The 71,614-nt window shown below is 48.4% G+C and overlaps 3 protein-coding genes and 2 non-coding genes across 9 annotated transcripts; all 5 read right to left on the minus strand.

The window, feature by feature from the left end:
* Positions 1–35,620: 35,620 nt before the first annotated feature.
* LOC125530320 (iron-phytosiderophore transporter yellow stripe 1-like) lies at positions 35,621–47,323 on the minus strand. Of its 5 annotated transcripts, none has more exons than XM_048694720.1 (9): positions 46,933–47,323; positions 39,302–39,385; positions 38,451–38,851; positions 38,189–38,358; positions 37,760–37,857; positions 37,491–37,625; positions 37,184–37,373; positions 36,956–37,073; positions 35,621–36,854 (listed from the first exon to the last, which is right to left on the minus strand). In XM_048694720.1, the coding sequence occupies exons 1-9, from the start codon at positions 47,235–47,237 to the stop codon at positions 35,923–35,925; spliced, it is 2,433 nt and encodes an 810-aa protein (XP_048550677.1). In that variant the 5' UTR covers positions 47,238–47,323; the 3' UTR covers positions 35,621–35,922. The 5 variants fall into 5 exon arrangements, with proteins under 5 accessions (XP_048550677.1, XP_048550691.1, XP_048550698.1 ...); XM_048694734.1 differs by having other exon boundaries at positions 39,302–39,365; positions 46,933–47,301; XM_048694741.1 differs by lacking the exon at positions 46,933–47,323 and adding an exon at positions 42,933–44,749.
* LOC125530352 lies at positions 40,630–41,796 on the minus strand. The gene is made up of 3 exons (XM_048694758.1): positions 41,603–41,796; positions 41,060–41,522; positions 40,630–40,980 (listed from the first exon to the last, which is right to left on the minus strand). The coding sequence occupies exons 1-3, from the start codon at positions 41,611–41,613 to the stop codon at positions 40,906–40,908; spliced, it is 549 nt and encodes a 182-aa protein (XP_048550715.1). The 5' UTR covers positions 41,614–41,796; the 3' UTR covers positions 40,630–40,905.
* Positions 47,324–49,951: 2,628 nt separating the features above from the next.
* TRNAG-GCC lies at positions 49,952–50,022 on the minus strand. Its single transcript has one exon. It is a non-coding gene; the product is annotated as a tRNA-Gly (tRNA).
* A 1,966-nt stretch (positions 50,023–51,988) lies between these two features.
* On the minus strand, positions 51,989–52,108 carry LOC125533432. The gene has a single exon (XR_007294306.1). It is a non-coding gene; the product is annotated as a U5 spliceosomal RNA (small nuclear RNA).
* A 10,458-nt stretch (positions 52,109–62,566) lies between these two features.
* Positions 62,567–64,365, minus strand: LOC125530360 (protein MIZU-KUSSEI 1-like). Its single transcript, XM_048694768.1, has one exon. The coding sequence runs from the start codon at positions 63,783–63,785 to the stop codon at positions 62,883–62,885; it is 903 nt and encodes a 300-aa protein (XP_048550725.1). The 5' UTR covers positions 63,786–64,365; the 3' UTR covers positions 62,567–62,882.
* Between the last annotated feature and the right edge of the window lie 7,249 nt (positions 64,366–71,614).

Below are 71,614 nucleotides of genomic sequence, written 5' to 3' on the forward strand. Positions count from 1 at the left end.
TCCTATACTAAGCAGTAGGATAGCAGGTAATGGTAACAACAGTAGTAGTAAGGACAGGCTATGCATCAGGATAGGAATAACGGAAAGCAGTAACATGCTACACTACTCTAATGCAAGCAGTATAAAGGAGAGTAGGCAATATCTGGTGATCAAGGGGGGGGGGCTTGCCTGGTTGCTCTGGCAAGAGAGAGGGGTCGTCAACTCCGTAGTCGAACTGGGCAGCAGCAGCGTCGGTCTCGGTGTCTAGCGAGAGAAGAGGGGGAAGAAACAATAAATATTTAAGCAAGCAGGTGCATAGCGATGCATGACATGGCAAGTATCGGCGCGAGGGGTGCCCTAACGCGGTATTAGGTGATACCGGCGAAGGGGGAAAACATCCGAGAAAGTATTCCCGGTGTTTCGCGTTTTCGGGCAAAGGAGCCGGAGGGGGAAAGTTGCGAGTTTGATATGTTAGGGGTGCGTGGCGGACGAACGGGCTGCGTATCCGGGTTCGTCTCGTTATTCTGAGTAACTTTCACGTTGAAAATAATTTAATCCGAGTTACGGATTAAAAGATATGATTTTCTAAAGATTTTATTAATTTCTGGAATTTAATTAATTAATTTAATTTAACATTATCCAGAACAGTGCATGCTGACATCATCATGACGTCAGCATGACGTCAGCAGTCAACAGAGGTGTTGACTGGGTCGCTGACGTGTGGGTCCCACTGGTCATAGACTGTTTAGTCTAATTAGGGTTTAAGTAACCTAACTAATTGATTAGATTAATTAACAGGATTAATTAATTAATTATTATTTATTTATTTTATTCATTTTTTTAATCGTTCTGGGGCATAGGCCCCACATGTCATTGGCACATGTGTCAATAAATCATCTAGCTAATTTAATCAGGGGGGTTCCCACTTGCCATGGACTACAAGCTAACTTATCACTAAGTACCCCTAACAATCTTTTTAATTAGGCCCTTGTTTAGCGGGTTGGCCGCATGTACAGAGAGCCAACCGGCCTCACACACGGCCGTGCACATAGCACAGGCAAGTCATGGCCATGGCACGGGAGCATACATGAGCACTCGGAGATGCGCGTGGGCTGGGCGGCTACGACGCGAGCAACGACAGCGGGGTAGGAGCAGGCAGAAGGAGCAGCAAAGCAGCAGCTAGGTAGCATGCAGGCAACAGCAACAGCAGGTAGCAAGCAGCGGCTCGCACGCGAGGAGGCTGTAGGCGACGAGGCAGCTGGGATGGGCGGTGCGGCAGCTCGCAGAGGTGGGCGCCGACATGGCACGAGGCCTAGGCCAAGGCGAGCGAGACGCAGGCACGGTTGCGGCGATGAGTAGCGACAGGGGTGCGGGTCACGCGCCGGCAAACGGGCGCGGGGGCGGCCATGCAAGCACTGGAGGCGGCAGGGGCGTGGTCTAGGGGCCTCGGGCGTGGACGCGGGTCGGCGCCGACGGACGCGGGACGCCGCCGGCGGGCGCGTGCAGGGAAGAGAGGAGGAGGGGGGCCTCACAGGGGGATGTAGGGAACTGGCAGCGGCTCGAGGAGGAGTCAGGGAAGCGAGATCCGGCGACGGGGCGATGACACGACGGCGCGGTAGCTTCAGGGCGGCGTCGGCGACGTGGCTCCGAGCGACGGCGATCCGGGGCGGTGGCCGATCCTGGCGAAGACGGTGAGGGGGCTCCGGCGGCGCGGTCCTCGTGCGGCGCCAGAGGTGGTCGGGGCACGATGCGGCGGGGCGCACCCGGCCGGCGGTGCCTGCGGCGGGGCGGTGTAGTTGGGGGCCGGCGAGTGCCTGGCAACGGCGAAGCTCCGGGGGGGGCAGAGGGCACGGGGCGCTGAGGTGGTTGCCCCAATCTAGAAGGGGATCGGGGAGTGGGGAGTGAGCGAGGGGAGTGGGGAATCGAGGAGGGTGGCGGCTAGGGTTGCGGGGGGGTGAGGGGAGTGGATAAGGAGTGGGGTTTGGGCCGGCCGGTTGCTGGGCTGGCCGGCTGTGTGGCTAGTTGGGCCTCCTGGCCCAGGGGAGAGGGGGGGTTCTCTTTCTATTTTTTTTTTGTTCTTTTGTTTTCTGGTTGTAATCTTTTCTTTTATTTATTTCACTTTTCTGTTTTAATTCAATTTAAAATATTTATGCATTTTATAAAACGGTATCTTCTACACCATAATTATCTATGTAATATTTAGTACAAACCGAACATTTTAGTTTAATATTTTGAAATCTTTTATCGTTTATCTAGAATTTGAATTTTGAATTCGAACGGGGTAGAATCATCGCGAGATTAACAATAGTAATCGTGGTGATGTGGCATTGTTAGCAGAGATAACTGTAGCTTAAATATCCGGGCGTCACACCGGCAAGCTCAACGCCGTACACAAGGGGGATGATACGCCAAGTGAAGACGAGGACGAGCCTCCCAAGCAAGACACGGGGGAACAAACGAAATTTCCACCAGAAGTCAAAACAGTAAACGTATTACACGTGATCAAGGGAAAAAATAACGCGGCACCCCCAGAAAAATATACCCAAGTGCCTGTAACCACGAGGTCCTGCCACTGGTCGTCTCAACCGATCATTTTCGACCATCGTGATTACTCATCAAGTATCCGGCACACAGGATGGGCTGCCCTGGTATTAGACCCAGTAATTGGCGGATATCACTTCACACGAGTCTTGATGGATGGTGGCAGTAGCCTAAACCTAATATATCAGGATACAATCCACGGGATGGGGTTAGACCCAACACAAATTTGCCATAGCAATACTACCTTTAAAGGAGTAACGCCAGGCCCAGGGGCTCGTTGCACGGGCTCCCTCCTACTACAAGTTATATTCGGCTCCCCCGATAACTTCCGTCGCGAGCATCTAACTTTCCACATCGCTCCGTTTCAAAGTGGCTATCAAGCACTGCTCGGACGCGAAGTGTTCGCTCGCTTTAATGCAATACCACACTACGCCTCCCTCACACTCAAGATGCCCGGTCCACGTGGCATCATTGCAGTGCACGGAAATATCAAGCGATCTCTGCGCGCCGAAGAGAGTGAGGCTGCCTTGGCAGCCGCACACTAAAGGCGCCCGGACCAGCGAAAGCATCCAATAGGTCGTCAAGACCTCAGACACAACTAATCGAGTCCGGCGCCACTATAAACAGTCACACCCCTATTTGTCAATACAAGGGGCTCAACGCACGCATACAAGTGGCAATTTCTTCTCATCTTGAATTATGCATGGTTTCTTTAAAAAACTATCCTTCTGCACGACAACTTTTTCACCTAAATTCCTCTCTTTTATAGACGATCATCGTGCTACACCCGTCCAGGATACGGCACAACGGAGACACAGACGCAGACGTGCAGCAGGGACCCGTTCCAAGGATTCTTTTTAGATTAAGACCCTGCGTAAACATTTTTTACTTTCTCTTGTTGATACATCTCCACCAAAGGATGCTGACGTCTTGGCATGTGGCCACGCCAGAACAATGCCCGTACCTGGACAGAAGGTGCTTCTTACAAAGGCCATTATTTAGGCCTGGTTTATACCTGTAAGTGCATCTAGTGCCACCCCTAGTTGGTTTTGGAGTATTGACGACAAACCTAGTTGAGGGACTAATGTGTTTGTGAGAATTGCAGGATATCACAGGTAGAAGTCCCTCATTTATTCGGTTTTCCTACCAGAGATGACCCCTAAAAATGTATGAAGACATTGAAGTCAAAGGTGGTATATGAAGATATTCACATTGAAGACTATGACAAGAGAAGACACCACATGAAGCCTATGGAGCTCGAAGACTTAGATCTTTCGTAGTTCTCTTTCTTCTGTGTTGAGTCATAGGAACCACCGTGCTGTTAAGTGGGGTCCAAGAGAACCAGTCAGAATGACTGAAGTGATGCCTAACCAAAACATATGTTTTCGAGCGAAGACTATGAGAGCGAATCTTGTCCAGAGTCGGACAAGTCAGCTTTGCTTGCAGCCCAAGTAAAGTTGTCGTGTGAGTTTGAAATCTGACCGTTGGAACACGTGTTAGTTCCTTAGTGACCCAGGGTCATTTCGGACAAATCAGGTCGGGTTGCCAAGTGGCTATAAATAGCCCACCCCCTACAACCATAAACGGTTGGCTGCTCAGATTCAGAATACAGCTTTTGTCGTTTGAGCGCAACCCACCTCGAAGACTTTGAGAGAGAATTCCTTGCGAGGATAAAGCCCTAACCACCCAGAGCCAAAGAGAATTAGGCATCACTTAAGTCTTCTTGTCTGTGTGATCTGAAGACTTATTACACTTGAGGACTGTGCATCCTCCAGCCGGTTAGGCGTCGCGTTCTGAGCATCCAAGAGACATTGTGGATTGCCGGTGAACGAAGTCTGTGAAGGTTTGGGAGTCTACCTTGAAGACTTACCAGAGTGATTGGGTGAGGTCTGTGTGACCTTAGCTCAAGGGGAATACGGTGAGGACTGGGTGTCCTGAGCTGCGTGTTCAGGACTGGGTGTCCGGGACTGAGTGTCCTAAGGTTTAAATACCTAGCCGCCCTAACCAGACGTACAGTTGTCACAGCAACTGGAACTGGTCCAACAAATCATTGTCTTCAGCGAGTCACTGGTTTCATCTTCCCTTCCCTTTACTTACTGTTACTCCTTGTGAAGTCATTGTATGTTCGCACTATCTTTTGTCTTCACTGAGTGACTGCGTGTTCTGTGTGGCTTCACAATATCTTCCTACCTGATCCTTACTACATTGCTGCTATTAGTCATTGTGCTTTCACTCTATTGAATACTTGACTAAGGCTTGCCTAGTGTAGTCTACCTTCCGCTACAGGGTAATAGGTTTATTTCTATCGTTTGTCTTCATAACTTCCACGTTTTGAAGACTTTCATAAAAATCGCCTATTCACCCCCCCTCTAGTCGATATAACGCACTTTCAATACCACTAAGACCGAATACCTTAGGGAGTGTTCGGCGTCACGAGTTTGGCCTTATATGCATCAGCTCCGAATCATTGTCTTTGGTCAAATGTTGGGTTTGCCCGACTCCTGTGTTTTGGTGCCTTATGTTCCGCTTTACTGGCTAAGGTAGCACCAGGAGAACTAATGCGATTATGCCCTGGTTCATCCGGATGAGCACCTCAGTAGAGAAAGCCAAAAACTGACTGTCATGATATAGCGTGAGACTGGTCAACCAATCGACGACCTGTCGGAATGTTAGAATTCCTCCGCCTTAACGAAGGGCCATTTTCCGGCCAGGCATGTACGCACCCCGGGATCGAGATAGTGCGGAGCCACCAAGGGCTATCCAGTAGCCCCCCTGTCAAACTCCTATGGCTAAGTGAAAGTGCTAAAGCATTATAGTCCAGTTGCCTCGCTCGCGCTGCTATCACCTCATTAATAGGACCAAGACGTTGGGTTAAGTGTGAACGCGTGTTTGTGCGAGCACCTCCGCATTATATGCGTGAGGGTTGAAGCCGACGACTGCAATCTTTCAGGTTATACACATGTATACATAAACGGCCGCACAGGAGGCATCATATTACTTTCAGGCAAAAGTATAAAAATAGCCTTACAAAAATTTATAAAAGCATTTCGCTTACAATGAGATTACATATCACTCAAACATAATATTTTTTGAGCACTGGGTCTCTATCAAACGAGCACCCTCAAGAACTTCTTCAAAGTAGTGCTCAGCAGCCCTTCGACCTATGGCCGAATCCCGCGCTGCAACGGTGGTAGCATCCATCTCCGCCCAGTATGCTTTAACATGGGCAAAGGCCATCCGTGCGCCCTCTATGCACGCCGACCTCTTCATCGCATCAATGTGTGGCACCACGTCAAGGAACTGTTGCACCAAGCCGAAATAAGAGTCCGGTTTTGACCTTTCCGGCCATAGATGATCCGCAACAGACCTCATGGAGAGTCCGGACAACCTATTTAGTTCGGCCCATTCGGCCAATTGGTCACTCAATGAAAGTGGACGCTCGTAAGAATGGAATTGTCTCCAAAACAGCCGGTCTACTTCATGGTCTGTCTAACCCTGGAAATACTTGGCCGCATCGGCAGCGCTCACCGCCAAATCCATGTATACATCCTCCAAACTCCACAGCCGATCCAGAGGAGCATATCGTGGATCTCCGAACTTCCTCCGCAACATAAAGGATTTCCCGGCTACAATATCTCTGGCTTCCCGCAGAACCTCCTGCTTTGCCCTCATAGCAGAGCGGAGGTCCTTTCTCGTCGCAGCAGCCTTCTCAAGGTCCGATGCCTTCGCTTGGTTTTCCTTTTCGAGAACCCGGCAACGGTCGGCGGCGGCTTTTAATTCTATGGCCATCTTGGCCATCTTGTCTCGGCTCTCACCATGCGCGACCTTCTCGGCTCGCAACTCTTCGACCGCCTTCAAAGCAGCCGCATTACCCAACCTCGCTTGTTCCTTGGGTCGGGCTAGTTCCGCCCGCAAGGCTTCAATGGTGGCAGCTCCATCTGCAGTCATAACATATTAAAGATACTGGCTTCATACTGCTCTTACTATGCGGCGTTTACCAGATAATGACGCTTACCCTGTGCCTCGTCAAGCCTTTTGTTAACAAGCTCGATGTCGGCGTCTGCCTCATCCAACTGCCATTCTAAATGGGAAAACTCGCTCGTCCGGCTAGCCACCGGAGCCTCCATTACCTGCAAATAAAGGCAGTATGGTTATTACCTGGGAATATGATCCTCTGTTTGTCGTCATATCCGACGACAACCAGAGTCTCAGGGGCTACTATCTACACAGGGCACACCTAGCATGTGCAGGACTATCATACATTCTTTTACGTACCTCAAAGCCTGTCAGTAGACTCATAAAAGCTTCATGCAATCCTCTTTCGGCGGACGATATCCTCTCCATCACCGTATTCATCAGCACACGGTGTTCGTCTGAGATGGCCGCTCGCCCCACCAACTCCCTCAGAACATCCGATCGCACACTAGACGGTGTCGGACTCTTTTGTCTGCTCTCTTCGGGAACCGGACACTGGGAGCTTCGGGGGTCAACGGGATTATTTTCTGGCCTCGCTGGACTCGGAGAAGCCCTCCGCGACGACACTTCAGGGTCACCCGCTTCCGGAGCGGAGGAGTCCGGAGGAGGCGTTTCACTCTCCATCATCTCTGGAAGGAGATCCCCCAAAGACGAGCTCATTTGAGAGGGGCTAAGGCCCGAACTACAAAGATATATGCGGTGGTTACTTTCTCAGAAGAAAAAGATGGCGTATGTGTACTATTAAAGTATTTCGGGTCACTTACGACTCGTGGGAGAATTGATCCCCCCGCAGACTTTGTGCGGCAACAGCGCCCCCCAGGGTAAGACCCTCTGTGGGAGACTTCTTCTCCCGTTTGGAAGCTTCGGCTTCCGAACCCCCGGGCGCGGTCCTTTTCCTCCCCCGGTCGTCTTCCTTCATGAAGACGCTTGCTCCCTCGGTTAGAATGGGCAGCGTTGGGGGCCCGCGTCCGCCCGTATTATCCTTCCCGGTATCTTCCTTCAAGGGCTCCGGGCAGGGTGCGACCTGGAGCATCTTTTCCAGTACCGGATTTTCCAAATCCTCGGGAAGGGGGGCCGAACACCGGATCAGCTTTGCCTTTGTTAGCCAGTCCTGGTCAAAAAGCAAACTCTCAGAGATAACTTCGTAACAAGTGAGAGATAGTATATTTGGCCGGAAGATTCCCTACCTGTTCGGCGGCACAGATACTGCTCAGGCCCACTTGAGGTCCGAAGAACGACTTGTACATCTCCTCGTGCATCAGGCCGAGGAAATTTTGAATGACACGCGGTCCCTCGGGATTGAACTCCCACAAGCGAAGGGGCCAGCGTTTGCAAGGCTGGACTTGACGGACCAGCATGACTTGTATCACCGCAATCAAACTGAGATCTCCATTAAAGAGATCTCGAATGCGGCTTTGCAGCATAGGCACGTCCTTGGCTGGACCCCAGCTCAGTCCTCTGCTAATCCATGACATCAGTTGTGGTGGAGGGCCCGAGCGGAAAACGGGGGCGGCCGCCCACTTGGCGCTTCTAGGAGCCGTGATGTAGAACCACTCCTGTTGCCACAATTCAGATACCTCTGGGATGGAACCTTTGGGCCATGGAGCTCCCTTCATCTTGCATATTGAGGCACCTCCACACGCCGCATGTTGCCCCTCGATCATCTTCGGCTTTACTTCAAAGGTCTTGAGCCATAGGCCAAAGTGGGGGGTAACCCGGAGGAAGGCCTCGCACACGACGATAAATGTCGTGATATGAAGAAAGGAGTCTGGAGCTAGATCATGGAAATCTAGCCCGTAGTAAAACATCAAGCCCCTGACGAAAGGATCCAAAGCAAGGCCTAGACCTCTGAGGAAGTGGGAGACGAACACGACGCTCTCGTTGGGTTCGGGGGAAGGGACGGCCTGCCCCCGGGGAGGCAGCCGATGTAAAATCTCGGCGGTCAGATATCTGGCCTCCCTCAACTTTTTGATGTCTTCTTCCGTGACGGAGGAAGGCACCCATCGTCCTTGAAGGCTAGATCCGGACATGACTGAAGGTTCGGAGCACCTGACCTGGACCTTGGGCGTTTGAGCTTGAGGCGGGGGAAGGATTCGATTGAACACGGGAGGGAAAAGTAGAAAGCCTTGTCCCTTTATAAAGAGGGTGAATATCAAGCGTCCTCTCCGTGTCCGCTTGGACTTGCCTATAATCTAGGAGCCCCAGAAGCGGTTGGGTTACCCACGCCCGTATTGATGAGAATCTCGGAATAAGGAGACACGATCTCTGCTTCGACAAGACGTGTCAAGGAAACCGCCTCGCATGACGCGCTAAGGTGGGATAATGAAACGACTCGGATGAAGGCTTGGTTGTGGTGTGTCACACTACGGAATACGTCAGCAGATTAGATTTGTGTAAATATTATTCTCTCTATGGCAATATGTGGAAACTTATTTTGCAGAGCCGGACACTATCTTTGTGTTCAAAATCTTCTATGAAATACTTGGAGGAGGAACCCGCCTTGCAATGCCGAAGACAAACTGCGCGCCGGACTCGTCGTCATTGAAGCCTGGTTCAGGGGCTACTGAGGGAGTCCTGCATTAGGGGGTGTTCGGATAGCCGGAGTATACCTTCGGCCGGACTCCTGGACTATGAAGATACAAGATTGAAGACTTCGTCCCATGTCCGGATAGGACTTTCCTTGGCGTGGAAGGCAAGCTTGGCGATACGGATATATATACAGATCTCCTACCATTGTAACCGACTTTGTGTAACCCTAACCCTCTCCGGTGTCTATATAAACCGGAGGGTTTTAGTCCGTAGGACAACATAGACAACAACAATCGTACCATAGGCTAGCTTCTAGGGTTTAGCCTCTCCGATCTCGTGGTAGATCTACTCTTGTACTACCCATATCATCAATATTAATCAAGCAGGACGTAGGGTTTTACCTCCATCGAGAGGGCCCAAACCTGGGTAAAACTTCGTGTCCCTTGCCTCCTGTTACCATCCGGCCTAGACCCACAGTTCGGGACCCCCTACCCGAGATCCGCCAGTTTTGACACCGACACTGGGCTCCTTGGCAAGGGCAATAGCTCCAGTGTTGTCACAGAAGAGATTCATCGGGCCCGACGCATTGGGAATGACTCCTAGGTCGGTAATGAACTCCTTCACCCAGATTGCTTCTTGTGCTGCCTCCGAGGCTGCCATGTACTCCGCTTCAAATGTAGATCCCGCCACAACGCTTTTCTTGCAACTGCACCAGCTTACTGCCCCACCATTCAAAATATACACGTATCCGGTTTGTGACTTAGAGTCATCCAGATCTGTGTTGAAGCTAGCATCGACGTAACCCTTTACGACGAGCTCTTCATCACCTCCATAAATGAGAAACATATCCTTAGTCCTCTTCAGGTACTTTAGGATATTCTTGACCGCTGTCCAGTGTTCCATGCCGGGATTACTTTGGTACCTTCCTACCAAACTCACGGCAAGGTTTTCATCAGGTCTGGTACACAGCATGGCATACATAATAGACCCTATGGCCGAGGCATAGGGGACGACACTCATCTTTTCTCTATCTTCTGCCGTGGTCGGGCATTGAGCTGTGCTCAATTGCATACCTTGCAATACAGGCAAGAACCCCTTCTTGGACTGATCCATATTGAACTTCTTCAATATCTTGTCAAGGTACATACTTTGTGAAAGACCAATGAGGCGTCTCGATCTATCTCTATAGATTTTGATGCCTAATATATAAGCAGCTTCTCCAAGGTCCTTCATTGAAAAACACTTGTTCAAGTAGGCCTTTATGCTTTCCAAGAATTCTATATCATTTCCCATCAACAGTATGTCATCCACATATAATATGAGAAATGCTACGGAGCTCCCACTCACTTTCTTGTAAACACAGGCTTCTCCATAAGTCTGTGTAAACCCAAATGCTTTGATCATCTCACCAAATCGAATGTTCCAACTCCGAGATGCTTGCACCAGCCCATAGATTGAGCGTTGGAGCTTGCACACCTTGTTAGCATTCTTAGGATCGACAAAACCTTCCGGCTGCATCATATACAATTCTTCCTTAAGAAAGCCGTTAAGGAATGCCGTTTTGACGTCCATTTGCCATATCTCATAATCGTAGAATGCGACAATTGCTAACATGATTCGGACGGACTTCATCTTCGCTACGGGTGAGAAAGTCTCATCGTAGTCAACCCCTTGAACTTGTCGATAACCCTTAGCGATGAGTCGAGCCTTGTAGATGGTCACATTACCATCTGCGTCTGTCTTCTTTTTAAAGATCCATTTATTTTCTGTGGCTCGCCGATCATCGGGCAAGTCAGTCAAAGTCCATACTTCGTTTTCATACATGGATCCTATCTCAGATTTCATGGCTTCTAGCCATTTGTCAGAATCTGGGCCCGCCATCACTTCCTCATAGTTCGAAGGTTCACTGTTGTCTAACAACATGATTTCCAAGACAGGGTTTCCGTACCACTCTGGTGCGGAACGTGTCCTTGTGGACCTACGAAGTTCAGTAGCAACTTGATCTGAAGTTTCATGATCATCATCATTAACTTCCTCTCTAGTCGGTGCAGGCACCTCAGGAACATTTTCTTGAGCTGCGCCACTCTCCAGTTCAAGAGGCAATACTTCATCAAGTTCTACTTTCCTCCCACTTACTTCTTTCGAGAGAAACTCTTTCTCTAGAAAGGATCCATTCTTGGCAACAAAGATCTTGCCTTCGGATCTGAGGTAGAAGGTAAACCCAATAGTTTCTTTAGGGTATCCTATGAAGACGCATTTTTCCGATTTGGGTTCAAGATTTTCAGGTTGAAGTTTCTTCACATAAGCATCGCATCCCCAAACTTTTAGAAATGACACCTTAGGTTTCTTCCCAAACCATAATTCATACGGTGTCGTCTCAACGGATTTTGACGGAGCCCTATTTAAATTGAATGCGGCAGTCTCTAAAGCATCGCCCCAAAATGACAGCGGTAGATCGGTAAGAGACATCATAGATCGCACCATATCCAATAGAGTGCGATTACGACGTTCGGACACACCATTACGCTGAGGTGTTCCAGGAGGCGTGAGTTGTGAAACTATTCCACATTTCCTTAAGTGCGTGCCAAATTCGTGACTCAAGTATTCTCCCCCACGATCTGATCGCAAGAACTTGATTTTCCTGTCATGTTGATTCTCAACCTCACTCTGAAATTCCTTGAACTTTTCAAAGGTCTCAGACTTGTGTTTCATTTAGTAGACATACCCATATCTAGTCAAGTCATCAGTGAGGGTGAGAACATAACGATAGCCACCGCGAGCCTCAACACTCATTGGACCGCACACATCAGTATGTATGATTTCCAATAAGTTGGTTGCTCGCTCCATTGTTCCTGAGAACGGAGTCTTTGTCATTTTACCCATGAGGCATGGTTCGCACGTGTCAAATGATTCGTAATCAAGAGACTCCAAAAGTCCATCTGCGAGCTTCTTCATGCGTTTGACACCTATGTGACCAAGGCGGCAGTGCCACAAGTATGTGGGACTATCATTATCAACCTTACATCTTTTGGTATTCACACTATGAATATGTGTAACATTACGCTCGAGATTCATTAAGAATAAACCATTCACCAGCGGGGCATGACCATAAAACATATCTCTCATATAAATAGAACAACCATTATTCTCGGATTTAAATGAGTAGCCATCTCGAATTAAACGAGATCCTGATATAATGTTCATGCTCAATGCTGGCACTAAATAACAATTATTGAGGTTTAAAACTAATCCAGTAGGTAAATGTAGAGGTAGCATGCCGACGGTGATCACATCGACCTTGGAACCATTCCCGACGCGCATCGTCACCTCGTCCTTCGCCAGTCTCCGCTTATTCTGCAGCTCCTGCTTTGAGTTACAAATGTGAGCAACCGCACCGGTATCAAATACCCAGGAGCTACTACGAGTACTGGTAAGGTACACATCAATCACATGTATATCACATATACCTTTAGTGTTGCTGGCCTTCTTGTCCGCTAAGTATTTGGGGCATTTCCGCTTCCAGTGACCACTTCACTTGCAATAAAAACACTCAGTCTCGGGCTTGGGTCCATTCTTTGGCTTCTTCCCGGCAGCTTGCTTACCAGGCGCGGCAACCCCCTTGCCGTATTTCTTGAAGTTCTTCTTACCCTTGCCTTTCTTAAACTTAGTGGTTTTATTCACCATCAACACTTGATGTTCCTTTTTAATCTCCACCTCCGCTAATTTCAGCATCGAATATACCTCAGGAATGGTATTTTCCATCCCCTGCATATTGAAGTTCATCACAAAGCTCTTGTAGCTCGGTGGAAGCGACTGAAGGATTCTGTCAATGACCGCGTCATCCGGGAGATTAACTCTCAGCTGAGTCAAGCAGTTGTGCAACCCAGACATTTTGATTATGTGCTCACTGACAGAACTATTTTCCTCCATCTTACAACTGAAGAACTTGTCGGAGACTTCATATCTCTCGACCCGGGCATGATCTTAGAAAACCATTTTCAGCTCTTCGAACATCTCATATGCTCCGTGTTGCTCAAAACGCTTTTGGAGCCCCGGTTCTAAGCTGTAAAGCATGCCGCACTGAACGAGGGAGTAATCATCAGCACGTGACTGCCAAGCGTTCATAACGTCTTGGTTCTCTGGGATGGGTGTGTCACCTAGCGCTGCTTCTAGGACATAATCTTTCTTGGCAGCTATGAGGATGATCCTCAGGTTCCGGACCCAGTCCGTATAGTTGCTGCCATCATCTTTCAGCTTGGTTTTCTCTAGGAACGTGTTGAAGTTGAGGGCAACATTAGTGTGGGCCATTTGATCTACAAGACATATGCAAAGATTTTAGACTAAGTTCATGATAATTAAGTTCACCTAATCAAATTATTCAATGAACTCCCACTCAGATAGACATCCCTCTAGTCATCTAAGTGAAACATGATCCGAGTCGACTAGGCCGTGTCCGATCATCACGTGAGACAGACTAGTCAACATCGGTGAACATCTTCATGTTGATCGTATCTTCTATACGACTCATGCTCGACCTTTCGGTCTTCCGTGTTCCGAGGCCATGTCTGTACATGCTAGGCTCGTCAAGTCAACCTAAGTGTATTGCGTGTGTAAATCTGGCTTACACCCGTTGTATTCGAACGTTAGAATCTATCACACGCGATCATCACGTGGTGCTTCGAAACAACGAACCTTCGCAACGGTGCACAGTTAGGGGGGACACTTTCTTGAAATTATTGCGAGGGATCATCTTATTTAAGCTACCGTCGTTCTAAGCAAATAAGATGTAAAACATGATAAACATCACATGCAATCAAATGGTGACATGATATGGCCAATATCATTTAGCTCCTTATGATCTCCATCTTCAGGGCGCCATGATCATCGTCGTCACCGGCATGACACCATGATCTCCATCATCGTGTCTTCATGAATTTGTCTCGTCATCTATTACTTCTACTACTATGGCTAACGGTTTAGCAATAAAGTAAAGTAATTACATGACATTATATGTTGACACGCAGGTCACAAATAAATTAAGACAACTCCTATGGCTCCTGCCGGTTGTCATACTCATCGACGTGCAAGTCGTGATTCCTATTACAAGAACATGATCAATCTCATACATCACATATATCATTCATCACATCCTTTTTGGCCATATCACATCACACGGCACATGCTGCAAAAAACAAGTTAGACATCCTCTAATTGTTGTTGCAAATTTTTACGTGGCTGCTATAGGTTTTTTAGCAAGAACGCTTCTTACCTACGCCAAAACCACAACGTGATATGACAATTTCTATTTACCCTTCATAAGGACCCTTTTCATCGAATCTGATCCGACTAAAGTGGGAGAGACAGACACCCGCTAGCCACCTTATGCAACTAGTGCATGTCAGTCGGTGGAACCAGTCTCACGTAAGCATACGTGTAAGGTCGGTCCGGGCCACTTCATCCCATGATGCTGCCGAATCAAGATAAGACTAGTAACAGCAAGTAAATTGACAATATTGACGCCCACAACTGCTTTGTGTTCTACTCGTGCATAGAAACTATGCATAGACCTAGCTCATGATGCCACTATTGGGGAACGTAGCAGAATTTAAAATTTTCTACGCATCACCAAGATCAATCTATGGAGTTATCTAGCAACGAGGGAAAGGGGAGTGCATCTACATACCCTTGTAGATCGCGAGCGGAAGCGTTCAAGATAACAGGGTTGATGGAGTCGTACTCGTCGTGATCCAAATCACCGATGACCCAGCGCCGAACGGACGACACCTCCGCGTTCAACACACGTACGGTTGGGAAGACGTCTCCTCCTTCTTGATCCAGCAAGGGGGAAGGAGAGGTTGATGGAGATCCAGTAGCATGACGGCGTGGTGGTGGAAGCAACGGTGATCTCGGCAGGGCTTCGCCAAGCTCAGCGAAAGGGAGAGGTGTCACGGGAGGGAGAGGGAGGCGCCAGGGGCTAGAGGTCGCATCCCTCCCTCCCCCCTATTTATATAGGGGTCCAGGGGGCGCCAGCCCCTCTAGATCCCATCTAGATGGGGGGGCGCCGGCCAAGGGGGGTGGCTTGCCCCCAAGCCAAGTGGGGCGCCCCCACCCCTAGGGTTTCCAACCCTATGCGCAGGGGGAGGCCCAAGGGGGGTGCACCAGCCCATCAGGGACTGGTACCCCTCCCACTTCAGCCCATGGGGCCCTCCAGGATAGGTGGCCCCACCCGGTGGACCCCCGGGACCCTTCCGGTGGTCCCGGTACTGTTGGAAATATGCCCTAGAGGCAATAATAAAAGGATTATTATTATATTTCCTTGTTCATGATAATTGTCTTTTGTTCATGCTATAATTGTGTTATCCGGAAATCGTAATACATGTGTGAATATAGACACCAAACATGTCCCTAGTAAGCCTCTAGTTGACTAGCTCGTTGATCAACAGATAGTCATGGTTTCCTGACTATGGACATTGGATGTCATTGATAACGAGATCACATCATTAGGAGAATGATGTGATGGACAAGACCCAATCCTAAACATAGCACAAGATCGTATAGTTCGTTTGCTAGAGTTTTTCCAATGTCAAGTATCTTTTCCTTAGACCATGAGATCGTGTAACTCCCGGAGCCGTAGGAGTGCTTTGGGTGTACCAAATGTCACAACGTAACTGGGTGACTATAAAGGTATACTACGGGTATCTCCAAAAGTGTCTGTTGGGTTGACACGGATCAAGACTGGGATTTGTCACTCCGTATAACGGAGAGGTATCTCTGGGCCCACTCGGTAATGCATCATCATAATGAGCTCAAATTGACCAAGTGTCTGGTCATGGGATCATACATTACGGTACGAGTAAAGTTACTTGCCGGTAACGAGATTGAACGAGGTATTGGGATACCGACGATCGAATCTCGGGCAAGTAACATACCGATTGACAAAGGGAATTGTATACGGGGTTGCTTGAATCCTCGACATCGTGGTTCATCCGATGAGATCATCGAGGAGCATGTGGGAGCCAACATGGGTATCCAGATCCCGCTATTGGTTATTGACCGGAGAGCCATCTCGGTCATGTCTACATGTCTCCCGAACCCGTAGGTCTACACACTTAAGGTTCGGTGACGCTAGGGTTGTAGAGATATAATATGCAGTAACCCGAAAGTTGTTTGGAGTCCCGGATGAGATCCCAGACGTTACGAGGAGTTCCGGAATGGTCCGTAGGTGAAGAATTATATATAGGAAGTGTAGTTTCGGCCATCGGGAGAGTTTCGGGGGTCACCGGTATTGTACCGGGACCACCGGAAGGGTCCCGGGGGTCCACCGGGTGGGGCCACCCATCCCGGAGGGCCCCGTGGGCCAAAGTGGGGAGGGGAACCAGCCCATAGTGGGCTGGTGCGCCCCCCTTGGCCCACCCCATGCGCCTAGGGTTGGGAACCCTAGGGTGGGGGGGCGCCCCACCTGGCTTGGGGGGCACTCCACCCCTTGGCCGCCGCCCCCCCTAGGAGATCCCATCTCCTAGGGCCGGCGCACCCCCTAGGGGGCCTATATAAAGGGGGGGAGGAGGCAGCCGCACTCTTGAGTCTTGGCGCCTCCCTCTCCCCTGCTACACCTCTCCCTCTCGTAGTAGAACGGCGAAGCCCTGCTGCGGTGACCCCTGCATCCACCACCACGCCGTCGTGCTGCTGGATCTTCATCAATCTCTCCTTCCCCTTGCTAGATCAAGAAGGAGGAGACGTCACGCTGACCGTACGTGTGTTGAACGCGGTATTGTGGGATGAAGCGGCCCGGACCAACCTTACACGTACGCTTACGTGAGACCGGTTCCACCGACTGACATGCACTAGTTGCATAAGGTGGCTGGCGGGTGTCTGTCTCTCCCACTTTAGTTGGAGAGGATTCGATGAAAAGGGTCCTTATGAAGGATCAATAGAAGTTGACAAATCACGTTGTGGCTTTCACGTAGGTAAGAAAATGTTCTTGCTAGAACCCTATTGCAGCCACGTAAAACATGCAACAACAATTAGAGGACGTCTAACTTGTTTTTGCAGCAAGTGTTTTGTGATGTGATATGGCCAAAGTTGTGATGAATGATGAATGATATATATGTGATGTATGAGATGTTCATGCTATTGTAATAGGAATCACGACTTGCATGTCGATGAGTATGACAACCGGCAGGAGCCATAGGAGTTATCTTTATTTTTGTATGACCTGCGTGTCATTGAGAAACGCCATGTAAATTACTTTACTTTATTGCTAAACGTGTTAGCCATAGTAGTAGAAGTAATAGTTGGTGAGCAACTTCATGGAGACACGATGATGGAGATCATGATGATGGAAATCATGGTGTCATGCCAGTGACGAGATGATCATGGAGCCCCAAGATGGAGATCAAAGGAGCTATGTGATATTGGCCATATCATGTCACTATTATTATTTGATTGCATGTGATGTTTATCATGTTTTTGCATCTTGTTTACTTAGAATGACGGTAGTAAATAAGATGATCCCTCATAATAATTTCAAGAAAGTGTTCCCCCTAACTGTGCACCGTTGCGACCGTTCGTTGTTTTGAAGCACCACGTGATGATCGGGTGTGATAGATTCCAACGTTCACATACAACGGGTGTAAGACAGATTTACACATTCAAACACTTAGGTTGACTTGACGAGCCTAGCATGTACAGACATGGCCTAGGAACACATAAGACCGAAAGGTCGAGCATGAGTCGTATAGAAGATACGATCAACATGAAGATGTTCACCGATGTTGACTAGTCCGTCTCACGTGATGATCGGACACGGCCTAGTTAACTCGGATCATGTTATACTTAGATGACTGGAGGGATGTCTATCTGAGTGGGAGTTCATTGAATAATTTGATTAGATGGACTTAATTATTATGAACTTAGTCTAAAATATTTACAATATGTCTTGTAGATCAAATGGCCAACGTTGTCCTCAACTTCAACGCGTTCCTAGAGAAAACCAAGCTGAAAGACGATGGCAGCAATTATACGGACTGGGTCCGGAACCTGAGGATCATCCTCATAGCTGCCAAGAAAGATTATGTCCTACAAGCACCGCTAGGTGAAGCACATGTTCTCCCTGCAGAACAAGACGTTATGAACGCTTGGCAGACACGTACCGATGATTACTCCCTCGTTCAGTGTGGCATGCTTTACAGCTTAGAACCGGGGCTCCAAAAGCGTTTTGAGAGACACGGAGCATATGAGATGTTCGAAGAGATGAAAATGGTTTTTCAAGCTCATGCCCGGGTCGAGAGATATGAAGTCTCCGACAAGTTCTTCAGCTGTAAGATGGAGGAAAATAGTTCTGTCAGTGAGCACATACTCACTATGTCAGGGTTACATAACCGCTTGACTCAGCTGGGAGTTAATCTCCCGGATGACGCGGTCATTGACAGAATCCTTCAGTCGCTTCCACCGAGCTACAAGAGCTTTGTGATGAACTTCAATATGCAGGGGATGGAAAAGACCATTCCTGAAGTATTTGCAATGCTGAAATCAGTAGAGGTAGAAGTCAAAAAGGAACATCAAGTGTTGATGGTGAATAAAACCACTAAGTTCAAGAAAGGCAAGGGTAAGAAAAACTTCAAGAAGGACGGCAAGGGAGTTGCCGCGCCCGGCAAGCAAGCTGCCGGGAAGAAGCCAAAGAATGGACCCAAGCCCGAGACTGAGTGCTTTTATTGCAAGGAAAGTGGTCACTGGAAGCGGAACTGCCCCAAATACTTAGCGGACAAGAAGGCCGGCAAAACGAAAGGTATATGTGATATACATGTAATTGATGTGTACCTTACCAGTACTCGTAGTAGCTCCTGGGTATTTGATACCGGTGTAGTTGCTCACATTTATAACTCAAAGCAGGAGCTGCGGAATAAGCGGAGACTGGCGAAGGACGAGGTGACAATGCGCGTCGGGAATGGTTCCAAGGTCGATGTGATCGCCGTCGGCACGCTACCTCTACATTTACCTACGGGATTAGTTTGGAACCTCAATAATTGTTATTTAGTGCCAAGTTTGAGCATGAACATTGTATCAGGATCTCGTTTAATACGAGATGGCTACTCATTTAAATCCGAGAATAATGGTTGTTCTATTTATATGAGAGATATGTTTTATGGTCATGCTCCGATGGTGAATGGTTTATTCTTAATGAATCTCGAGCGCAATGCTACACATATTCATAGTGTGAGTACCAAAAGATGTAAGGTTGATAATGATAGTCCCACATACTTGTGGCACTGCCGCCTTGGTCACATAGGTGTCAAACGCATGAAGAAGCTCCGTGTAGATGGACTTTTAGAGTCTCTTGATTACGAATCATTTGACACATGCGAACCATGCCTCATGGGTAAAATGACCAAGACTCCGTTCTCAGGAACAATGGAGCGAGCAACCAACTTATTGGAAATCATACATACTGATGTGTGCGGTCCAATGAGTGTTGAGGCTCGCGGTGGTTATCGTTATGTTCTCACCCTCACTGATGACTTGAGTAGATATGGGTATGTCTACTTAACGAAACACAAGTCTGAGACCTTTGAAAGGTTCAAGGAATTTCAAAGTGAGGTTGAGAATCCACGTGACAGGAAAATCAAGGTCCTGCGATCAGATCGTGGAGGAGAATACTTGAGTCACGAATTTGGCACACACTTAAGAAAATGTGGAATAGTTTCACAACTCACGCCGCCTGGAACACCTCAGCGTAATGGTGTGTCCGAACGTCGTAATCGCACTCTATTAGATATGGTGCGATCTATGATGTCTCGTACCGATTTACCGCTATCTTTTTGGGGCTATGCTTTAGAGACTGCCGCATTCACTTTAAATAGGGCTCCGTCGAAATCCGTTGAGACGACACCGTATGGGTTATGGTTTGGGAAGAAACCTAAGCTGTCGTTTCTAAAAGTTTGGGGATGCGATGCTTATGTCAAGAAACTTCAACCTAAAAAGTCGAACCCAAGTCGGAAAAAATGCGTCTTCATAGGATACCCTAAAGAAACTATTGGGTATACCTTTTACCTCAGATCCGAAGGCAAGATCTTTGTTGCCAAGAATGGATCCTTTCTGGAGAAGGAGTTTCTCTCGAAAGAAGTAAGTGGGAGGAAAGTAGAACTTGATGAAGTATTACCTCTTGAACCGGAAAATGGCGCAACTCAAGAAAATGTTCCTGAGGTGCCTGCACCGACTAGAGAGGAAGTTAATGATGATGATCATGAAACTTCAGATCAAGTTGCTACTGAACTTCGTAGGTCCACAAGGACACGTTCCGCACCAGAGTGGTACGGCAACCCTGTCTTGGAAATCATGTTGTTAGACAACGGTGAACCTTCGAACTATGAAGAAGCGATGGCGGGCCCGGATTCCGACAAATGGCTGGAAGCCATGAAATCCGAGATAGGATCCATGTATGAAAACGAAGTATGGACTTTGACTGACTTGCCCGTTGAGCGGCGAGCCATAGAAAATAAATGGATCTTTAAGAAGAAGACAGACGCGGATGGTAATGTGACCATCTATAAAGCTCGGCTTGTCGCTAAGGGTTATCGACAAGTTCAAGGGGTTGACTACGATGAGACTTTCTCACCGGTAGCGAAGCTGAAGTCCATCCGAATCATGTTAGCAATTGTCGCATTCTATGATTATGAGATATGGCAAATGGACGTCAAAACGGCATTCCTTAATGGTTTCCTTAAGGAAGAATTGTACATGATGCAGCCGGAAGGTTTTGTCGATCCTAAGAATGCTGACAAGGTGTGCAAGCTCCAACCTCGATTTATGGGCTGGTGCAAGCATCTCGGAGTTGGAACATTCGCTTTGATGAGATGATCAAAGCGTTTGGGTTTATGCAGACTTATGGAGAAGCCTGCGTTTACAAGAAAGTGAGTGGGAGCTCTGTAGCATTTCTCATATTATATGTAGATGACATACTTTTGATGGGAAATGATATAGAGCTTTTGGACAGCATTAAGGCCTACTTGAATAAGAGTTTTTCAATGAAGGACCTTGGAGAAGCTGCTTATATATTGGGCATCAAGATCTATAGAGATAGATCAAGACGCCTCATAGGTCTTTCACAAAGCACATACCTTGATAAGATATTGAAGAAGTTCAATATGGATCAGTCTAAGAAGGGGTTCTTGCCTGTGTTGCAAGGTGTGAAATTGAGCTCAGCTCAATGTCCGACCACGGCAGAAGATATAGAAGAGATGAGTGTCATCCCTATGCCTCAGCCATAGGTTCTATTATGTATGCCATGCTGTGTACCAGACCTGATGTAAACCTTGCCGTAAGTTTGGTAGGTAGGTACCAAAGTAATCCCGGCAAGGAACACTGGACAGTGGTCAAGAATATCCTGAAGTACCTGAAAAGGACTAAGGAAATGTTTCTCGTTTATGGAGGTGACAAAGAGCTCGTCGTAAAGGGTTACGTCAACGCTAGCTTCGACACAGATCTGGATGACTCTAAGTCACAAACCGGATACGTGCATATTTTGAATGGTGGGGCAGTAAGCTGGTGCAGTTGCAAGCAGAGCGTCGTGGCGGGGTCTACATGTGAAGCGAAGTACATGGCAGCCTCGGAGGCAGCGCATGAAGCAATTTGGGTGAAGGAGTTCATCACCGACCTAGGAGTCATACCCAATGCGTCGAGGCCGATCAAACTCTTCTGTGACAACACTGGAGCTATTGCACTTGCCAAGGAGCCCAGGTTTCACAAGAAGACCAGGCACATCAAGCGTCGCTTCAACTCCATTCGTGAAAATTTTCAAGATGGAGACATAGATATTTGTAAAGTACATACGGACCTGAATGTAGCAGATCCGTTGACTAAACCTCTCCCTAGAGCAAAACATGATCAACACCAGAATTCCATGGGTGTTCGATTCATCACAATGTAACTAGATTATTGACTCTAGTGCAAGTGGGAGACTGTTGGAAATATTCCCTAGAGGCAATAATAAAAGGATTATTATTATTTTTCTTTGTTCATGATAATTGTCTTTTGTTCATGCTATAATTTTGTTATCCGGAAATCGTAATACATGTGTGAATACATAGACACCAACATGTCCCTAGTAAGCCTCTAGTTGACTAGCTCTTGATCAACAGATAGTCATGGTTTCCTGACTATGGACATTGGATGTCATTGATAACGAGATCACATCATTAGGAGAATGATGTGATGGACAAGACCCAATCCTAAACATAGCACAAGATCATATAGTTCGTTTGCTAGAGTTTTTCCAATGTCAAGTATCTTTTCCTTAGACCATGAGATCGTGTAACTCCCGGATGCCGTAGGAGTGCTTTGGGTGTACCAAATGTCACAACGTAACTGGGTGACTATAAAGGTATACTACGGGTATCACCGAAAGTGTCTGTTGGGTTGACACGGATCAAGACTGGGATTTGTCACTCCGTATAACGGAGAGGTATCTCTGGGCCCACTCGGTAATGCATCATCATAATGAGCTCAAAGTGACCAAGTGTCTGGTCACGGGATCATGCATTACGGTACGAGTAAAGTGACTTGCCGGTAACGAGATTGAACGAGGTATTGGGATACCGACGATCGAATCTCGGGCAAGTAACATACCAATTGACAAAGGGAATTGTATACGGGGTTCCTTGAATCCTCGACATCGTGGTTCAGCCGATGAGATCATCGAGGAGCATGTGGGAGCCAACATGGGTATCCAGATCCCGCTGTTGGTTATTGACCGGAGAGCCATCTCGGTCATGTCTACATGTCTCCCAAACCCGTAGGGTCTACACACTTAAGGTTCGGTGACGCTAGGGTTGTAGAGATATAATATGCAATAACCCAAAAGTTGTTCGGAGTCCCGGATGAGATCCCGGACGTCGCGAGGAGTTCCGGAATGGTCCGGAGGTGAAGAATTATATATAGGAAGTGTAGTTTCGGCCATCGGGAGAGTTTCGGGGGTCACCAGTATTGTACCGGGACCACCGGAAGGGTCCCGGGGGTCCACCGCGTGGGGCCACCCATCCCGGAGGGCCCCATGGGCCAAAGTGGGGAGGGGAACCATCCCATAGTGGGCTGGTGCGCCCCCCTTGTCCCACCCCATGCGCCTAGGGTTGGGAACCCTAGGGTGGGGGGCGCCCCACCTGGCTTGGGGGGCACTCCACCCCTTGGCCGCCCCCCCCTAGGAGATCCCATCTCATAGGGCCGGCGCGCCCCCTAGGGGGCCTATATAAAGGGGGAGGGAGGGGGCAGCCGCACCCTTGAGTCTTGGCGCCTCCCTCTCCCCTGCTACACCTCTCCCTCTCGTAGTAGAACGGCGAAGCCCTGCTGCGGTGACCCCTGCATCCACCACCACGCCGTCGTGCTGCTGGATCTTCATCAACCTCTCCTTCCCCTTGCTGGATCAAGAAGGAGGAGACGTCACGCTGACCGTACGTGTGTTGAACGCGGAGGTGCCGTCCGTTCGGCGCTAGGATCTCCGGTGATTTGGATCACGTCGAGTACGACTTCCTCATCCCCGTTCTTTGAACGCTTCCGCGCGTGATCTAAAAAGGTATGTAGATGCAATCCGATCACTCGTTGCTAGATGAACTCATAGATGGATCTTGGTGAAACCGTAGGAAAATTTTTGTTTTCTGCAACGTTACCCAACAGGTACAATACCGGTGACCCCCGAAACTTTCCCGGTGGCCGAAACTGGACTTCCTATATACAATTCTTCACCTCCGGACCATTCCGGAACTCCTCGTGACGTCTGGGATCTCATCCGGGACTCCGAACAACTTTCGGGTTACCGCATACTAGTATCTCAACAACCCTAGCGTCACCGAACCTTAAGTGTGTAGTGAAGGAAATATGCCCTAGAGGCAATAATAAAGTTATTATTTACTTCCTTATAATCATGATAAATGTTTATTATTCATGCTAGAATTGGATTAACCGGAAACATAATACATGTGTGAATACATAGACAAACAAAGTGTCACTAGTATGCCTCTACTTGACTAGCTCGTCAATCAAAGATGGTTATGTTTCCTAACCATGAACAATGAGTTGTTACTTGATTAACGAGGTCACATCATTAGTTGAATGATCTGATTGACATGACCCATTCCATTAGCTTAGCACCCGATCGTTTAGTATGTTGCTATTGCTTTCTTCATGACTTATACATGTTCCTATAACTATGAGATTATGCAACTCCCGTTTGTCGGAGGAACACTTTGGGTACTACCAAACGTCACAACGTAACTGGGTGATTATAAAGGAGTACTACAGGTGTCTCCAAAGGTACATGTTGGGTTGGCATATTTCGAGATTAGGATTTGTCACTCCGATTGTTGGAGAGGTATCTCTGGGCCCTCTCAGTAATGCACATCACATAAGCCTTGCAAGCATTACAAATAATATGTTAGTTGTGAGATGATGTATTGCGGAACGAGTAAAGAGACTTGCCGGTAACGAGATTGAACTAGGTATTGGATACCGACGATCGAATCTCGGGCAAGTAACATACCGATGACAAAGGGAACAACGTATGTTGTTATGCGGTCTGACCGATAAAGATCTTCGTAGAATATGTAGGAGCCAATATGGGCATCCAGGTCCCGCTATTGGTTATTGACCGGAGACGTGTCTCGGTCATGTCTACATTGTTCTCGAACCCGTGGGGTCCGCACGCTTAAGGTTACGATGACAGTTATATTATGAGTTTATGCATTTTGATGTACCAAAGGTTGTTCGGAGTCCCGGATGTGATCACAGACATGACGAGGAGTCTCGAAATGGTCGAGACGTAAAGATTGATATATTGGAAGCCTATGTTTGGATATCGGAAGTGTTCCGGGTGAAATCGGGATTTTACCGGAGTACCGGGAGGTTACCGGAACCCCCCGGGAGTTAATGGGCCTTAGTGGGCTTTAGTGGAAAGGAGAAAGGGGCAGCCCAAGGTGGTTGTGCGCCTCCCCCCCTTCCCCTAGTCCTATTAGGACTAGGAGAGGTGGCCGGCCCCCTCTCTCTCTTTCCCCCCTCAAGGAATCCTATTCCAACTAGGATTGGGGGGGGGGGGAATCCTACTCCTAGAGGGAGTAGGACTCTCCTGGCGCACCCTCCCTTGGCCGGCCAGCCTCCCCCCTCTAGTCCTTTATATACAGAGGTAGGGCACCCTAAAGAACACACAAGTTGATCCACGTGATCTATTCCTTAGCCGTGTGCGGTGCCCCCAGCCACCATATTCCTCGATAATACTGTAGCGGAATTTAGGCGAAGCCCTGCTGCCGTAGTGCATCAAGATCGTCACCACGCCGTCGTGCTGACGGAACTCTTCCCTAACACTTTGCTGGATGGGAGTCCGGGGATCGTCATCGAGCTGAACGTGTGCTCAAACTCGGAGGTGCCGTAGTTTCGGTGCTTGATCGGTTGGATCGTGAAGACGTACGACTACTTCCTCTACGTCGTGTCAGCGCTTCCGCAGTCGGTCTGCGTTGGGTACGTAGACAACACTCTCCCCTCTCGTTGCTATGCATCACATGATCTTGCGTGTGCGTAGGAAATTTTTTGAAATTACTACGAAACCCAACAGTGGCATCCGAGCCTAGGTTATTTATGTTGATGTTATATGCACGAGTAGAACGCAAGTGAGTTGTGGGCGATATAAGTCATACTGCCTACCAGCATGTCATACTTTGGTTCGGCGGCATTGTTGGACGAGACGACGCGGACCAACATTACGCGTACGCTTACGCGAGACCGGTTCCCCCGACGTGCTTTGCACATAGGTGGCTTGCGGGCGACTGTCTCTCCAACTTTAGTTGAACCAAGTGTGGCTACGCCCGATCCTTGCGAAGGTTAAAACGGAGTCTATTTGACAAACTATCGTTGTGGTTTTGATGCGTAGGTGAGATTGGTTCTGGCTTAAGCCCGTAGCAGCCACGTAAAACTTGCAACAACAAAGTAGAGGACGTCTAACTTATTTTTGCAGGGCATGTTGTGATGTGATATGGTCAAGGCATGATGCTGAATTTTATTGTATGAGATGATCATGTTTTGTAACCGAGTTATCGGCAACTGGCAGGAGCCATATGATTGTCGCTTTATTGTATGCAATGCAATCGCGATGTAATGCTTTACTTTATTACTAAACGGTAGTGATAGTCGTGGAAGCATAAGATTGGTGAGACGACAACGATGCTACGATGGAGATCAAGGTGTCGCGCCGGTGACGATGGTGATCATGACGGTGCTTCGGAGATGGAGATCACAAGCACAAGATGATGATGGCCATATCATATCACTTATATTGATTGCATGTGATGTTTATTTTTTTATGCATCTTATCTTGCTTTGATTGACGGTAGCATTATAAGATGATCTCTCACTAAATTATCAAGAAGTGTTCTCCCTGAGTATGCACCGTTGCCAAAGTTCGTCGTGCCCAGACACCACGGGATGATCGGGTGTGATAAGCTCTACGTCCATCTACAACGGGTGCAAGCCAGTTTTGCACACGCAGAATACTCAGGTTAAACTTGACGAGCCTAGCATATGCAGATATGGCCTCGGAACACGGAGACCGAAAGGTCGAGCGTGAATCATATAGTAGATATGATCAACATAACGATGTTCACCATTGAAAACTACTCCATCTCACGTGATGATCGGTTATGGTTTAGTTGATTTGGATCACGTGATCACTTAGAAGATTAGAGGGATGTCTTTCTAAGTGGGAGTTCTTAAGTAATATGATTAATTGAACTTTAATTTATCATGAACTTAGTCCTGGTAGTATTAGCATATCTATGTTATAGATCAATAGCTCGCGTTGTTGCTTTCATATGTTTATTTTGATATGTTCCTAGAGAAAATTGTGTTGAAATATGTTAGTAGCAATAATGCGGATTGGATCTGTGATCTGAGGTTTATCCTCATTGCTGCACAGAAGAATTATGTCCTTGATGCACCGCTAGGTGACAGACATATTGCAAGAGCAGATGCAGACGTTATGAACGTTTGGCTAGCTCAATATGATGACTACTTGATAGTTTAAGTGCACCATGCTTAACGGCTTAGAATCGGGACTTCAAAGACGTTTTGAACGTCATGGACCATATGAGATGTTCCAGGAGTTGAAGTTAATATTTCAAGCAAATACCCGAGTTGAGAGATATGAAGTCTCCAACAAGTTCTATAGCTAAAAGATGGAGGAGAATCGCTCAACTAGTGAGCATGTGCTCAGATTGTCTGGGTACTACAATCGCTTGAATCAAGTGGGAGTTAATCTTCCAGATAAGATAGTGATTGACAGAATTCTCTAGTCACCATCACCAAGTTAGTAGAACTTCGCGATGAACTATAATGCAAGGGATAACAGAAACAACTCCCAAGCTCTTCGTGATGCTGAAATCAACGAAGGTAGAAATCAAGAAAAACATCAAGTGTTAATGGTTGACAAGATCTCTAGTTTCAAGAAAAGGGCAAAGGGAAGAAGGGGAACTTCAAGAAGAACGGCAAGCAAGTTGCTGCTCAAGTGAAGAAGCCCAAGTCTGGTCCTAAGCCTGAGACTAAGTGCTTCTACTGCAAAAGGACTGGTCACTGGAAGCGGAACTACCCCAAGTGATTGGCGGATAAGAAGGATGGCAAAGTGAACATAAGTATATTTGATATCCATGTTATTGATGTGTACTTTACTAGTGTTTATAGCAACCCCTCAGTATTTGATACTAGTTCAGTTGCTAAGATTAGTAACTCGAAACATGAGTTGCAGAATAAACAGAGACTAGTTAAGGGTGAAGTGACGATGTGTGTTGGAAGTAGTTCCAAGATTGATATGATCATCATCGCACACTCCCTATACTTTCGGGATTGGTGTTGAACCTGAATAAGTGTTATTTGGTGTTTGCGTTGAGCATGAATATGATTTGATCATGTTTATTGTAATACGGTTATTCATTTAAGTAAGAGAATAAATTGTTGTTCTGTTTACATGAATAAAACCTTATATGGTTACACACCCAATGAAAATAGTTCGTTGGATCTCGATCGTAGTGATACACATAATCATAATATTGAAACCAAGAGATGCAAAGTTAATAATGATAGTGCAACTAATTTGTGGCACTACCGTTTAGGTCATATTGGTGTAAAGCGCAAGAAGAAACTCCATGCTGATGGGCTTTTGGAATCACTTGATTATGAATCAGTTGATGCGTACGAACCATGCCTCATGGGCAAGATGACTAAGACTCTGTTCTACGGAACAATGGAGCGAGCAACAGATTTGTTGGAAATCATACATACTGATGTATGTGGTCCGATGAATATTGAGGCTCGCGACAAGTATCATTATTTTCTGATCTTCACAGATGATTTGAGCAGATATGAGTATAACTACTTGATGAAACATAAGTCTGAAACATTTGAAAAGTTCAAAGAATTTCAGAGTGAAGTGAAAAATCATCGTAACAAGAAAAATAAAATTTCTACGATCTGATCGTAGAGAAGAGTATTTGAGTTACGAGTTTGGCCTTCAGTTAAAAACAATGTGAAATAGTTTCACTACTCACGCCACCTGGAACACCACAATGTAATGGTGTGTCCGAACGTCATAACCATACTTTATTAGATATGGTGCGATCTATGATATCTCTTACCGATCTACCACTATCGTTTTGGGGTTATGCTTTAGAGACGGCCGCATTCACGTTAAATAGGGCACCATCAAAATCCGTTGAGACGACACCTTATGAACTATGGTTTGGCAAGAAACCAAAGTTGTCGTTTCTTAAAGTTTGGGGCTGCGATGCTTATGTGAAAAAGCTTCAACCTGATAAGCTCGAACCCAAATCGGAGAAATGTGTCTTCATAGGATACCCAAAGGAGACTGTTGGGTACACCTTCTATCACAGATCCGAAGGCAAGACATTCGTTGCTAAGAATGGATCCTTTCTAGAGAAGGAGTTTCTCTCGAAAGAAGTGAGTGGGAGGAAAGTAAAAACTTGATAAGGTAATTGTACCTTCTCCCTTATTGGAAAGTAGTTCATCACAGAAATCTGTTCCTGTGACTACTACACCAATTAGTGAGGAAGCTAATGATGATGATCATGTAACTTTAGATCAAGTTACTACCGAATCTCGCAGGTAAACCAGAGTGAGATCCGCACCAGAGTGGTACGGTAATCCTGTTCTGGAAGTCATGTTACTAGACCATGACGAACTTGCGAACTATGAGGAAGCGATGATGAGCCCAGATTCCGTAAAATGGCTTGAGGCAATGAAATCTGAGATGGGATCCATGTATGAGAACAAAGTATAGACTTTGGTTGACTTGCCCGATGATCGGGAAGCCATAGAAAATAAATGGATCTTCAAGAGGAAGACGGACGCTGATAGTAGTGTTACTATCTACAAAGCTAGAATTGTCGCAAAAGGTTTTTTGACAAGTTCAAGGTATTGACTACGATGAGATTTTCTCACTCGTATCTATGCTTAAGTCTGTCCGAATCATGTTAGCAATTGCCGCATTTTATGAAATATGGCAAATGGATAAACAAAACTGCATTCCTTAATGGATTTATTAAAGAAGAGTTGTATATGATACAACCAGAAGGTTTTATCAATCCCAAAGGTGCTAACAAAATATGCAAGCTCCAGCGATCCATCTATGGACTGGTGCAAGCATCTCGGAGTTGGAATATACGTTTTGATAAGTTGATCAAAGCATATAGTTTTATACATACTTGCGGTGAAGCCTGTATTTACAAGAAAGTGAGTGGGAGCACTACAGCATTTCTGATAAGTATATGTGTATGACATATTGTTGATCGGAAATAATGTAGAATTATTCTGTAAAGCATAAAGGAGTGTTTGAAAGGAGTTTTTCAAAGAAAGACTTCGGTGAAGCTGCTTACATATTGAGCATCAAGATCTATAGAGATAGATCAAGACGCTTGATAAGTTTTTTCAATAAGTACATACCTTAACAAGATTTTGAAGTAGTTCAAAAATGGAGCAGTCAGAGAAAGAGTTCTTGCCTGTATTACAAGGTGTGAAGTTGAGTAAGACTCAAAGCCCGACCACGGCAGAAGATAGAAAGAGAATGAAAGTCATTCCCTATGCCTCATCCATAGGTTCTATAAAGTATGCCATGCTGTGCACCAGATCTATTGTATACCCTACACTGTTTTAAGCAAGGGAGTACAATAGTGATCTAAGAGTAGATCACTGGACAGCGGTCAAAATTATCCTTAGTGGAATAAGGAAATATTTCTCAATTATGGAGGTGAACAAAAAGGTTCGTCGTAAAAGGTTACGTCGATGCAAGTTTTGACACAGATCTGGATGACTCTAAGTCACGATCTAGATACATATTGAAAGTGGGAGCAATTAGCTAGAGTAGCTCCGTGCAGAGCATTGTTGACATAAATATTTGCAAAATACTTACGGATCTGAATGTGACAGACCCGTTGACTAAAACTATCTCACAAGCAAAACATGATCACACCTTAGTACTCTTTGGGTGTTAATCACATAGCGATGTGAACTAGATTACTGACTCTAGTAAAACCCTTTGGGTGTTGATCACATATCGATGTGAACTATGGGTATTAATCACATGGTGATGTGAACTATTGTTGTTAAATCACATGGCGATGTGAACTAGATTATTGACTCTAGTGCAAGTGGGAGACTGAAGGAAATATGCCCTAGAGGCAATAATAAAGTTATTGTTTATTTCCTTATAATCATGATAAATGTTTATTATTCATGCTAGAATTGTATTAACCGGAAACATAATACATGTGTGAATACATAGACAAACAAAGTGTCACTAGTATGCCTCTACTTGACTACCTCGTTAATCAAAGATGGTTATGTTTCCTAACCATGAATAATGAGTTGTTATTTGATTAACGAGGTCACATCATTAGTTGAATGATCTGATTGACATGACCCATTCCATTAGCTTAGCACCCGATCGTTTAGTATGTTGCTATTGCTTTCTTCATGACTTATACATGTTCCTATAACTATGAGATTATGCAACTCCCGTTTGCCGGAGGAACACTTTGGGTACTACCAAACATCACAACGTAACTGGGTGATTATAAAGGAGTACTACAGGTGTCTCCAAAGGTACATGTTGGGTTGGCGTATTTCGAGATTAGGATTTGTCACTCCGATTGTCGGAGAGGTATCTCTGGGCCCTCTCGGTAATGCACATCACATAAGCCTTGCAAGCATTACAACTAATATGTTAGTTGTGAGATGATGTATTACGGAACGAGTAAAGAGACTTGCCGGTAACGAGATTGAACTAGGTATTGGATACCGACGATCGAATCTCGGGCAAGTAACATACCGATGACAAAGGGAACAACGTATGTTGTTATGCGGAAGGATTGGGGGGGGGGGGAATCCTACTCCCAGAGGGAGTAGGACTCTCCTGGCGCACCCTCCCTTGGCCGGCCAGCCTCCCCCCCCTCTAGTCCTTTATATACAGAGGCAGGGCACCCCAAAGAACACACAAGTTGATCCACGTGATCTATTCCTTAGCCGTGTGCGGTGCCCCCAGCCACCATATTCCTCGATAATATTGTAGCGGAGTTTAGGCGAAGCCCTGCTGCCGTAGTGCATCAAGATCGTCACCACGCCGTCGTGCTGACGGAACTCTTCCCCGACACTTTGCTGGATCGGAGTCCGGGGATCGTCATCGAGCTGAACGTGTGCTCAAACTCGGAGGTGTCGTAGTTTCGGTGCTTGATCGGTTGGATCGTGAAGACGTACGACTACTTCCTCTACGTCGTGTCAGCGCTTCCGCAGTCGGTTTGCGTTGGGTACGTAGACAACACTCTCCCCTCTCGTTGCTATGCATCATGATCTTGCGTGTGCGTAGGAAATTTTTTGAAATTACTACGAAACCCAACATGTAGACCCTACGGGTTCGGGAGACACGCAGACATGACCGAGACGACTCTCCGGTCAATAACCAACAGCGGGATCTGGATACCCATGTTGGCTCCCACATGCTCCTCGATGATCTCATCGGATGAACCACGATGTCGAGGATTCAATCAATCCCGTATACAATTCCCTTTGTCAATCGGTACGTTACTCGCCCGAGACTCGATCGTCGGTATCCCAATACCTCGTTCAATCTCGTTACAGGCAAGTCACTTTACTCGTACCGTAATGCATGATCCCGTGATCAACCACTTGGTCACATTGAGCTCATTATGATGATGCATTACCGAGTGGGCCCAGAGATACCTCTCCGTCATACGGAGTGACAAATCCCAGTCTCGATTCGTGCCAACCCAACAGACACTTTCGGAGATACCCGTAGTGCACCTTTATAGTCACCCAGTTACGTTGTGACGTTTGGCACACCCAAAGCACTCCTACGGCATCCGGGAGTTGCACAATCTCATGGTCTAAGGAAATGATACTTGACATTCGGAAAAGCTCTAGCAAACGAACTACACGATCTTTGAGCTATGCTTAGGATTGGGTCTTGTCCATCACATCATTCTCCTAATGATGTGATCCCGTTATCAATGACATCTAATGTCCATAGTCACGAAACCATGACTATCTTTTGATCAACAAGCTAGTCAACTAGAGGCTCATTAGGGACGTGTTGTGGTCTATGTATTCACACATGCATTACGATTTCCGGATAACACAATTATAGCATGAACAATAGACAATTATCATGAACAAGGAAATATAATAATAACCATTTTATTATTGCCTCTAGGGCATATTTCCAACAGAAGGAAGTAGGAGTCCCACTTCATACTTTCCTTTTCCTCCTCTCCTTTCCCTTTCTCTCCACGTGGCTGGTGTGTTCCCTTACTTGGCCCATTAAGCCCATATCTTTGTCGGGGGTTGTCCGGAACCCCTTCCGGTGACCCTGTATCACCCGGAACACTTTCAGTGTCCAAATACCATCGTCCTATATATGAATATTTACCTCTCTACCATTTAGAGACTCCTCGTCATGTCCGTGATCTCATCCAGGACTCCGAACAAACTTCGGTCATCAAATCACATAACTCATAATACAAATTGTCATCGAACATTAAGCGTGCGGACCCTATGGGTTCGAGAACTATGTAGACATGACCGAGACACATCTCCGGTAAATTACCAATAGTGGAACCTGGATGCTCATATTGGCTCCTACATATTCTACGAAGATCTTTATCGGTCAAACCGCATAACAACATACGTTGTTCCCTTTGTCATCGGTATGTTACTTTCCCGAGATTCAATCATCGGTATCATCATACCTAGTTCAATCTCGTTAGCGGCAAGTCTCTTTACTCATTCCGTAATGCATCATCCCGTGACTAACTCATTAGTCACATTGCTTGCAAGGCTTATAGTGATGTGCATTACCGAGAGGGCTCAGAGATACCTCTCCTATACACGGAGTGACAAATTCTAATCTCGATCTATGCCAACCCAACAAACACCTTCGGAGACATTTGTAGAGCATCTTTATAATCACCCAGTTATGTTGTGACGTTTGATAGCACACAAGGTGTTCCTCGGGTATTCGGGAGTTGCATAATCTCATAGTCAGAGCAACATGTATAAGTCATGATGAAAGCAATAGCAATAAAACTAAACAATCATTATGCTAAGCTAACGGATGGGTCTTGTCCATCACATCATTCTCTAATGATGTGATCCTGTTCATCAAATGACAACACATGTTTATGGTCAGGAAACATAACCATGTCTGATTAACGAGCTAGTCAAGTAGAGGCATACTAGGGACACTCTGGTTTGTCTATGTATTCACGCATGTACTAAGTTTCCAGTTAATACAATTCTGGCATGAATAATAAACATTTATCATGATATAAGGAAATATAAATAACAACTTTATTATTGCCTCTAGGGCATATTTCCTTGAGGACCTCGGTCTCTCTGGCCTGGATTTCCTTCTCAAAGGCGTTCAGCTCCGCCTTCCGGCGGGACATCTTCTCCTCTTTCTCCTTACGGTCGCGAGCTTGGTTCGCCACACTCCACTCATACTCAACCACCTTCAGGCGGACCTCGTCCTCACGGCTCTTCACCGCCGTGAGCTTCACCTGAACCTCCTCCAGCATATCTTGGCGTTGGAGTGCCGCCACGCGCTCCCTTTGACTGCACTCCGCAGACACCTGGCGGAACTTGGCGCCCAGAAGCTCAAGGTGTCGACGCTCCAAGTTGATGGCCTCGACACCACGGTCGAACTCGGCTTGCATGGCGTCAATGGCGTGCTTCAAGATCTCCGCCGCGGTGCCCTCCAGCCGGAAGGCACCTCGGCGGCCATGGATTCGGACGGTCCAAGCATCCTTGCCCATAACTTCATCGAGAAAGCTCCCCACGTCGAAGAGAGCGTTAAGATCAGGATCAGCGCCAGCCTGACCCCCCGTCGGTGTGCTAGCGCCCGGTGCCGGCGGCTGGCGGGGAGGGGCCGGCCCGGCGCTAGGGGTGCCATCAGTCGCGCCGACAGAAGAGGCGTCGGCGGCCTGGGTTTTCACCTCGGGCGTCTCCACAGTCTCCTCCTCCTCATCGTCATCGACCATGATAGGGCAAGCATCGGTGCCACCCTGGTGGCGCGGGCCTGCACCCGCCGAGGGCGGCGCCGCGGATTCCCCTTCAGGCCTCGCCGGGCCCCCTCCTTGAGCATGGCCCAGGCCCTCGCGAGTATTTTCCTCGGGTGGAATGACCTCCTCGGCCCCCGGTGTGGGGGCTGCACCTGGTGAGGCGGGCCCTGCACCACCATTCGCCCCCTCACCGGTCGTCGCAGGCGGCGACTCTTGTGGTACCCACCTGTCCTCCGGCATCACCGGGGTGGCCTCCGAAAGAAGAGGGTCCCTTGCGGGACCGGCGGCATCAGTGCCTCCTACAAGCTCGGGGGCTGGCGGCACCTCGCTCGGCCTCGGGCCCCTGGCAGCCCTACGAAAAGCATGACTAGCGTCAGGAAAATGCAAGAAGTCAAGATCTAGGGAGGCCGCATATAAAACTCACCGTGGAGAGAAGATCAAAGCCCTCGGCCGCCTTTTCTCCTTGAGGGGGTTGGTGGTCGAGCCCCCTGCTCCGGAGCTCTCTGCGGAGGGCCCGGCCTTGCTGCCCCGAAGCAGCCTCTTCAGCCTCGGGGGCTCGCTTTGAGCGTCAGCCCTGCCCTCATCCATAGACTGCGCCGGGCCAGAGGGGCCAACCTGGAAGTCGTCAGTTGTCTCCTCATCGGAGGAGATCGTCATGGGCCGGCGCCGCTTCTGGCGCGGCCCCTCGGACCCACCGCATCAGAGAAAGAAATTCCTGAAGAGGAACATGAAAGTCTATGAAATGTAGGATCTTAGCAACTCCTTCCCCTAGCCGCATGGTCTGCTACTCGTGAATGATGGAAGCAACCACCTACCATGAAGGCCTGATGGACCATTGGCCTCGCTCAAGTACGCCATGCGCGGAAGTCCCACTCCAGTTTGTAAGGACACTTATGTGCAAAGTGATCGGATTTCCATTTATACATGCTTACAAAATACCCAGTGATCAATAAGTACAATACATAAGCTATACCTTATGGATCGTGTAGTACCAGGAAAATGTAAGTTATCCGAATAATCCACAAGTATAGAGTACATTTATATCCTGTATTCACACCAATTCAGTAGACACATACACCATCCATCAGATGTACATTTATGCACAAGACGTAAACCACACACCAATATATCATCTCTAGATAGCTCACATACTAAATCACCTGGAATAAAAACAACACGGTGCAAATAAAGTTAAACGGCAAACTACTATGGAAATACAATGTATCTTTGGCTACCCAGTATAAATCTTCAGTTGTGTATTTGCCCCCACATTCTTGAACGAAATGATTCTCTAGGGTGCAGGTGTAAACTGCATGCAAATTGGTGGTTTAATCTTGGCAATGGCAAGTATGGAAGAAGGGAATGTCCATATTCCATCCCCACATATCAAACCGGATGCAACCGCAGGGACCATGAAACCAGCCTCCTTTTTGTTTATCTTGTTCCAGACAAAAACCACCAAACTTCCGACGCACATATCAATTGCGAAGCTCCCGCCGACAAGGAATGGGACTGCCATGGCCATGGGTATGGGCACATACTTGCTATATCTGTGTGGCATGACATCTCTTGCGATGCTGAGGAGTGCTGCAAATGCGAAGAATCCACCAGAGAGTGCTAGACAATACTTCGGCAACACCGAGAACCCCTCCACGCCAAGTATTGCCATATTACGGTATATCAATGCATACGGCGCCTTCCAGTAACCATCTGGGTTGCCAATATCAAATGCCTTGTAGAAGAGCATGAACGTAAGGGGAGCAAGGATGCAGCCCATGACCGTACCAATGGCCTGTGCCACCATCATGGATCTTGGTGATGTCTTTGTTAGATAACCCGTCTTGAAGTCATGCATCAGATCTGCAGATATAAGAACCAACTGCTTCACACATGTACCAGTAACAAGGCCTGCAACGACACCATTGTCCCTGCCAGCCCAACCCGCAAAGACGAAGAGTCCAATCTTCCCATAGTTATACCCCATGTTGATATCAGTAAGCCCTGTGCCGTAAGAGTTGGCGAATCCAAGCATGGGGGCTACGACATAGGCTATAACTATGTAGTACCATTTCACTTGTCGAAACATTATTGGCGTGGTAATCGCTGCAACGACGCTTAACACGGCATACCCAGAGTATGCCATCCAAGCGGGGAGATGGCCTCTCTTGAAGACCTCATCGCGCTGCATATCCTCGAGTGAGACCGTATTGTCCATATTTTTCGCTGTAATTCATCCAGTCAACATTAGAACAACATAATTGATTCTAAAATGGAAAATGTCGAAGAACAAATGTACTGGATTTATGTTGTCCTGCTGTCCTCACCTCTATTACTGATATACTTACGGCTAAATTGTCGATACATGCCCTTAAAAGTGATGCTAATAATTTTGATGAATTGGTAGAGTCCATCCCCCAAGATAAGAGCGATACATATGAAGGCCTGGATGGTGAAGAAAATTGTTACTAATGAAGATAAACTATGACTGCTGTTGCTATTAATTAACGGAAAATGCCACCAAGGAAAAGGATTATGCTACAATTAATAAGTACCTTGTAGCCGTACAAACTTTTCATGCTGCTCTCTTTTACAGTTGCAGGGTACCAATCACCCTTGTTTTTACTGATGAGTGGGTACAATATTCCATATGAAAGAATTGCACCTAGGAGGGTGGAAACATTTACTATATGTGGGCAAATCATCCCAGCGCCGACGTATGTCATGCTGAAGTCAAAGAAAAATCTGACAAAACAAAACGTGGCGAACTAATTAAGAAAGTCTGCTGCACACCACGAATCTGACAAAACATAGCGTAATGGCGATCGACAATGAGGAGCAGAATTGCGAAAAGGATTTTACGTCTGCTTCCAGGCCTTGAGACCAAAAGTAGGGAACTGAACAAACCCACAAGCATCGCCGCCGGTGTAGAACCACTGGAAGAAACTCCATATGAAGCTACCCCCAAAGTATTTCAGAAACCCACGTATTTGCTTCCTATCATGGATGTAAAGGAAAGATTAATTCATTTGTATAAAATCAAGTAGTCACTCCATATTGTCCAATTTAATGTCTGAAAGAACAACGCGACGGGCATAACTCCTCAGGTCAGAATATACAAATATACATACTTTGAATTCTTGTCTCCCTGGGTGGTATGGAAGCCGTTTATAAGAACTGCAGTTGCCGTCCCACTAGGGTAAGTTAATTTATAGTCGACGACCAATACCTGAAAACATGCATGATGTTTCATATTTAGTGACAAAGGCCGATGAACCGCCCGGGCACAATTCTATAATATGGCGTTGCTAGTTCTTGGTTGTTTTTCCCTTTTCTTTTTGAGGAATTAGAGCAGCAGAGGTTCCAACTCTATTTTTTGCTTGCTCGCTGGTTATTGTTTTTATTTCATTCATCTAATTTTTTGTGTACGTTAATCCTAGCAACGGAGTACACGTGCACAAACAGGAGGATAAAGAAGCTAGCGAGAGGCAACCGAGCAGCAAACTAGAGTTAAGCACACTCAAATCTGTTATGCATTCAATTTAAAAAAGAAGCGGAACCTGTCTAAGGGGAATCAAGGTGAGGAGTCCACCGAAGCAGCAAGAAAAGAGGAATGCCGTCATCCAGCCAATCCCTGGCTCCTTGTAGCTCCCCGGCCGGTTGGCCACCGAGTCGCCGGCGAGCTCGTACGTCTTTTTGTTTAGACCCAGCAAGGTTGACCCGAACCCACCTGCAATGCATCACTCAAATAGCCAATCAGGTAGTGCAAAGCTAGTAACTGATACTAGTAGGAAGACATGGCAGGATATGCATGGCCCTAACCGGCGAAAGCGATGGTGTAGCAGGCCACGCCGCATGTCTGGACGATGGTGTTCTCCTGTGGGGTGAAGGGTCGTGACACGATGCCGAAGCGGTCCAGCAAGCTGGTCCAGCCACGGAGCGCGAGGAAGGAGAGCAGCGCGGCGGAGACATTGAGCGTGGGCACTAGTCCGGTGGTGAGCGACATCCTCATGACGATGACGGTGTAGATGCACCCGATGAGCAGCGCTGCCACCATGCCGCGCACCGTCAGATCGTCCTGCCACCGCCCCACGGGCTCCAGCTCGTGCTCGCGCGGCCCCGCGGCGAGCGCGGGATCTGATGACTCCATGTCGCCTTCCGCGGCCTCGTGTTTCTCCATCTCCGGCGCGACGACGTCCATGCCCACTCTCTGCTCCTTGCCTCTGCATGCAGGAAGAAAAATGATACTACCTCCAGTCCGATTTAAGTGTCGTTTTTTTTAGCAAAAGAGGGTTTCCCCTCCGATTTCCATTAGAGAAACCAGGTCGAAGCCGAGCAGTAGTCTAGTAGTTCGATACAAGTTCAGGCTCAAATAAGAAACATAAAGCAGAGCAGGGGCTTAGCTAGCCTAGCAACCCTGCGATAACAAATCCCAAAGCTACATTACGACTCCAAAACATAATGAAGAAGGCAAAGGACGCAAAGTAACAGTAGACAAGCTCTAACGATTTAAGTGTCGTAGAAACAACGATTGGTCAGTACAAATTCCTACTAAGCTGGCGACACGAATTTCGGATTGGAGGGAGTTCAAAAAAACGTTTCTTAAGAATGACCCAATTTGGAGCATTTCAATTTCAGCGCGGCAGAAGAATTTAACATGCAAGATCGCTTACCTCAACGAGATAAGAAGAAACCACACCGCTCGGCCGACTAGCTGGTTTCCGGGGAAGTCACGCCCTGTTTCGTGACAATCCAAGCTGGGGATGAGATCCTGATGTTAGTGATTGCCGATGGTATGGTTTTATGTAGGGAATCATTGGGAAAAGTCCACTCTCTTGTTTTTTTTCCTATATCTAGCTGTTTCCTATATTTTTCTTGTGTGTTGAAGTATTTGATTCTCTTGGCAGGAGAAGGCTACCGCCCAAGTAGAGATGAACCCAAATTCTTTAACATCTGGTTGCATCCCAATCTTATTATTTTTTCGTTGTTAATGATGTACTAGTATCCAGAAAGAAGCTGGTTGCCATTTCCATTGGCTATGACTATGAGTAGTTTGACTATGAATTTCTCAAATAAAGAAAGAAATATGGCAGAAAGACTAGCGGTGGCAGCAGTCGATCTGGGCCACGCTAACGGTTGTTGGGACTTGGGACAGAGAATAATGTGCCCTGTTAATAGCACTAGGGGGACAATAATGTGACGATTAAATAACATTGTACAACTCGTATATATTTTAGGGAGTCAACGAGAGAGAAATGTTCCTTCCACAGCTTGGAATTGGTAAGGTACGTGATTTGCCGGGATAAAAGCATCTCTAGCCCACACCGCATTCCGTCAGCCTGCAAACCTACGATGAGGGGCGCGACAAACAGGTTTGCAGGTCTATTTTTGCCCGCGGCAGAACAGACACCACAATGCCGAACTGCAAAACAGAATTGCACAATTCAAAAGAAATTCTGATAATTAACAAGAATAGTTCGGCATTGCGGTGTTTGTTCTGCTGCAGGCAAGAATGGACCTGCAAACCGCAAAAACAGAATTGCACAATTCAAAAGAAATTCCGACAATTAACAAGAATAGTTCGGAAATTCAACATATATAGTTCTCACATAAAAATAACAAATAATATAGTTTTAAGCATCTAGGGAACCGAATTGAACATTTTTGCATCAAAACAACAACAATAAAGTGGTGAAACCTTGATAAACAACCATCAAGCACCATCAACACCACCAGCACCAACACCACCGTTGGAAGCCATCCTTCTTCGCTCCAAGATCCCCTTTCTCATCAAATCATGCCACTCCAAGGTTAGCGCATCCATCTCATTACGGTTCATGGTCATGATTTTGTTCTCCTGGCAATGAGCTTGGCAAGAGCCTTGGTTTCCTCGGCTTGGGCTCTTTTCTCCTCAATTGCGGCCTTGCGCAACCTATCCGCCTCTTCCACGGCTGCCTTGCACAACTTCTCCTCCTTGATTAGGTTCACTTCTCCTCTTTCTCTTGAGACCTCTTCATTGCCAACTCTTTTTTTTTGCTTCTATAGTCATGGTAACCATCAACTCATTTGAGTGCACCATATGATCTATCTTGTCTCTCAAACTTGATGCGTCGGACTCCTTCTTCATATTCTCCTTGGCCTTCTTGTTGCCATCCGGCCTAACCTTGTTTCTCCCTCCTTCATCATCTTCTTCATCATCCTACAAGGTGAAGGTACCTCTCTTCGGTGGTGCTTCTTTATCCCTCACCTTCCATTTCTCGCTTTTCTTAAGCAATGCTCAACAATGCTCGAATGCAAAGGGCTGGCCCCTGGATGCCGGCATGTCCCTATACCTCGCGGCTGCAATTTTATCCTACAACCAAAGCAACTATGTCAAAGCACTATCATTTGCAAACATCGTCACCAATATGATTAAGGAAAAAAGCACTCACCCAATCGGCTTCATTAGTGCCACCTGGAGGTGCATTGTACACTTGCTCCAAGCATCCACACCACCGGCTAACCGCCGCCTTGATCACATCCCAACCTCCTTGGAGTGGTCTATAGGTGCGTGGTGTCGGCTCAACATTCCTTGGCATCAACCGGAAGAACTTGTCTTCTATCATTTGCCAATACCTCTTCCCGGTTTGGTCGGTGCCGTGGATGGCATCGAGGGACACGGCCTCCCAAGCTCGGATCAGCACCTCATCCTCTATTTGGGTATAGCTCTTCGACCTTTTGCTATATGTTGCTGTTTGCGATGCCTCGAAGACCTCCCCTTCAATCTCTTGCAACTCATCCTCTTCATCGCCGCCACCGTGTACCCCGCCGTCCATCTTGTCGTATACATAATCTTCGAGGGGTGCATTCTCATTGTTCACTGCGTTTACCTCAAGGAGAGCCGCATAGTCGGAGCTACAAAGAGTCGCATAGTCCCCAAATTATTGAGCTAAAACCCGAACGGCGACAATCAAAACTGGTGGGGGCGGACGTACCTTGCAGGCATTTCATCGAACACCGGTGGGGCGGAGGCAGGGGGCGAGCGTAGAACTCGCAGGGGCCTTCTTGGCTGCAGGCGCCCGCTTGCGTTTTGCCACGACGTTCCTCACAGGCTGCGCCGGCTCGGTATCACCAATGTTACCGACGATGGTAGGGCGAGCGGCAGCGCGAGCTGTAGTGCGAGCACCCCTCTTCGGGGCGGCTACGGTGGCGGCAGGAGCGGGCGTGCCTCCCTGCACGATGACGTTGCTCAGTCGCTTGCGAGGAACAACGCCGGAGGAAGCTTCGGACGCGCCCACAACATCACTAGTGGGGAGATCCACCGCGGCGCTGCCCGCCGTCGATTTGGCTAACCCTACTTCCACAGTGATGAGCGTGGAGTCGGGGGTGTCCATGGCCTCACTGGAGGCCGCGGTGAGGTCTGCCGGAGCGGGGAGGTGAAGATTTGCGCCGGCGGCGGAGGGGGAAAGCCGGAACTGCCGCGGTGAAATGTCCCTCCCGCCAAATCAATCTAGGGATAGAGGGCGCCTTCGGGCCGACCACGCAAATGCCTTTTTGACAGTTCCGGAGGGGGAAATTGCCGCGCCCCTCAAATTTTTTTGCAGGCCGGTCAGTTTTATGGTATCTGGTCTGGCAGCGTTTTTTCGGCCCAAAACGGCAAAACGGCAATTATTTTACAGTTTTGCCGGAAATGCGGTGTCTACTAGAGATGCTTTAAGATAGAGGAGAACAGTACGCCTAACTCAAGCCGCTTTGCCCTGCTTTGCAACAATGATTGTGGCAAGAAGTACAGTTGTATTGTAGTTGACTTTGGACACAAGTGACAAGAAACACAGTTTCTTTCAGTTTGAGCAGCAAGGGCCCTTTGTTTAGAATTGACGTAAACAGCCGTGGAGAGAGAGAATAGTGATAGTGTGTAAGAAATTCGTATAATATATCGTTGGGTGCAAGGGGGCACGTTATATTTGATTACTCGGGATGGCTGTAAGCCACCTAAATGGGCCTGTGTTGACGATACTATTTCTACATTTAGAAATAATTTCAGTTTATATATAGTATAGTACAGTGGTGTAGCAAGGATTGGAGGGGCAAAAATGTTAGGTCAAAAAAAAACTACCAAAGAAAAGCTGTTGTAATGGCATAGAAAGCTCGGTTGTAGGAGCTTATTAGGTTTGAGATTTGCATTTCTTATTTGCTTCAGTGTTGAGATTATTAATAGATAAAATATATTCATCTTTAGACCTAAAATGTGAAATCAGTGGCAAACAATTGGTAAACCATATAGTCAGTTGTTCTTCCTATTTTGTTCCTAAAACAAAACATTACCAGGTTGGCTAGCCGAGGAGAGCTGCAGAAGCGCCGATGAGCAATCAGGACCAGGAGTTCTTCTCCGACCAGCGGCAATCAAGATCCGACATTTGGTGGTCTCTTCTGCAGTTTTCTCTTCAGTAGCAAGAATTTATGCAGTTGGCCGATTTGATGGTCTCCTGCTTCCATACAACTCCGACAACGAGGAGTAATCAGCAGCAGGAGTGGTTCTCCGACCAGCAGAAATCGGGCGGCGCCAGGTCGCCGGCCGACGGTCCCGCGAGGCGGAGGACTGGAACCTCTGGAGACTGGAGGAGGCGACGTGGGCCGGGGGCGGCGGCGCGCCCCTGCCGCAACGGCCAAGCGATGCATCGAGCGAGCAGAGGGGGGCAGCGAGCGACGGGACACAGTCCCAACCCTGGTCCTCGCTCTCATGTTCTCCTGGGCGAGCGAGTTGCATTGGGCTGACCAAAACTTGCGCTGCATCCCGGGTCAATATTTTTCCACGTAGAAGATGGGCCGGAGTTTTCGTTGCAATCCGGGCCATGGCCCTAGTTGCCGGGGACCCCAGCTCAGCCCCTGGTCTAGCTAAGAGCAACTCTAGCAGACCCCGCATCCTCCCGGCCCGCAAAACGTGTTTGCAGTTCACGCAAAAACGTCTTTCTGAAAGTAGAGCTATCATTTCTGTTGATATGAGGAGCAGGAGGGAGACGGTATATGAGATCAGGCTGTAGGGTATATATTGTACAACTATCTTTCCCCTTATGACTATCTGGCCTCCCACCTTTCCCACTTTGAATGACGAGGTTGATCACAGTGAGTGACCTCGGATAATTTGCCCCTTCGCCTTGATATGGCCCATCTCTGCAGTTTCTTCACTCGCTATGACTTTTGTAGTTGCGCTTTTTTGCCTCTATGACAAGACATTGGGATTGCATGCGAAATATTAAAACTTGAGCATTTATGATATGATTAGTTGTCCCTTTCTTTGTTTGTGTATAGTATTCCCTTCGTTTTTATTTAGTCTGCATATTTGATTTGGTCAAAGTCAAGCTTTATAAACTCTGACAAAGTTTATAAACAAAAATATTAACATATACAATAAATAATTAATATTATTAGATTTATTATTGAATGTACTTTCACATCATATAAATTTGAACGATAAGTGTTTATATTTTCTTCTATAAACTTGGTTAAACTTTATGAAGTTTGACTTTAGTCAACTCTAATATGCAGAGTAAATAAAAACGAAGGGAGCACCTTGTAATGCTTTTATTTGGTTATTGGACTACTTGACCTCGCATAGCTCTTCAAGCGGATTGGGCACTTAGCGAGCTTACACAGTGCCAAAGTGAAATAGTAAAAAACAGACTTCTCCGAGCGATAAACCATGTGAACTGCATGTGTTGTTCCGCTTTGCACACAATTAATTGTATCTTGGCAGCTACGTTATGAGCTAGAATTCGTCCGTGCTTGCCAATCGAGATGCATGTTTTTGTTTGTTGATAATAATGAACGATGCAACACTTGCGACCTGAAAGAATTAACGTTTTGGGTTTGCACCCAATATATTTCATACTTTGTCCGAAAGCCGGGAGTCGTTCTTGGTATGTGCTCCAGTGCAATCACATGCTCGTTGTGTGTCATGGCGTTTTTAGTAGATTGGATATAAGGGCGGACTGCGATGACTAAATGCATGGTGTTTTTGGGCCCAATTGGGGCATGTTTTGAGATTGTGAGTGTCTTGTCGTACAGGTGGAGGGTGTTGGCGCTGGGGAACAATTCTATTTGTTTCATCTACACTAGCTAGATTAACCACCTAGCTAGAACCTGTGATGCCTTTATATGAGACAATATATATATTCCCTACAAGTTAGCACTGGCTAGCTGCTTTGGTTGGCAATCTTGATCCCCCAGCTCACGTCCTCACAGTGCCGCACATACGGCACCACCTTCCCCACATCCACGTCCCTCCTCGCCGTGCAGTCATAGTAGGACGGTGAGTGGAAGCACGGCTCGACGGACATCGCTCGCACACACGGTGGTTCCGGTACCTCCTTTTTCTCAGCCAAGTCGGACTCGGACCAGATGGGTGTGCTGGGCATGATCCACGGTCGTATCCCGCCAAGCCCCTGCGCGACGTACCCGAACGTCGAGAAGCCGGTGGTGACGAGCACGTCGCAGGTGCTGAGCAGGTACATCTCACTCAGCGCCCTCCTGTCGTGGGACGTGTCCCCCCACTTCTGCCGCCCCTCGTGACTCGGCTGGTGCACGCCGCCGGCGACCCTGCCTCCGCCGTACTCCTCCCTGATCCTCTCGTAGTACCACGCGCTCAAGGAAGTGACCAGGATAGCCTGGTCGGATGCGTTGATCTTGGACGACGACGTGATCTCCGGGAGAAGCTTCTCCCTGCGGACGCACGAGAGGACCTGGTCCAGTATGTGTTGTAGCGGCGTCGGCTTCTTCTGGAACACCCGGATCTGTATGCCGACACGCTGGCCAACGCCTGCGAGGTTGGTGCGGTAGTAACTGGTGACTGCGCGCCAGACGTCGTTAACCGGGTGGAACAAGTACCGTCCGAGGTGGAAGAACGCCATGTCCTTCTCCGGGAACATCCTGCCCAACTCGTCCTGGAACGACGGGACGAGGAAGAGCCCCGGGACGAGGTAGCTATCCGTCTTCATCAGCAACCACGGCGCGCCGTGGAGGAGCAGCTGATGCTCGTCGCAGTAGAAGAGCTTGTCGTGGAAGTCGTAGCCGCCCTCGAGGTGCAGGTAGACGAACGGCGGCCGGCGATCACCGCCGTCCGACCACGACGCGTTCCCGTGGGCACCCACGGAGATGACGTTGGCTTTTAGCATGTTGCCGAGGCTCTCGTTGGAGCCGATGCCGTAGTCCCTGAGGTGCCCCAAAGGGAAACTCCTGCCAGAGGGCAGCAGCCACGTCGTCCCAGGGAAGGGCTCGCAGAAGAGGGCGCTGATGTCCTGCTTGTACTGGTGGATGAGGAGGACACGGTCCGTGAGCACGGCGTAGAGGAAGGCCGAAGCGGTGGCGAGCATTCGGTTGCCGAGGCCGCGGTAGCTAATGGAAATGAGGTAGCGGCAGTCCGTGGCGGCAGCGCCCTTACCGGACTTGAGCTGCCGGACCGCCGCCCTATACGGGGCTGTGCCAGGGCCGCACCGCTTCTGTAGGGCTTCGTGCCTCCGGAGCTTGCCAAGTAAGTAGGGGGATGGTTTATGCGATGCGTTCTTCTTCTTCTCGTGGTAGCTGGCGAACTCGTACCGGCTCCGGCACGACCGCTTGCTGAATTCTGCGGTGAGCAGGCCGTCGAGGAGCTGGTCGGCGGTGAGGTCAGATGGAGGTGCGTCTAGAGATAAAGAGACATTTTATTAGCAAACCCGTGGTCGAAATTTCAACATTTTATTACCACCACATGGCATAGGTGTTGCTCTACATCAGCTTTTGATTTACTCCCTCCAATCAGAAATATTTGTTGAAGAAATGAATAAAATAAATGTATCTAAAATTAAAATACTTCTAGATATTTTGATTTCTTCAACAAGTATTTTCGGACAGAGAAAGTATGATTTTGATAATTGCCTTGATAGGAGAAATTAGACTATATCCCATGAAAGGGATTCCTAGTCCAGCCTGTTTTATAGTTTAGGTGAAAGAGAATACGGTGGACTTGGGAGTACATGCTCAATTAATTAGCTACCGAGTCTCCACTGTCCAGTGGCACATGGTAAATTGTGACTTTGACGTGCGTCCACTACTATCACTATAATGGTATAGTATAGGCACTTGACCCAAGGAAGAGAAAAAGAATGAATTCAGCAACTCGATGGAACTCCAATCATAGCGCTCTACACTCTAAGTTTCTTTAGAGATTTAATATAAATTATATACAAAGCAAAACAAGCTTAACCTATATTTTAAAATACGTTTATATACATATATCCGTATGTAGTCTATAAAAAAATCTCTGAAAAAAATTTAGAAACGGAGGGAGTACCTTGCAGGAAGGACCAGGGCGAGTCGGCGGAGAAGACGACGACTGCGAGCACCGTCGCGGCCAGGACGCAGACGGCTGGCACGAAGCTCTTTGGGCGGCTTGGAAGCCGCCGCGGCCGCCTCTTGGCGGTCTCCAGGTCGGCCAGCGATGAGGACGACGACGGCGCCGGGTCCCTTGCGGCGTCGGTGCTGCTTCTCTCGACTTCCATGCTCGCTTCCGGCCTTGGTCGCCTCGCGGACTTGCGTGGATAGAATAACGAAGGGAGGGAAACAAATGTGCGGGAGCTCCACCGCGGCTGTGTGCATATTTGTGGGAAGAGAGACCTGGTATTGGGTTTTGTTTTCTGTTTTCTTTTTTTTTTAGGGGAGAAGACCTACGGTTTTGGACTGGGTAGGTCAATGATTCCAATCGGGCAGCCGATAGCGACCATGAGATGCGCAACCAGGCCTGTAGCGATGCGATGCGTGCCTTCGTGGGCATGCATGGACGACTTCGCCTGCCTTATCCTATTCCACATCCCATCCGTGTTGTCATCCACACGTCTCCTGAGCTTGGGAGTTTAGTACAAGGTGATCACCATAGTATATTTTATTTACAAGGGCCGGTGTGAGCTACTCTCTGGTTGTGGCTCACATGAACTAAGGTTTCTTGGAAATTAGTTACGATTTGAATTCAAAGATGAGTTCGTCCCAACCACCCACGCATCTATCTATCTGATTACAAGCCGGCCTCAGCCGCCCAATTCCTAGGCAAGAGAGAAGGAAATCAGGGAACGGCTACAAGTAGTAGCAGTACACGAGGTTAACGGGCCAGTTTGGACTTGCAAGCCACCGGGGAAGTTTCTTGGGCCTGTCGACTTGCAGTGGTGGAGCCAGCAAATATGCATTAGGGAGGCCAGGTGCTGCTAAAACTGGTTGGGGAGGGCTTTTCCCAGTCCGGCCCCGCATGGCGACCAGGGGGGAAAACCTAATCCGCCGTCACCAGCTCCCCCGGCCCTTCTCCCCTCCTCCCTCGTCGCTGCCACGGGGCCGGACTGGGAAAGGGGGGGGGGGTCTGCATAGGATTTCGGTGTTGAGCATATTTTGTTTTTGCTATCTTAATATAAGCCATACCTAGTGAAAACAACCATAAATTAGCAATGCTTGCAACAAACATGCAGGTGCATCATATTGTGATCTACAAACCAATTTCATGGAAGTTGATTAGCTATGTTGGTTTACAAGCTAGAACAAAAAATTGCTAACCAACAATGGATGGGTGTTTTGACTCACCAACATTTAGATTTGTACTTTTTTTGGCACTTGGAGGCAAAAACAAAATTACAGTCCAGAAGCATCTTTATTGCATTATAGATGCTACAAAACTAATAAACACTAATGTGCTAACTAAGAAACACTAATGTGCTATCGTGAAAACATATCTAAACCTAGATGGAAGCAACAAGATTTTGAAATCAAGTCGAACACTCGCATTACCGCCAATATTGGGAATTTTCAATCCCATCAGATTATTGTGATATGCACAAAAAATTAACCAAAATTTGTAGATGACACAACGCTCCACTACACATCAGATATAACATATATACGCTCAGCAAAATTCATCGAAGCAAACACTACATCTAAAAGTAACGCAAAACAAAACAATTGATTAAAAATGAATCAAAGAAGAGATGAACCATAGTTCGGGTGAGTACAAACCAGGGGGTGACGCCTGTGATGCGCGTGTAGCTTCTTTGCCGCCTCAAAACGGTGCACCAACACAAGAAGGGGATTGTGATGGGTATGGCCTGGTGCGTGACCGAGGCGGCGATGGGGGTTACCAGTCCAGTGATAAGAGCAATGCTTGGTGCAGTAGACAGGGGGCCGGACGTAGCAGTGACGCCCGAGTAATGGTAACCGTGGTGGAGCTGATGGTGCGGACGTAGCCGTCGTGGTGCGTGAGCTCGGCGAGCTCAGGAATGGGCTCACCCGTGCGTTGGGAGGCGGGAGGTGGGTCGGGGAGGCAAGATTTACTCACGACGGATGGAGCAACACGTGAGATTTCAACGAGAGTTACTAGGAAAGGATTAAGTCATGCAATTAATTGACAGATAGAAAATCATATATATTTTTTCTTTTTGTGAGAGGCACGGCCTACCTCTCGCGTAAGCACATCCGTGCATCCACGAGAAGTAATTTCGTCCCTCTATTGGCAAGAAAAAAGAAAATGCATTTATATACTCCCTTCATTTCTGAATATATAAGTCTTTTTAAAGATTTCGTTATGGACTACGGAGCAATATGAGTGAATCTAAATTCTAAAATCCATCTATATCGTAGGGAAAACGTTTGTCTATATACAGTCGTATGTAGTCCAAATTAAAATCTTTAAAAGAACTTATATTTAGTAATGGAGTACATACTCCCGGCGGATGCTTGTACACGACGATCTTGAATTCTTCATGTGCCCAGGCAAGCCCTTTCCTGGTGTTCCAGCTCCAGAGCAGCCGGGTGGCGGAAGCCCTGTCGGGGCGGATCGAGCTGCCTTCACCGAAGGAGATGATGTAAACTTCATTACTCAACCTGGTTGCATCGTAGTTCGAGTACGAGGACTGGCCGGCGGAGCGGTGCTGGCGGGAGAGGATCGAGGAGTGGAGGAAGGCGATCCACGTCGCGGCGAGAGGCAGGGTGTGGCGAGCTACCGGGACGAGCACTGCTGGTGCTGAACCAAGCGCACCATGATCTCACCAAGTACCTCTGATATGTACTCCCTCCATTCCTAGATTCATTTGTTTTGTTCCGTATGTAGTTCATTTAGTGAAATCTCTATAAAAATTTATATTTAGGAATAAGAGGGAGTATTCATCATCCCCTGACTCCATGGACGGAAGGTGCTCGTATCACTTGCTGGATTGCGCTTCGTTTCTTCATCACTACATGCGCACGTTGCATGTGCCCGTGATGAAGTGCAAAAGAAAGCAGAATTCATGTGACATACAGAGAGAAGACGTCATAATAATTAAGAAAAATAAAAAGAATGCACCAGCCGGGAATCGAACCCGGGTCTGTACCGTGGCAGGGTACTATTCTACCACTAGACCACTGGTGCTGCTATGTGCTATTTCTTTAGAGAATATAATAATCGCAGACCTAGGCCAATGGTGCTTCTGTGATGTAATTATTTTATCAGTATAGGTAGACCATGTAAGAACATACTCTATGATGCAATGAAGAGTTATGGATTTTGCAGCTCCTAGCTAGAAATGGGGGCGGAACTCCGGCCTGTCTGTCCATGCGCTCGTCTACTATCTTAATTCAACCATCCCTGGCATCATTGTCCAAGATTTCAAGTCTCAATACCTCGTGTAAGCGAACCATTCTTTGAAATCGACCGGTTTTCATTTCTTTTGATGGATGCTAAAATTATCAAAGAACCTCCATAAAAGGAGGCAAACCTGAGTGGCCTTATAAAATATGTGTACCCTGAATCTGTACTCCATAATGTTACTTACTTGAAGTTTCTCTTGTCTGCACTTCTGAATAAATATAATATGTAAGTTGTGGGCTCTCTGGCTTTGTAGGCATCTCTGTTACAGGGACGCATTAGATAATTAGTTCTATATATGATATTGTCATTATTTGTCTGCCAAATAACTGAGCTGTTGCAGACAGTCTTTATATTGCCGCTGACATAGACAGCCTTTGCCCAATTAACCAATATAGGCAGATTTGTCTATTATGCGGGCACCACTATTTATTTTGTAACTTCTTGGCACAATGTGCTCCTGTCTGAAGCTTGATTTCTGTAAGAACTCATTTTGCTTACTTCCTACTACTTTCCCAGTGTCACATGTTATGCCAATGACTAAATATGATTATACTCTTGGGAACTGATCTGCAAAAACCACGTTGTAGAGTGAAGTCCATGCTTTGACATTTACTGATCTATTACAAGAATTGGGTGGAAACTCACACATGCAGCATAGTTAGGCGACTCAAATACAAATGGGTGATGACAAGTGAGATCACATTCTAGTTGACAACTTTAAGCCTTTGCCGGTTTCAGGTTAGTCCCTACATCAGCAGAATGAGGCTTGGACTTTCAGATATTGGAATCCTGCTAATGTCATTACAAACTCTGTGATTTACTATCTAGTTGCCTTTCAGATCAAGCAAGTCCTCTGTGCAATCCAGATATGTATCCGAGAAAACCGGTGTATCTTCTATGGCGCGACGAAACGACGTTCCAAGCGCGATCTGACTTCGATCCCTATTTCTTTCACAGGTGTAACTTTTACGGAGGGGTTTTAGCAGAAATACTAGTACGTTCCAAGCGCGGCCTTGAGCGGATCGTAGGAGACGCTAATGTATAGGCTGAAACATCTCTAGTACTACTGTGGATGATGGAATGAAGATTATGTTCCTTGGACAGAAGCAGATGTTGTCACATGAGTTCTATGTGCAAGAATTACATAGTATCTAGGCACAGAGGAACCAGATCATCAAAGATTATGAACTGACACATACTAGTAAGCTGGTGGTGGGCCCCAAACCGGGCAAAACACAGAAGGAAAGAGAGTAAAGTTTCAACTAGAACAGAAGGGAAAATAAGAGAACAGTGAGCAGAGCAAAATCTGTTCTTGAATTGCCCTCATCATTGCAGAAGTTCATTCCGCAATGTGCTTACCAAAATTGTCGGAGGACACCATCGAGAACGTTGTTTGTTAGCCAAGGAGACACCAACCAGTATCTCAGCCAAATCAAAAGAATCCTCTAAAAGAAGCTAAATCGAAAGAAAAGGAAATTATGTGAAAGCACAGCACACATAAGAAACAAGTAAACCCGCTGTCGTCGTTCAATAATATTACAAATTAGCAACAAAAAAAACTAAATATGATAGAACCAAACATTAGATACTATAAAAAAACTCAATCGTCAAGAGTAACATTATTGGAAGCAGGCTGTGAGATATAACCAAAATGAAGAGTTAGGAATCCCAACACAAACTTCAGAGAACAGTTTAACAAATGAATCATTCTGATGAAACTCAAAATTTTCTGAATTTGATTTGTGGGACCCTCCTCAAAAGAGGAAAGACCCTTTAAAAATTAGCGTATGCTGTTTATTGTGGCGTGCACACGGTATTCTTTAGTAAAAGGCGAAAGAATAGTTCGCTTTGTGCTCACCACGCAGCTGCGTGCCTTTCACAGTCTGCCCTGCCTGCTCTCTTATACTCTCGCTGGCCACCCATTCTCCCACGACTAGCGATGTGGGACTAAAAAGAGCGCTCCTACAGCCTCCCCTCCCCCTGGCAGGCAGCTGGAGTCGATGCCTCAGCAATTGCCAGGCCCAATACTGGATGGGCCTGGGCCTGGCCCTGATTCAACAACAGAGACTCGCGTGTTGCTTCTTCTCTGTTTTTCTTGCTTCTCCCGGCGGTGGTCACCGATGGGAGTACGCTCACGTGGCGAACACACATGGTTTACTACGAATGCCGCATCCCGTGGAGACCAATTGCCTGCTGTTATTCATATCCCGGTATTTTTCTAAAATGAAATGCTCCCTCCATTCCTAAATATTTATCTTTATAGAGATTTCAACAAGTGACTACATACGTACGGAACAAAATGAGTGAATCTATACTCTAAAATATGTCTATATACATTCGTGTGTGGTAGTCCATTTGAAATCTCTAAAAAAACAAATATTTAGGAACGGGGGAAGTATATAATATCTTTGTACACTTTGCTGGTCTGCATGTTGATCAAGGCGGGAGAGAGGGACGCATCTCACATCACATCGTGTCACATGTGGATGTGGTGGCAGAAAATGGACTTGTGGAGAGACGCACAGAGACCTACCTCCTCCCGGTCACGTCGCTCACACAGTGCATGTATATGTATGTATGTATGTATGTATGCAGTGTACTACTACTAGGAGTACATGCACATGCACACCGATGCCACCTCTTGAGTCTTGACTCGTCGAGGCTCACGAAGAACAGTAGATAGACAATCCAATCCAATCCCCGTTCTCATCATCATGCTCGCACCCCCTTCGCCACCTCATGGCTTGCAACTTGGCAAAAGAGCTACTCCGTGTCCATGGTGATGGGATACCACCACTCCAAATCACATATTTCTTGTGCAAAGCATAGTGCTCAAGATGCAAGCCTCACTAAAATCTGGAAATGCAAAAAAATATAAATTTATTTCACTCACCAAATGAGAATTATCTGATATACGGGCAACGGTCGCATTTCCAGATTTTAGTGAGGCCGCATGTCCTAGCATATCATGTTTGACGTTCGTTGTGTCAAATTTAGCGAGAAGTTCGTGGTTTTCTGTACCCTTCATTCATTTATTTTTTTATTTTATTTTCCTTTTTCCTTGGTTTTCCTTTTTCTTTTCAAATAAGGCTCACAATGTTTTTTAATACATAAAAAGATCACAAATTTTAGAAAATGTATATGTTTTTTAAAGAGGGTTAATTAAAAAATTATGTTTCTGTTTAATTTTTTGAAAAACCTATTGGAAACCAAAAAAACCACTGGAATACTAGAGCAGGGAAAAATCACTCACCATCTTCTATGCGCCAGATTAGACCTTGTAGGGTTTCTTTCCCACAAAAGAAGACCATGTACGTTCTCTTTTTTGGTTCAACAGGAAGAAATCGTAGACCAAAACGAACAGGGGCTGCATGCAAGAAGGCCAGATCTGGATTGAGCCTGATATTTTTTTCTCTTTTTTTTTGCGGGGGGGAAAAGCATTTCATTACTCAAGTGTTACCAGTTTTACATTCATCAGCAACGATAATACTAATCTCCGGTGGTGCGTTTGCAAGCCAACAGGCCGTTCGCTGTTGTCCGCGTCCAATTGCTGCCATGGCATGCCCAGCTTTGTTCTGCACACGGCTAATCTTTCGAAATCCAGCTTGCCGTTCCTTGAGCAGCTCAACGATTTCGGCGACTTGGTGCATGTTCCTGGAGCGGTCCGCTGTCCCAGCATTGATCAATGCTACGATCTCGGCACAATCAGTCTCCACGAGTAGCGGCGCTTGGGACCAGTGCAGGGCTAGCCTAAGCCCCTCCTCGCACGCCGCTAGCTCAGCTTCCAGAGGTCCATGGCAGTTGAACAACCATCTACATGCAGCAAAGATTATCTGTCCTTCGTGGTCACGTAAAATCATACCTGCGCCCGCTTCGCCCTCTGCTGCGACGTACTCCCTCCGTAAACTAATATAAGAGCGTTTAGAATACTAAAGTAGTGATCTAAATGTTCTTATATTAGTTTACAGAGGGAGTAAGAGCCATCAAAGTTGAGCTTGACATGTCCTGCTGGAGGTGGCACCCATGTGACATCAGGAAGTAAACGGCCTGTCATATGAGTACTCGGTGTGATACATCCACTCAGGTCAGCCGGGAATTTTCCTTTAGTGATGTCCGCCTGCGGGTAGTGCTTGATCATGAGCAGATAGTCCACGTATCCACACAGAAATTGTTTAGATGCTTCAATCGGAATCATTGGCTTATCATGGGTCAGTTCATTATGCACATGCCACACACGCCAAAATACCATGATAACTAACATGCGTTGTGTGTCATTCAGCTCTTGGAGGAGCATTAGCAGCCAGTCCGGTTCAGAATTTCTGAGTGCATCATCAGGCGGAAGATTCCAGACGTTTTCCATTTCATTCCAAAGGTTACGAGCATGGGGGCATCGGATGAGTGCATGATGGGCAGTTTCATTCTCTTGCCCGCAAATCGTGCACACACTAGCTGTCTCCATATGCCATCGATGCTTGTTTGCCCGGGTGGCTAGCGCCTCATGAACAACTTTCCATGCGAAGATGCAAACTTTCGGTGGAGCTCCACAATTCCATAGCAGTTTCCAAGCCGGTCTAGTACCATCAGGTCTGGTGCTCGAGTCACCAACACCTTGCTGGGCAATGATTTCGTCCCGTGCCATATTGTACGCGGAGCGGACTGAGAAGCGACCATGCTTGTCCGGTTGCCATGCAATTGCATCATCTACCATCCGGGTAGAGGGTTTGATTTTCAGTATTTCCGCGACGTCCATTGCGAAGAAATGCTGCCGGAGAAGAGTTACATTCCAGGTCCCGTCAGCATTCAAAAGATCAGCGACCCACTTCAATCTACACCGGCGTTTTTGTGTGATCGGTTTAAAAGGTGCCCCCCTTGGAATCCAAGGGTCACGCCAAATGCGAATGTTTGCCCCATTTCCGACACGCGAGATGTATCCTTTCTTTACCAGTTCGAGGCCGTGTTCAATGGCATGCCATGTAGTCGACCCATTCCCTGTGAAAACTGTACAAGTGATGTTGCCAGAGGGATAATACTTGGCTCGAAGGACCTGTGCACAAAGACTGTCCGGAAACTCAATAAGTCGACATGCTTGCCTTGCTAACAAGGCCTGGTTAAATAATCTAAGATCTTTAAATCCCATACCGCCTCTTCCTTTCGGACATAGCATGCTGTCCCAACTAACCCAATGAGTTTTGCGCTTGCCCTTTTCTGCACCCCACCAGAAGCGACGAATCATCTTTGTTAACTCCTCACACAGGCCAGCAGGTACCTTGAACACACTCATGATATAGACCGGGAGAGCTTGCGCAACCGCTTTAATTTTTATCTCCTTCCCTGCCATGGACAGTTGATTATCACCACACTCCATCAGACTTTTTGCTAATTTCTCCTGTAGGCTTTTTAGCTTCCCTTTACTCATTCTGCCATCTGGGGTAGGGAGGCCGAGATATCTAGCTTCAAAGGTAGTTTGCGTGACCTGGAGAGTGATTTTAATGCTCTCTTGGGTTCCCTGCTGACACGCTGGGCTGAACAAGATTGAACACTTGTTTGGATTGATCATTTGCCCTGTTCCCTTAGCATACACATCCAGAATGTGCTTCACTCTTTCTGCCTGCCCCAACTCTGCCTTGAAGAACAACAAGGTGTCGTCTGCGAATAGCAAATGGGAAATTCCCGGTGCTCTTCGGCAGACTCTCAGCGGAGTGATTGTACCCTGGGTCACTTCCCGTTGCAACAGAGCAGAGAGGCCATCAGCGACAAAAAGGAACAGAAAAGGGGATAGTGGATCACCTTGGCGAAGACCTCTTGTTGGGAGAAACGAATCAAGCAGGGTTCCATTGAATTTTACCGAATAGCTCACCGAGGTCACACAGGACATTACCCAATCTATCCATCGGGGGGCGAAACCCAGACTCTGCATCGTTCTTTTAAGAAATTCCCAATCAACTCTGTCGTACACCTTTGATAGATCTAGTTTATACGCACAAAAAGATTCATGTTCCTTTTTGCAATGCTCAATTGCATGAAAGCACTCAAATGCCACTAACGCATTATCAGTTATCATACGCCCGGGGACGAAGGCACTTTGATTTAAGGAGATTATCTCCCCAAGCAAAGGGCGTAACCTGTTCACCAAGCATTTGGCCACTATTTTGTACAGCACCGAGCACAAACTAATGGGTCGGAACTCCTTCAGTGTCTCCGGCTGATCAGACTTTGGGATCAACACAATAGCAGTGGCATTCGTTTCTGACGGCATGTGTCCAGTAACAAAGAAGAGCCTAACCGTGGCAACAACCGTATCCTTTAAGACAGCCCAGTTTCTTTGATAGAACCGCGCTGGAAACCCGTCCGGCCCTGGAGCTTTTAGGGGTCCTATTTGAAACAACGCATCCGCAATTTCTTTCTCCGAGAAATCTTTGCAAAGTGACTCGTCCATTTCAGCCGTTACTTTTTCCTCTATAAGACCAACAATCTGATCTGCATTTAACGATGGGTCACGGGTGAACAATTCCTTGAAAAAGGACGAGGCCATCAGCTCCATAACCGACGGTGTAGACTGCCAAACTCCATCATCATCTTTCAGTTTTTGGATTTTATTCTTACGTGCTCTCCAAACAGATCTATTGTGAAAGAACTTAGTATTTCGGTCCCCCTCCTTTAGCCAAACAACCCGCGATCGTTGCAGCCATAGGAGTTCTTCTTTATAGAGTAGTTCATTCATGCAGTCAGAGAGTCTTCTGATTTCATGCTGGTCACCATTGGATTGCAGCAGCTGGTCCAGTCTTCTACGTGTCTTTTCAAGCTCTCGCATGACATTGCCAAATCTTCTTCTGCTCCATCCTTGCAAATGTTCCATTACACCATTCAGTCCAGCTGTAACCGACGCAAGGTTGCCACTGGTATGTGTGGCAGCCCATGCTTTTTCAATTAGTTCTGGTAATTCCCCCGCACGCTCCCAAAAGACCTCATATTGACTTGATCGTCGGCGTCTCGGAATAGCCTCCTCTCTCTGCATATGAACAAGGATCGGAAGGTGATCAGAACATGGCGACACCAAGTGTACCACATGCGCATCTGAAAAAATATCCCGCCACCGATCATCAGCTAGGGCTCTGTCCAGCCTAACTTTAACATTTGCTCTACCTATCCTTTTATTGTCATAGGTGAAAGGAGCACCTTTAAATCCTAGATCATGAAGCTCACAGTCTTGCACCACTTCACGGGACGCGGCAATCTGGCCGGCCGGCCGCGGGGTAGTAGACAAATGTTCGCATTGCCAGAGTGCCTCATTAAAGTCTCCCATGAGCATCCATGGAAGATCACTGGTAGCACACAAATCAGATAATATGGACCACATGCGATGCCGGTTTTCAGTGCGTGGTTCTCCATACACACAAGTAAGATGCCAGGGAGGGTCAGACGGAGTCGCACGTACATGAGCATCAATCACTCTATCATTTGTATCCTTGATCTCGACTGACATCTGATCGTTCCAAAACAAAGCTAACCCACCACTCTGACCATTGCTATCGACACCCGGCCCCATTTTTATACTGACATTTGTTTTTGCTTTTTTGCTCGGCTGTATGCTTGCATTATTTGTACGCTTTGACGCTGTGCAGGCTGATCGGGCGACAGAGGGGCCGGCATGTCACATCACCTCGTGCTGCATGCAGCGGTAGAAATAGACTGGTAGAGAGACGTACAGAGACCTACCTCACGACCAGTGTATGCAGTGTACGAGTAGTATGTACTACGTAGTACACCAGTACATGCAGATGCAGTGCTGCATCTCATCTCACCGTGATTTTTCGAGGCAATCGTCCAATCCACCCTTCTCATCGATCATCCTCGCCATCATGGCATCATCACAAGTACTACCACTTTGGTGGCACCTCACTCCCAATCTCGCAAAGCGCAACAGCGCCGTGAGTCGGCTGTGATGATGGCCGTAATGATGGGATCCCACCGTCCCAGATCACACGATCCAGTGACCGGTGACGGCGAGCGACACACACCGGCCGGCGGCATAAAAACTTCAGACGGATGGATGGATCGATCCTGCTGAGGTCCCTGCGTGCAAAGCAAGCAGATGGTAGTATGAGTGAGCCTCCGTTGATTGCTTTTTTATCCCTTTGTACGTATCGTTTTCTATCTTCTGCTGCTGCTGCTGCTGCTGCTGCTGGGCTGCGTGGATCCGTTGGCACTGTCGCCGGCTAGCGCATAGGGATCCCGGAATTCTGCAGGTGCAGCCATGCACTGTGCGGGCGATGTGCGACGGTACCGGGCGAGTGATGGGCGGCTTCTGCCATGCAGCAGCGCAGTGCTGTGCTGCCTCGGGATGGCCAACAAAATGCGACTAGGCAGTAGCGATAGGCACTAGTACGTAGGGATAGAGGCTAGGCTAGGCATGCATCCATGTCGAGTGCCCCTCGGCGCAGGGACCACGGCCCGTGTCGTCTTTGTGTCACCCGCAACCACCAGCCCGCTCTCGCCCCGGCAGCTTCCACCACTCCACATGCCATGCCATTCAAGGACCGACGTACTCCATGCTTTGCCTTTGTTTCTTGATCCATGGTTTCTCAAGCATTGGTGCCTAGCTTTGATCGCGTGTCCCGTTATTCTTGTACAGTGTGCACAATGTGATCACATGGGACATACATAATGTCACCACATGAGAATGTCTTGCAACAAAGACTCCACAAGAAGTAAAAACTAGAATTTTCACTTCAACAGAATTTTGTGCCATGCCAAAACTCCGTCCACCATCGTATTCTGTAGTCGCCGAGGCAACACTGAAGAAAGAGATGAGTTACCGTCATACCCAAATCTGAAGAGGCACCTTTGCATACAAGGATGATTTTCAAGCCAATGAACCGGACCGCCGCAAGTGACTTTGTGGCACGTCAGCCGGGGTTCTTCATCACCGGAGCACCGTCAACTTCATCCGACGCGGTCGAAGAAGAGGAACGCTGCTGTTTGTCGCCATCCACACACCTCACTGCAAGACACCAAACACAACCATAACAGACAATGCCAATGCATCTGAGAGAGTGTTGTGCGTCAACTATCGGACACAAATCTCATCAGATTTGAAAGACCGGTAAGAAGACCGAGCCACCGGCTCCTCGGTGCCATCCATTAGAACGTCACATATATGGAGTAATTAGCAGAAGCAGATTATTCCGACATGGCGCCGTCTCCACCATTGATGCAACATCTCTAACAGAAAACTATGCCTAACCTATCTTCCTACCGAACAATAAGAGCATCTCCAGCCGCGCCCCCAACACGCCCTCCCCAAGCGATTTTGCCGCGCCGGCGTCGAAAAAACGGCCCAGTCACGCCCCAAAAGCCCGTTTTTCGCCGGCTCGGGGCGAAACTGGTGCCGGCGGATTCAGGCCGAACCCGGCTTCCTGGAGGGCGCCTGGGGCGCCGGCTCAAGCGAAAAGGGCGCGTGGGTCTGCCTTGTCGGTGAGGCGAGCGCCTGTTCCCGCCGTTTCTTCCCGCGTTTTCCCCACTTCCCTCCCGTACTCTTCCCTCCTCCCGCCAAACTCCCTCCCGCTCGCCTCCCTCCCAGCCGGCCGCCATGCCACCGAAGAAGTACGTTGCCCCCCGCGCGGCGGCAACCGCGACCGCCTCCGTCGCCCAGCCGAAGTAGAGAAAGCCGAGGGCGCCGCCGACCAAGCCACCGGGCATGACAAACGCCGAGTGAAGGGCGGAAGTTCAGCGGCGGGAGGCTGTCACCGCCGACCGGCGGAATAGGGCCATCGCGAAGAAGGCCCGCGACAACGCGGCGCGCACGGCTGCGACTGCCTCGGCGGACCAAATCAAAGCTGAGGCGGCTCACGCGGGGATGATGAATCCACCCGGAAGCCACGCCCAGTACGCGCCCTGGGGTCAGCAAGGCGTCGACTCTCCGCAACCATGGGCATCGCCCTCGCCGGGCTACGCCGACGGTGACGCGCACGGTGGGTTCAACCCAAACGTCACCTTCCCCCATGGATACGCGGTCCAGCGCACGCCCTCACCCGCCTTCGTCGGCGTGCAGTACCCTCCATACAACTACTCGCCGCCCGCCTACGCTTCATCCCCGACGCCCGCGCTACGCCGTGGCCCGCTGCCCTACTCGCACCTGGGTCAGGACAGGCGAGCCGCGCATCAAGTGGGCATCCAAGGAGAAGGAATGCCTCGCCGAAGCATGTAAAGTCGTCTGCCTCGACCCGACGACCGGCACGAAGCAGAGCGTCGACCCCTACTGGGACCGCATCAAGGCCGAGTTCGACGAGCGCAAACTCGTCGACCCCTACTTCAAAGGCGTCTACATGCAGCGCAGCTCCAAGGCGATGGCGAACCATTGGGGGCGTATCCAGGGGGCGTGCAACAAATGGCATGGGGTCGTCGAGGAGGTCGCGGCTCGCCCGAAGAGCGGCACCAGCGTCGAGGATCAGGTATGCCACGCCGGCCTCCCGCCTCTCTTCGCCGTGTACCCGCGCCAACTGTTTGTCCCTCCGCGCAGTTGCTGCGCATGTTCACCCTGTACCGGTGGAGCAACAGCGACGCTGAATTCAAGTACCTCCACGTCTACAAGCACATTGACAAGTGCGAGAAGTGGGCGGAAGTCCGGCACACCCTCGACAAGGCCAAGGAGACCTACAAGCCGGACGCGCCGACCCCTGGCGCATCGGAAGGGCGGCCGGACGGCAACAAAGTTACCAAGAAGGGGAAATACGCCGACGCGGTCACCGCTCGAGTGCAGGAGTCCATCGAGCACTGCCTCACCGACGCGCAGGCCCGGGCCGTCCTTCGTGAAGAGAAGACCGAGGCGCAGTGGTCGGCGTTGATGTCGAGCAGCGCCGTCAAGCTCGATCTGCTTCGGACGAACGTCGCCGCGAAGAAGAGAAACACCGACCTGGCTTTCCTGCTGGGCGGGGCAGACATGCTCCAGAGCACCGACGAGGCGGTCAAGGCCTCATCCTGAACCAGCTTCCCTCGACAAGGCCGCCGACGCCGACGCCAACGCACACGCCGACGCCGACGCCAAGCCCGCGTGACGACGCCCAGCACCACCAAAGCCGCGCCGACGCCGCCCAGCGCAGAGGCTGCTCCGACACCGCCAAGCCCGCGCACGCCAACTCCGCCGACGCCTGGGGCAGAGCCCGCCGAGTGATGCGCACGCGAACTTCTGCCGCTCTATTTTTTGTACGCCGAACTGTGGCTTGCGATCGCCCGACTTGTGACGCCTTTTGTGAGCGGGAACGACCAAGTTTGAATTTTTCGCGTCCTAGGGCCGGCGCCTGGGGGCGTGACTAGGAGCTAGGTCGCCCCCGGGGGCCGAACTAGCGCCGGTGCGTCCCTAGACCGTTCTTTTTTAACGTTCTGGGAGGTCGAACGGCTGGAGATGCTCTAACTGCCAGGGTCCGCGTCCGCTCCCGTCGCTGGAGCGACAGACGGAGAGGAAGAGGGAAGGCAGAAGATCGCCTTCGATCGCCTCACTGGAGCGGTTTTCATGAAAGCGAACGAAGAGGTTCACTCTCCCGGTCTCCCCGTCTCCCGATATTCGTATTGTGTGTGTGTGTTTTGTTTTGGCTATTTTTGCAAATGGGTTTCTAACCTTGTTTTTTTTCAAATGATTTGGAGCAGTTTTTTTGTTTTTGTTTCTGAGCGATGCATGAGCAGGTGATTGGTAATCGAATGGACAGGACGCACAGTAAACAAACGGGGCGGCAAAAGAGAGTAAAGGAAAAGGCTGAATGCTAGAGCGAGGGCGGCCCACCACAAAGTGGTAAAATTTGAGTCTTTTGAGAAGGGTGGAGAAAACTTGTTCCTACCAGTACGTACGTACCTGTCCTTTTTTTTTGCATGGACGTAAGTACCTGTCTATCAGTCCACAACGTGACGTGTTTTCACATTCTGCACCTCTGACAGCCGGCCGATGGTATATGAACAAGGGCATTTACAATCATAATAGACAAATTTGACCTCTCGAGGGTTCACAGTTATGATAATTTTTTTACATGAAGACAATGGATCACCAAACAGCCGATGCGCCGCCCCTCTATCGAAGTCGGTTTGACCTTGTCAATAAACCAGCCAAGAAGTGTTCATGCACGTGTCCTAAAGGACCAGCATCCCGAAAACGCCCTTGAATCCATTTGAAGGGTTTGAATGTCATGTCCATTTGAATCTTATTGAATTTTGATTTTGATTGCATCAAGGAAAAACCATAGAAATTTTATGAAGCATATAAGAAATTCGGAGTTCCTAATAAAATATTTGAATCAAAGAGGCCCAAAGATACAAAATGAAGGACAAAACTACAAGATACCCGAATGATAATACTATTTTATTGATGATCGCAACATGCGTGGTACTACTGGTAGAGCTACTACCACTCCAGTTCAGTTGTCCGGAGTCCATCCAAACTATTCGTCTCAATCTACAGAATCATTACACCCAACACTAGCAAATGACTCCCCTGCTTGCTAAACAACAGAACGTAGTATTTGGTTCCCACCCCCGTTTACGCTTCCAACGAGCGTAAACGCCCCCTGAAGCCTAACCCGTTTCCACCAACCGAATGCACAAAACCGAAAGAAACGCTAGTTGACCGACGACCATCCACCTGCCGTGCCGGCCGATCAGACTCTGAGGAGGTAGACGCTGAGCTCGGGCCCGCCATTGATGCCGGAGCCGGAGCTGCTGCTGTCGGGGTTCATCATGTAGAAGGCCTCCGAGTCGCGGGACCCCACCACCCGCTCGAACCGGGCGCGCATGTACATCACGTCGCCCTCCCCGCCGCCGCAGCTCGCCGCGGGGATCACCCCGGCGCCCATCGACACCGGCTCCAGCGCGCGGAGCACGCGCCAGTCCGCGGCCCCGCACTCGCGCCGCACCGCGTACCCGCAGCTCTTCCCGTTCACGTACGCGCGCCACACCGTCTCCTCCACCAGCTTCCTCCCGCCCCCGTCGCCGCCCCCGGTGGCGGCCTTGGCGCGCTCGCACTCGAGGGCGATGCGCACCAGGCCGGACGCCATCTCGCGCACCAGGGCCCCCGTGGGCGCGGCCAGCTCCAGCAGCAGCGCCGGGCACGCGCGCGGGTCCGTCTGGAACGCCAGGTGCACGTGGCCGCGCCGGTGGCCGTAGAGCGTGCCGGTGAGCCGCGCGCCGAGCCCCACCTGCCGCCGCCGCCCCGACACGGCCGCCGACAGCGCCGACCGCAGCCGCGCCACCGCCGTCCGGACCTTCCTCCTCTGCTGCTGCTTCTCCTGCGCTGGCGCGGCGGTCCCCGTCACCGGCTTCTTGGGAGGGGACACGAAGTCCTCGGAGTGGAAGGAGGGGCAGGCGGACGAGAAGGCCATGGCGCGCTCGTCCTCCTCCTCCTCCTCCTCGGCCTCCGAGCCCCTCACATACCCCTCGTCCCCGCTGGCCGCGCCGGCGCCACGGCTGCCGCTCTTGCCAAGAACCGGCCACCTGAAGTGCCTCCTGGAGGACGACATCGGGTCGTTCCCGTGCGGGCCCTTCGCCGCCGCGATGGCTCTCATGGCGACCTCGAGCTCGGAGCAAGCAAGCTCTGCTTCACTAGCTACGGAGGCAGAGAGTGTTGTATCCAGTCAGTAGTGGTCTACTGCTTTGTCTCTGAAGCTAACTAGCGGTGGTGGTTTTGTACTGGGTGGGGTGGTGAGCAGTGAGCGGAGCAGAGCCCCCGCCAAAAGCAGAAGAGGGAGAGAGAGGGAGGAGGAAGGAGAGAGAGCTTCTTGTTCTTGGCATGGACCGGAGCTCTGATCCCGGGCTTGTTTTCTTGCGAGGAAATGGTGGACAGGGACGCAGGCCGTGGCAGGCAGGAGAAATCGACGGCAGGTGAGATGATGGACGGCTCAGAAGAGATGAAGAGAGTGGCAGCCGTTAAGAAAAAAAGCAGAGTCGAGAGCAGTGAGAGTGACATGGCAGGGGAGGTTTACTGGCCTCGGAGTGGGCGATTGGTTTGCTGTGGGGTTTAATTTGAGTGGCTGATGAGGCTGAAATAATGTAGTGTAAGCTTCAAGGTGTTGTGATTTTATTTTTGAGGTTAGATGTTGTCTGGTCTTTGGAGAAAGGTTAGAGCAAACAGGTGAGAAAAAAGTTTACTTAGGATTGATTAAGAGCGAACAGGTGAGAAAAAGTTTACTACTTAAGATTGTTTAAGTATGGTGGAGGTCTTTTTCTTTATGATAGAAGTTACTGTTTTTCAATCATCTACGTCACGTGATCCCTGTGGTCAAATTCTTTTATTCAAGCATATTTTTCCAAAAATATTGTGTTCAGGCATGAAGCATAAATAACATGGAGATTACATGCCAGATGCTATGCCTCAAAATTTTCAAATCATTGTGCTACTCTTCATCTTCGGCGATTGCTGTTCTGATCTTATGGGGTCTTAATACGACAATTTCTCAACTGTTTATTACAACAAGTTTTGCCAGCTCCGGCAAAGGAGGGGTTGTAGATGCTCTAACATCACAAACAAAGTGCCACCAAGACTGGATTGGGGCCACATGACTTTAATTTGAGACAACACCACCATCACGCCGGAACGATGAGGCCATAACATAAATTTAGAGCATCTATAGTTGGACTTAACAAATCTGATCCCTCAAACGCCCGGACGCGTCCGCGAGCACTGACCGGGCACCCCTTAAATAATGTAATCCACATCCGGACACCTCAATTACCATATCTCAAATCTGTACAAACTCATGCAACTACGTCGACGCACATGCATCATCCGGCTACTCCATCACACTACACTAAACATGTCATCGGATTGCCAAAATTTGGCATGTTTGGCTATGGTGGAGTTCATCCACGGTTTCCCTTGCCCTTCCCGGTGCCCCTGCCGTCCTTCTCGTGGAAGTACCGGTCGAAGACACAGTACGGATCGAGCCAGATCTGCTCGTCGTCGATGTCCTGCTTCTCCTCTTTCGGCGGCAGTCCGGCCATGGCATAGACCGCCCGATTCTGCTCTCGGACGAGGGCGCGCGTGTTCCTCCGATGCCGTTTCTTCACAATGCAGACGCAGATGATTTCCTCCTCTGGGGCCGCTCGCGCTGCCGCATCAGCCGCCTCTGCCACCGCCATTTCCGCCGCGATACGGGCCTTGGCAGCCCTTATCCTCTCCTTCGCAGGGCGGGCCACCCGTTCCTGGTGGGATTCATATTCTGCCCGACCGGTGATGGGGAAGGAGAGGTGTTCCGGGCCGGACCGCGAGGATCCAGCACCAGAGGACCCGGGTGCCTGGAGAGCCGACGCTATGGCGTCGCGGCGGACAGATTCGTCCGTCGGTCGGGCGCTGTCCTCCCGAGAGCGGCGGAGTGCAATGCGGACTGCCATTGCCTCCTCCAACCCACACGGGATGACACCCCAGTCGACGGATCCGGACTGGTCGGAGTCCGATCCGCTGCCTGCCATGGCGGAGAAGCCAGAAACCACCGAAGATGAGCTCGGGTGAAGGAGGGGAGTGGAGTGGTTAGGGTTTGCTTCGGAGAGCGGATGGGAACAAATAAATGGGGTCGGGTGGGCCAGCATGGGTCGGGTCTGACATGACGGGCGTGCCCGGGCGCCTCTATATTCACCTCATATTTGGGTTGAATATGGGAGGTGCCGGTCAGTCCACACATTCGAGGCCCGTTTGAGGCATCCGTCTGGGTCAAAAAAACATGATCGGTCACCCGACGGCCCGCCCAAACGTATGAAATGGATTTGAGAAGTCCGCCCGTAGATGCTCTTAGTAAACAATGACCGTGAGACGAGAATCCTCTCCCATTTTATTTTTGCTAGTACAAGTTGTCTGCTCTCTCGAGAAAGGTTGGAGCAAATAGGTGAGAAAAAGTTTACTTGTGATTGTCTAGGTAAGGTGGACTTCTGTTTCATTATGATATGTAAAAGTTACTGTTTCAAACATCTACGTCACATGACCCCTATCGTCTAATTCTTTATTCGGCCATTCTTTTTCCAAAAATAATGTATTCAAGCATCAGGCCTATTGGCAGCCATTAAGAAAAAAAAAGCAGAGTGGAGAGCGGTGAGAGTGGCATGGCAGGGGAGGTTTATTGGCCTCGGAGTGGGTGATTGGTTTGCTGTGGGGTTTAATTTGAGTGGCTGATGAGGGTGGAATAATGTAGTGTAAGCTTCAAGGTGTTGTGATTTTATTTTTGAGGTTAGATGTTGTCTGGTCTTTGGAGAAAGGTTAGAGCAAACAGGTGAGAAAAAGTTTACTGCTTAAGATTGTTTAAGAGCAAACAGGTGAGAAAAAGTTTACTTAAAATTGTTTAAGCATGGTGGGGGTCTTTTTGTTTATGATAGAAGTTACTGTTTTTCAATCATCTACGTCACATGATCCATGTGGTCACATTCTTTTATTCAACCATATTTTTCCAAAAACAATGTGTTCACGCATCAGGCCTAAACTACATGGAATCGAGAAATTTCAACCATTATGGCATCTAGAAGCAAATCTCATTGAACCACCGTAATCGAAGATTGTTGCATACAATGGAGATTAGCGATCACAATGAGCATATCAACGGGGTCGACGCCTTGATATAGACATGACACACATCCATGTCTATATCTTTCGACTAGGGTGTCGACCTTGCTCAAGGAGTCTCAGAAGAAGGGAATATGACAAGGCAGCGAAGATTTATGAGCCTCGGTGATTGGTTTGGTGTGGGATTAATTTCAGTGGATGATGAGGCTGAAATGGAGCGTAAGCTTGAAGGTATTGTAATTTTGTTTTCAGATTACTGCCTAGCTGCTCTTTCGAGAAAGGTTAGAGCCAACAGGTGAGAAAAGGTTTACCTAAGATTGTTTATTAAGAGCAAACTGCTGAGAAAAAGTTTACTTAAGATTGTTTAAGCATGGTGATGTTCTTTTTCAGTATGGTAAGAGTTACCCTTTTTCAATCATCTGCTAAATCGGTTGGTGTTCTCAGCTCCCTTGTAAGTGTAGCGGCAGATGTCACTAGAAAGGCGGTTTTGGGTTGATCCATGTATATATTTTGTCACTTTGTTGAATAATTTAATAAAAATGATTGTGTGCATCCTTGGATGCAGAGGCGGTGGAGGGTTTCAACCACCTTTTTTTAAACGATCACTGTAGTCAACTTTATTCAATCACATTTAAAAACAATGTGCTCACACATCAGGCCTAAACAACATGGAATGGACAATATCGAGAATCATTGTGTTACTATAGCTCTTGTCGGGAATGGACAATATCGAGAACTTCCAACTGTTATGGTATCTATAGAAGCCAGTGAAGGAGCAAAACATCGAACCGCCGTAATAGCAGATTGTCGTGTATAATGGAGATTATCAATGGCAACGAGCAATGCCTTGATATAGACACACATGCATGTATATCTCGAGGTATCGACCTTGCTCACGGAGTCTCAGAAGAAGGACATATATAAGACAATGTTTACCACCAACGGGCCTATTTAGCTACACCGACACAACGAACAACCCGTTATCCATGAAAAAAGTAGGGTTCTAAATACCCCAAGCACCTTAACAACACAGACAAAAGTGCCATGGACTGGGGCCACATGACTTTAATTTGAGACAACACCACCATCACGTTGGAACGATAACACCGCGACATGAAAAGCTAACCAAAACTTAGTACACAACGATGGAGAGACGAGAATCATTGTGCCGAAGCAATCGCAGATGGAGAAGAGAGGGGGGAGGGGGGGGGGGGGGGGGGGGGGGGGGGGGGGGGGGGGGGGGTTGTTATTTAGACGCTGGCTGCGGGGTTTCGCTTCCGTTGGGAAAAGGTATATATTGATGAGAAAACTACAGGCGTATATCGATAATTCCATATAAGCAACCTAACAAATGTAGACATGCCCCTGCAAAATAAAAGGACGTACTCCATCATGACAAAATTTCTTTCCGGGGAGGGCTCCATCATGGCTTTAATCGTGAGTGCACTTTATCTTTTGTTGGATCGAATTGAGTCAGTAGTACTCTGTTCTCCCGGTGGATGGACATATGGCCGAAAACTACTTTGGAACCTAAGCATCTTTCTCAGTGCTAGTGAAATGATTCAACCAGAAACCAACGATAAAGCATATCTTCCTTAAAATACGTACGCACATGGACAAGCAGCTGCTTTACCTAACTGTACCGGCCTGATTGAAGGATCTTTTGTAACGGAGCTCTAAAAAGCTCATTTCACGGTAGCTATCCTCGCAACTCAGCAAGAGTTCAGAGGTCACGAAACAGAGTACGGTGGCAGCGGATGGCTCAATATGGTGGACGCCGTGTAGTACTCACTGTAAACGGAGTAAGACGTTTTTTCCACACTTATGAGAGTTTGACAACGTGTGGCCGCCAAACATGTCTTAGTTCGAGAGACAACCATTATTAAAAAGTTGTAAGAGCAACTTCAACGGGTCGACCTATTTCGTTCGTTTATATTCGTTTGGGTCGCCGTGGATAAAAATACCGGTCCAACGTGCTGACCCATTCCTAAAAACCGTCTACTTCACGTCCGCGCGGACCCATTTTTAGTCCAAAATTGCGTCTGAAATGCGTCCACCGCGGTTTCATTTGGCGGTCGTCCAACTACCACTGGCCGTCTAATTTATGACGACCATCGACACCGAGCCCACTAGTCAGCTAGTGGAAGCGTCGTTTTTTAACCCACGCGTGCGGAGGGGGTGGGGGCATCCACATCTGCCCCCACCACCCCCTTCGTGCTTCCTCGCTGGCGACAACCCAAACCCTAGTCATGGGGCTCTTCAGCAGTAGCTCCGGCAGCGGCAAGGGCAAGGGCACCCCCGGCGCCCTCATCCTCCTGTGCTCCTCCTTCGCCATTGGCGCGTGCCCACTCGGGTCGGCAGCGTCTGCACATCCCGGTGCACCAAGCGCGGTGGCACTGGGAATTCAGGCAGCCGGTGCCTTACCTCCACGTGACGCTACCGCACTAATGGCACCTCGATCCGGAGCGGATCCCGGTGTCGACGGTTCCGCAAACACAGCGGCACACGACGAGGAGCTGCGCAGGCGCCGGGCATGGGCAGGCATAAATTGCGAGCACTGGCTAGGCCAAGTGGCGGGTGTTTGAATGTGGGCGCCTGAGTGAGTTTCTCAGCCGTCGTGCCTATTTAATGCTGCCAGACAGACGGACGTGCTGTCGATGTGAATGTGGTAGATAGCCGTCCCGCTTCATCCAATCACGTCTCTCTGACATTGAACAGGCACGGCGACTGGGATGCGGCGCTGGCGGCGCTCTCGGCTAACGCGCCGCTTCAATGTCGGCTCCAATGAAAGGTCATGTCTCACTCTATTGTGGCATGAATGCACGCTAGCACTTTGAAGCGACGCTCACTGCCATGAACACATCGATCGATGGGGTATCATGTTGGATAGCAAACTAAGTTTGGATCGCTCAGTCCGAACGGTTACAGATGGTTTGAGGGTCTGCGTAGGTGGGCATGGATCCATAATCACTAGCATATAGATCTCCCACGAACGAACCAGATGTGCTCTGAGAGCACACAACCTTCTCTGCTTCCTGAACACTACGACATAGTGCCTCACGTCAGAATTTATTTTCTATGAGTAGTAAAATTGTGTATCATAGTTTTATAAAAGAAGATAATTGTAGTATAATATGACTATCACTCGCTGTGAACAATGAGCGTAGCACGAACATCACACCGGGTTAGTCTAAAGACAACTACCAACGAAAACACAACTACAAGGCAAAAGAGTCTGTCCAAACCAGAAAAACCTTGTCGTGTCCCGACCGCTGTCGGTCACCTCCGAAGAACAATATCTCCCCCTAGTATTCCTTGTCGACGCACCATCCCCCCATCAGCTACCTCGCATCGGAAATTCCAAACGATGATTCCGGCGCTGCCTACACCTGAATCATTGAATAGATTCTCCCTGGAGTTTCGGTAGCATGGATGGGCGAACGGGCTTTAGAATAGTTTGAGGTGAAAAGTGGCCGGAAGGGAGATGATTTGTGGCACACAAGTGCGGGAGCACGTATGTCTTTGGTGCTCGCTTTTTATTTTGGCTTTCGATTTTCAAAGTTTTATATATTTTAAATGAAAATTTGAATTAAGTTTTGTTTTCATATTCATGTTTCTCATGGCCATCATTTTCAAACAAGATTCATTTTGAATATATTTTGATGAGTTATTAAAAAACATGTTAAGTTTCAATGTTGACACTTAATACGAGCAACCGATAAAAAATCAATTATTTTGTGTCTAAGACCAACAAAAAAATTGCTCGAAATTATATCTCTGAATTGGTTGAAACTTGGCAGTCTTAGATGCAAAAACCATAGGTTTCATCGTTGAAACTTATTTTTTTGAGGCATTTTATTTTTTACTGTGCTCTTGTGCTGGATTGAACTAATGCGTGAATCGCGAGGCAAAATGAGCGAACGGTAGGACTTGGCAGATGAGTGCGCCACACTCGTGTGCCACTGTGCAATTCCGCAGAACCGGAGGGTAAATTACGTTTTTGTTTACAGAAGTCTATGGGACATACTAGTAAGAGCATCTACAGCCGGGCACCTCAAACCCGTCTCATACGCTCGGGCGGGCCGCCCGATCACTGACTGGTCATGATTTTCTGACCCAAACGGACCCTTCACACTAGCCTTAAACGCCCGGGTTGACCGGCATCCCTCATATCCAGCCCAAATATGAGGTGGATATGGGGGCGCCCGGACACGCCCGCCATGTAGGACTGACAAAGGTGTCCCACGCGGACTCCCCTGAAAACCAGGTGGTCCGACGGACGCCTCCTCCGTCGCCGCGGTTTGAATTCCGCGTGGCGCCGCTCTGCTTCGCCGTCCGAGAGCAAATCGACCTATTTAACCCGGTCGGAGTCCCGCAACCCTAGTCCATCCACCCCCCTTTCCGCGCCGCCAGTCTGAGCCCATCCACTTCCTCCCTTTCCGGTTCCGACGCTCCGTCATGGTCCGGAGGAAGATCACCTAGTACGCAATGCTCACGTCGGAGCGTCGCGACGAGATCCAGCAGGAGATCCGTGCGAGACACGCCGCGCGTGTCGGGGGGCCTCCAGATTCCCCGGAGCCGAAGGAGGAGGAGCAGCCAGGGAAAGAGTAGAAGGAGGAGCTGGCTCTGATGGAGGTGGAGGAGGTGGAGCAGCAGTTGCCGGGCTTCAACATGGAGCAGGCGGAGGCGGAGTTCATCGTCCCCAGTCCGACGAGATGGCGGAGCAGCAGGCCATCCTGAAGTCCATCTAGAATGAGGCCTATGTGAAGACGAACCGAGCGTTCCTCCGGTAGAAGCAGGCGGCGTCCGAGTGCTTTTCGCCGAACTCGACGCGGAGATTGAGGCGGA

This window comes from Triticum urartu, chromosome 1 (assembly GCF_003073215.2).
Source record: "Triticum urartu cultivar G1812 chromosome 1, Tu2.1, whole genome shotgun sequence".
Lineage (NCBI taxonomy): Eukaryota > Viridiplantae > Streptophyta > Magnoliopsida > Poales > Poaceae > Triticum > Triticum urartu.

What these genes read in the sequence shown, in the direction of transcription:
- LOC125530320 (XM_048694720.1), bottom strand. Translation starts at nt 47,237, where the DNA reads ATGCACACAGCCGCGGTGGAGCTCCCGCACATTTGTTTCCCTCCCTTC. An exon ending in TTTCTTCTTATCTCGTTGAG is followed by an intron (nt 38,852 to 39,301) that starts GTAAGCGATCTT and finishes TCCTGCATGCAG; the next exon opens with AGGCAAGGAGCAGAGAGTGG. An exon ending in CAGGGAGACAAGAATTCAAA is followed by an intron (nt 37,626 to 37,759) that starts GTATGTATATTT and finishes CATCCATGATAG; the next exon opens with GAAGCAAATACGTGGGTTTC.
- LOC125530352 (XM_048694758.1), bottom strand. An exon ending in GCACTAATGAAGCCGATTGG is followed by an intron (nt 40,981 to 41,059) that starts GTGAGTGCTTTT and finishes CTTTGGTTGTAG; the next exon opens with GATAAAATTGCAGCCGCGAG.
- LOC125530360 (XM_048694768.1), bottom strand. Translation starts at nt 63,785, where the DNA reads ATGAGAGCCATCGCGGCGGCGAAGGGCCCGCACGGGAACGACCCGATG.